We start from the raw sequence: 72,089 nt of genomic DNA, 5'->3' as shown, positions 1-72,089 counted from the left end.
TGCTAATGATGATGCCCCAATGTTTGTTAATTATCTTGTTACTAGGTTGCAGCAAGCTATGGGCAAGCTATGGGCAACCCTGTTTTGCAAGCCAAAGTTACTCAACAACTTTTCACTTATGGGATTACCCATGTTCCTCTCCAAGAGGAGAGAGAGCCTAGGAGGCCTCTTGAAGAGACCCTCAAAACAAGGCTCTCTCCCATACAAGAGGAGGAATCCAAAGAGCAAGAAAGTAATGAATCTTTACGTTCCTTTGAAGAAGTGGATCCACAAAGATGGCGGTCTAGACGATCGCAAACTCCTCCTAAGAGGAAATGTTCAACCCATAGTCCTTCTCCATAGGTCACAAAAGTTCAAGAAGTTCAAAGAGGGAGGAAAGAGCATCTCATCACCTATGATGGCACCTTTGGTGCTACCGACAAAGTATTGGCCTTCATCTAGCAATTTGATGAGGCCTTTGGAGATGAGGGCTTCATGGAGTCCTCCAAGCTACACCATGTAGCTATGCACTTCCAGAAATATGCTCATCAATGATGGGCTAGCCTTCGTGGCAATGGTGAAGCCCCAAAGACATGGAAAACTCTACGAGTTTCCATCATGAAGGAATTCCTTGCAAGTGATGCAAAGGAAAAAGTGTTTACCGAATGGTGGAGTTTGAAGCATCTCTCCCATGAGTCTATCCACAAATATGTGGACAAGTCTTGGGATTTACATCTCAAGGCTACTATCTTTCAAAAGATAGACTTCCTCAAGCAAAGCAACAATTCTATGCGGGATTACCTGAAGAGATGGCCAAGTACATCAACTCCGAACGGCTTGGTTCTATCACCAAAGTAATCCACCATACCATGGTTTCTTCGCGCATCAATTTCTAACAAGGGGCTAGAAGGAATTCCAAGCCATGGAAAGAAAATACAAAAGTGATTCAAAGGGGAGAACCAATGCCCAAAATTCTTCCCAAGGCCATTCCAACAACAACAACAACAATAACAATTGGTCCAAGGAGAAGGGAGTTTACAAAGGTAAAAATAAACTCTCTCCTAAAGAGCTTGAAGCTTTTTGTAAAGACCACAAATTTTTTAAATGTGGTGAGAAAGGACATGGCTATCGTTCTTGCCCCAGGAGAAATGCCTGCAATGAGACTCCTAGAGCTTCTAGGATCAAAGACTCAAAAGAGGATGCTCAGTGCAAAGGATCACCTCTCTTCTATGCTTGGGGAAAGGTAAGGGAGCATGATGTCTTCATCTTGTTTGACCCTGGCTCTACTCACAACTTCATATCAATGGAGTTGGCCGCCAAGTTGGGCATTCAATCTTTTGAGTTGGGAGATACTATAACTGCTGATGCAGCTTTCAAGGGACAGCAAGCCTCCATTACTCCTTTGATTGGGAAGTTGAGGTTTCATGTCCAAAGCTACGTCGACAAAGAAGACTTTTTCATCTCTCCTCTACATGAGGATGTTATCCTAGGGGCACCATGGTTCAACCGCATGGCTACCAGCATGAAGTTCCTTGAAATGGAAATTTACTTCACCTACAAGGAAAAGAGCATATATATAGATGCTAGTGAGTCTGGTCGTACTATACCACTTGTAAATTTTCCTATTTTTGACAAATCAATGAAAAGCTCAGTTTTTGCGTACATGATTTTTGTCAAAGACTTCCTAAAAGGTCCTAATGTTTCATCAAATATAAATGGTAGGAATCAAGAAGATCTATACTTGGCTGATTTTCTAAAAGGATTCCAAGATGTGTTCATCAATGATATCCCTATGGAATTACCTTCAAAACAATGGGATGATGACCATCAAATTGAGCTCCTACGAGCAAGCTCACCACCTAACAAGCCTCCTTATCAAGTTTTCCAAGCTCAACAAGAGGCGATCATGAGGCAAGTACAAGAATTGGTAGACAAAGGGATGGTGAGGTGGCCTAGCTCCTCTCCCTTTCATTCTCTAGTCCTTTTAGTGCAAAAGAAAGATGGTGTATATCGCATGTGTGTGGACTATCGAGCACTAAAACATATCACCATCAAAAACAAATTTCTTGTACCACCGATAGAAGACCTGTTTTGATAAGCTACAAAATAGGATTGACCTTAAAAGTGGCTATCATCAAATAAGGATAGTGAATGAAGATATCCTAAAGACCGTGTTTCATACAACGTTTGGGCTCTTTATGAATATCTAGTCATTCCTTTTGGCTTGAATAATGCACCATCCATATTTAATGGAGAAAATATTGAGACCCTACGCAAATTCATTGGGGTGTTCTTTAATGATATCATCATCTACTCCAAGTCTTTGGAGGAACACAAGAAAGATCTCCATGTAATTTTTCAAGCTTTGGGAGAGAACAAGCTTTTTATCAATCAAAAGAAGAGCAAAATTTTCCTTCAAGAGATTCAATACTTAGGTCATATTATCTCTCAAGATGATATCCATATGGATCCATCGAAGTTGGAGATAATAAAAGCATGGCCTAATCCAAGGAATGTACATGAGCTAAGAAGCTATATTGGTATGTGTGCATACTAAGATGCTTCATAGCCAAATTCTCTCAAATAGCAAGACCATTAGATGACTTAACAAAAAAGAACGTTAAGTACTCGTGGACTGCTAAGGAGAAAAATTCTTTTGACAAGATCAAAGAGAATCTTACCTCCCAACCAGTCCTTATGCTTTCGGATCGCTCAAAGACATTTGAGGTCCAATGTGATGCTTGTGGTAATTGCCTTGGAGCAGTCTTTCTTCAAGAAGGGCGTGCCATAGCATACGAGAGCCGAAGGCTGAATACTGATGAACGCATCTTGGGCATATACAAAAGGAGCTTTTAGTTGTTCTACATGCCCTAGAAACATGGAAGCACTATTTATTGGGAACTCCATTCATTTTTGAACTGCTCACCAAAGCCTCAAGTACTTCATGACGCAAAACAAGCTGTCCAACAAACAAATGAGGTGGGCAAATTTTCTTTCACAATTTTATTTTCATATTGCTTACGTTGCTGGTAAGCATAATCAAGTGGCTGATGCACTTTCATGACGACCAAACGTCAATGCGGTGTCTATAGCAATGCACAATTATATATATTCTATGATAGATGAGTATGCTATTGACCCTGACTTTAAAGATATAATGTCATCCCTTGACTTAGGGAAGAAAGAGGAACAATTCACCTTGCAGGATGGTTATCTTCTCCATGGCAATAGTCTATGTGTTACCTACTCCCCTTGTGAGAAAGTCGTGTATCAATCCCATGCTGCTCTCTATGCAGGGCATAGAGGTATTCAACCTACTCTTCGAGGAGTAGAGACGTACTTCTATTGGCCTACCATGAAACTGGACATACAAGAGTATGTTTCAGTATGTGTGGTATGCCAAAATACTATGATACAGGGAAGCAACCTCAATTACTCCGGCCATTGCCAATCCCTAATTCACCATGGGAGAGTGTATCCATGGATCTTATCTTTGGATTACTGAAGTCTATCCATGGGAATATAGGAATATGGATAATAGCCAACAAGTTTAGCAAGGAAGCACAATTTATTCCTATCAAACATATTATCAAGGCACACCAAATGGAAACTCTCTTCATATCTCAAATTTTCAAATATCATGGATTGCCAACATCCATTGTGTCAGATAGAAATCCTAGAATGAGCAGTAATTTCTCGAAAGGTCTCTTTGAAAATATAGGTACAAGATTGAATTTCTCTTTGGCCTATCACCCACAAACGGATGGCCAAAGTGGGATAGCCAATCTTAGTACGGTTCTTGATCTAGTAAAGACTTATGCTATAGAAGTAGATCAAATCTCACAATAAGAAAAGTACCTACCCCTTCTAGAGTATTCATACAATAATATTGTCCATACTTCTACAGGAAAATCACATTTTGAAATCATTGAGGGAAGACCTAAAAGTCCCTTGCTACTTCAGTACATGGGAAGAGTTTTGTTGCCAATGAGTATAGTCGTGACCTACAAAAATCTTTCCAAAAGATTAAGGAGGCTATATCCATTTCTCTACAAAGGAAAAAGGCTGATATTGACAAGCATAGAAGGGCCTTAATGTTCAAAAAAATGATTGGGTCTTACTTAAATTTCCCAAGGCTCGATTGAGGCAAATGACGGGCAAAAATCCTACGCGCCATCAAAAATATTATGCTAAACTAGCAAAAAGATACTATGGTCCTTTTCAAATCTTCAAGACAATCAATGAGATGGCTAATCAACTCAAGCTTCCCAACCATTGGCTCATACACAATTTTTTTCATTTGATTCTCTTTAAACCCTACAATGGAGAGCACCCAAATGAACCAATTATTGAAGACCCTCCTGAAATTGAAGACCAATAAGAGGTGCTACAACCCAAAGCTATCCTTCGGCATCAAGACAAGGTACTACTACATGGTAAGATTATCCGATGCTATCCTATTAAGTTCAAAAATTATCCTTTTGAAGATGCTAGATAGATGTAAGGAATACAACTCAAGGATAGCATGAACCTTGTGAATGCTTACAATGATACATTACAATAAGCAAATGTACATGTTTCCTTTAAATGATCATTTTTTTTGTCTTATAAGATTAATTGTCTTTTGATTGTGCACAAATTTAAGTTGTATGCATGCTTAGAATCATGTTTGTGATGACTACGTCTCTCAAACACCAAGTACAATTTGTCACTCTACTTGGGAGAATGAAATGGACTAAAGAGCAAACATGCTTGTGGCAGCTACGTCTCCCAAGCACCAAATGGATTAGTCATCCATTTTGTAATGATGCCACAGGGTGAAAAGGGGTCCTCTACCCGCTAAGAAACAGTGACTAACAACTAAGGATTTATCTCTTCTCCCTCATAGTCGAGGACGATTATGATTTCAAGAGAGAGGTAATGTCATAAAATCTAATATCTAATCAAACCAAATGATTTTCTCATATTAAACTGATCATTTAATGTGGGAGAATAAACGGGAACAAGGGTTATAATATAGACATGTGCTTACTGATCTATCTCAACACGGGGCTAATGGTAAAGGGGTCCAAATGAGAGATGGTATGTCAAAGAACAAGGATAGTTAATGGAGCTTAAAGACCTTTGGGTTAGCTTCATTAAAGACCTCCAAAAGTTAGTGTTAAAAGTACTTGACCTTAGGCAGGCTAGGGTTGTGCTTGGGGCGGGAACCCTATCCAATCTTGAGGTGCTTCACATGCTTGTTGAACTAAGGTGCTTGTCGTGCGTGCTTGCTGACTAAGGTGCTTGAGGTGCTTAATGACTAAGGTACTAAGGTGCTCCATGAATAAGGTGCTTGAGGGGCTAAGGTGTTCAAAACGTCAAAGCACATCACTACACGAGGGGGGGCGAGCCCTCACTGTAAGAGGTAGAGAGAGAACACAAACACCCTCACATAAGGCAAGCTTGGTCTAAAGAAAGCAACTAGCACACCTTTCAAGTTCCTCTTCATGTTGCCCTCATGGTGTGCTTAAAGCCTATTGGTTGGCCTCTCAAGGGGTCCAGTGATAATTTAGTTAATTAAATTAATTGTTTATGCATTTATCAAGTCCTCTCTCTCAAAGGGGAAAGGGGGACACTTGTCCTAAGGATATCATGCTTGTTAGATATGCACTCTTCATGTGATTGGCCAGGCTGGAAGGGGTCTAATGAGCTTCCATCATGAGCTAACAGAGGCGGTCGACCAAAGCAAGGAGAGGGCTAGCTTGGGGGGTATACTCTCCCACCCACCCACACACACACACACACACACTCAGTGAGCTGAAAAATGCAAGAGCTCAATCTCCTTCTCCAAGCTTGTAGAGAAGTTTAGAGCCTACACCAATACTATTGGCTATGGATTGCAAATCCAACCAAGAGCCATGCTCCAATTCTTAAGCTTGCCATCTTCTCTGGATTCATTACTATGCTATTATGTATGCTAAGCAAGAAGAGTGATGTTAAGTGAGGAACTATTTCTTTCTCCTATGAATGTTTCTTCTTCCTCTTCTCTACCCTCATTCCCCACTAGCTCTCTCCACCTTTGAAGGTGTTTGAGCAGGGATTTAATATTTATGTAATTACAACAAATTTTGTGTGATCACAAGATCTTATTGACACATTTACATGATTACACTAAACATAAACACACGGAACCCGGTTAAGGGCGACTTGCAAACCCACTAAATTCTCACCGAGCTTTTTAGTATTCTCGACGGGCCTGCCGTGTTTTTTCATTTTCGATTCCCTGCGGGCCCGCCGAGAATACTTCAAAGCCTGATGGGCTCGTACAATTATATATACGCGGGCCAATCGGGCCTGCTGGGTGTTATTTCTTTTTGCTTTCATCTTTTGAGAGAGAGAGAGAGAGAGAGAGAGAGAGAGAGAGAGAGAGAGAGAGAGAGAGAGAGAGAGAGAGATCTCATCGACCACCTTTGCAGGTACGTCAAGAGGAGAGAGAAGAGAGGGGGTTGTGTGGGAGCGTACTCTGCATCGCAGTGCGCGGCAGCACTAGAGTACCTGACCACACGATCCGGGTATGTGTTGTGTGTGTGTATGCGTTGTGTGGTAGTGTGCCTTTTGTCGTATTGCGTGGCAGTAATAAGGTACCTTAATTAACACACAATGGGAATGTGTGTGTAAGTTGTTCTATGGGACAATGCTTATCACGGGGGCATCACCTCCGTGATGCATGGAAGATGGTGTCCTTGTGGTAAGTAATGGCTTACTGTCTGGGTACTACGTCGGTAACGCAGTGAATCTAGTATCCTTATGGTAAGTCAACTTCCCTTCCCCTTTCCCAAAAAACATATAGGCATCGATCGGTAACGTGGCTATATGATGTTTGTATGCAAGCCATTTTTTCCTTAGATTCAGGTGGCACTCGGTCGGTAACGCGGCTATAGAGTGTCCTTTGTTAGAAGCATCTATTTTTGCATAAATGTGGCATTCAGGTTGTTAACCCAACCGTACAAACGTCATATAATTTGTATGTGCATGTGTAGTTAATTTTTTAAGTATTAAGTATATGAAATATTTGGTCGGTAACGCGGCTGTGAAGAGTATTTCATATACAAAATGTATGAATTTTTTGGTTTTGTTGTTTTTAACTGTCCATTTGAAATTATATACTAGCTAATCATATTCAAAAGAATAATTTATTCATCAATCATCGCTATTTTAAATGTTCCATCTATAAAAATTGTATGTAAAAAAGTATTTGCACACAAAGTGCATGTTAAATATTCTTTTTTAATCTTTTTAAAGGACTCTCAAGCATTATCGCTATTTTTAATGCTTCATTTACATAATTCTCTGTAAAAAGTCTAAATGCACACAATTTGCATGTTAAATATTCTTTTGTATCTTTTTAAAGAGCATCAATTATCATCGCATTTTGATTGCTACATTTACATAAATTCTATGTAAAAAAGTGTGTGAACACAATTTGCTAGTCCAATTTGTATACTTCAAATGTTTTAAATGTTTTTGAAGTTTTTAAGTCAGTGTGTGCTTTGTTTCAATTAATAAGTGGGCACGAAGAAAAATATAAGTTAAAAATTCAATATATGTTGAAATGTGCCAGACTGTTAGCATGTATTGTTTGATATGAATTAAGCTCTTATAAACCACTTGTTTGAACTACATTTTACACGTGTAATAGATTGCAATTTTAAGTGAAGATAATTTTCAAATTTTTTCAATATTTCCTTGCACATTTGTTAAAGTCTTCAAGTGGTGGTTAAGAATTTACCTGAGATAGTGTGAGAGTGTTAGTGTCATTCGCAACCATGAATTTGTATTTGATATGCTGTTTTTTATTGTGTAGTGCAAATATGATGCCAGATCAAAAGAAATGTATTATGCGTGCCATTTGTAAAGAATGTATTTTGGCAATCTCATCATGTGCATATGATCGCATACAGCAGATTAGTGAAAGCGATGTCTACATCAAAGACATCACTAGCGCTATATGGGAGAACACAGAGTGCAAGTTGCGACCCGAAGGCCAATACGAGTTGTTGCTTCCAGTAGGGATACGAGAATTTGACCCCCACAACAAGGTAAGGATAGTGTTGAGCAATATGAAAGTATGTTGCAGAGACTTAAAGGAAGATATTCCACCTTCCCGCGACATGTCAAAATTAGAGCTCTCGGACAAATTGTGAGGAGAACAAAAGGTAAAGATGAATCGTGTGAAAGTGTAGGACCAAGAAGCCTTACCCAAGAGATTGAAGATGGCCCAAGATACGCAAGCAGCTTTCGGAGGTCTATCCGATGCTAGCGGCACCGGCACAATCATGCGCACTGCTTTGAATGCAAAGTGCTCTCATCTTGTCAGCATCCCTCACGAAGCATTGGTAGAAGGTATGAGGATTGGAGCAGGCTCCTTTGGTGTGTGCACATTGTACACCATGAAAGGCATCTCATTTTTTCCAGGCCACATTACATATGTGGGAAAATATTACAAGGGAGGGAGTGAGACAAAATTTTACAGCTTTCAGACAGAGCAAGGAATGCAAACGCTTCACCCCTCCACTGTAAGGTGCATTGGGTTTACTATTGAAGCTCCTTAGATCACGATATTCCCATACTACAATGGAGGTACCTTGGGTGACATGATGTGTCGCTTACCATTCGCTCACGGATTGTTCAGATGATACATGCACACGCTACAACATGTCTGGAGGTCATTGCCTGTAGCAAATCTTCCTGTAAGCGAGATAGACATAGTGCGGATCAAAGCAGTGATCGAGCAGATGTCAACCATTTGTCATGCCTTAATCGATGGCATTGTGGCTGCCCACTCGGCCGGTATAGTGCACAGTGACCTGCACCCGTTCAACATAATGTTGGACTTTACTCGCACCAATAAACTCGGCATCGGCATCATTGTTTGGGGTATGGTACTGAGAACACGAGCTAAGCGGGCAGAAAATAATTACATGCATCCAAGCGCACAGTCGAACGAAGCAGTTTTGAATGCATAGAGAGCAGGGAATACCGAGATGGCTAAGCGACCGTGGATTGCTCTTGAACTATAGGATCCACGGTGCACATATGCACACACAAAAGCGAGAGACATTTATGCATTGGGCTACCTATTCCACATTCTCGCAGATTTTTGGAGGGAAGCTAGAAAAGTTTATTTTCCAAAAGAAGTTTTTCACCACCTGGACGAAGATGTTATGAGGGCTATTCGAATTAAAGTAGATTGTTGGATGAAGTTAAAAGAGAGGGACCAAATAAGAAATGCTTTTGACGTGTTCATATTTTTCAAAGGATATTTAGAGACAGACCCTAACCCTGTCCAACGTCCACTTATTGAACTTGCACCATCATTTTATCCTATTTGAACATTTCTATGATATACATATGTCTTGTCCAGGGTATTCTTTTTTTTATTGAAGATATTATCTGGTTTGAAGTGGTTCACCTAATTGAGTCAATTATCTTTAGTCATTTCAAATTTGTCATTTAACTGTCAGTATTTCAAATTTGCCCTGTGGTTCAATTAGTCGCATTTGTTGTGGTTTGATTTAGTGGATTCCACACACTTTCCCTGTGAAAAAAAGTTGTTATATTTTGCATCTCTGACTGTTGAATCGTGAGAATATATATTTGCCAATGATATTGAATATTTGTCTATCTGTTGACTGCAGCTCTAAGAGAAAATGGCCGATGAAGCACAAGATATTGGCACCCAATCACTGCCCGATGATCAACAACAAGCGGCTGTTAATGCATTTCAGCGCATGAAGTCTCTAGGACACAACATGTCAGCACAACAAGCGACACGTACTGCTCACCAACTCTCAAAGTGGGAAAATCCAAACCACATTTAATGGAAAGAGATCAAGAAAGAAGTGACAAAGGACATGATCAAGACAATATGGCCATGTGAGGACGCAGAGATCAAGAAAGGAAGGTGGAAGGTTTCGAAGTGCAACCTGATGCGATCAAAGAAAACGTTGAGAGGATTTATTTAGAGGTTCATGGTCATCCCCTGCCCAATGCAGATTGTGCACTATATTTTGCAAAAATGTAATATGTTCACTTTGTGCAACAACGACTAGTAGACTTCTCGTCAAAGGAGACAACTGTTGCCACTCATGATTTAAGGGAGAGTTGTGTCACTTTCACCCGAGACGAGTTGGCATTGATCGTGGAAGGCGCTGACCTACAATTAAAAAGAGAGAAGGATATTTACACGACACAGTTGGCAAAGAAAGATGCAAAAATAACACGGCTTTGTATATCCACCCAAACACCCCAACCCTCACAAGTCCGGATGGAGAAAAGCATTCCCCGCTTAAGTCAGGACGTTGAAAATCTGACACAGCGAGTGAATCCAACATCTGTACAAGGGACACACATCAGCCACCTTGTCATGCATCCAAAGTTGGTCCCCTCGTCTACTTCAGATGCATCCTCATCTTCCCAATGTCCAGTTTGCTACAAGAATTTTGATGGATGGAGTGGATATTATACATTGACATGTGGTCATTATTATCATTTAGTTTTTCTTATTCATTTAATGCAAAATAGTAGTCGATGCGCAATCTGTTCACAAGATATTTCACAAGGAATATATACTATGTTTGGAATGGCAAACAAATATAAATTCAAGCAAGCACGCCGAGATCTACCCCTAGCACAATTAGAAATCTCTTTGATGAGCAAGATACTGCTTCAGGGGAACACAATTAAGATCGACAAACTATGTACTATCGTGAATATGAAGCATTGTAATTACTCAAAACACATTTGAGTACAAGGTCTTTTACAATGGTTTTTTATATTTACTCATTCTACTCTCAAGCTATATTGAATCAGTTGAGTTGTTATCTGGTTCTAAGTCTGAGTGTTGTGGTTATCCTTGTAATTCAACCTCCACATCTACTATCAAATTCTCTTCTATTTCGTCTACAGTGCATTGAGATACACCAACATTGAACTCATCTTCATCTTTTTTTTTACAATCATACAACCAGGTTGGCATTTCCTCCTCGTAGCCAACTCTTTCGATGTGATTCAATATCTTTTCGTTGCAAAACATATACACTATTTTTTTTGCTCTGTCTGCTAATAGTCTGTTGTGAATAGTGCGATGAACATACTTGTACATACCCCAGTTTCTCTCTGAGCTTGAGTTTGATCCATATTGTGCGAGTACTTTCATTGCAAGGGGACGTAACATAGAGTAATGCTCTCCACCATTCATCATCCACCACTTTGATACAGGTTGCTCTTCTGCCATTACCTGTACAAAATCGTTCGCAAAAGGACCTTCCTTTAATCTAAATGCACTCATTTTTTTGATGCAATCAATTCGATCCTAAACGTTGGATTAGAACGTGTTGACCACGTGATAGAAATCGCTTACCACCTCTGTATTGGACATCAAATCTAAATTCCAATACTCTGGATCGAGCATGTAAGCAACACTATGGACTGGACTATGAGCGCTCTTCCACCTTGCATGAAAATACTTAGCAAAAAAATTTCGTTGTTTTCCAGATAATGGTAAACGCCACTCCTCTACTACAGACCCTTTCATCTATTCAAGATTTTCAAGACTCTGTTGGACTGACCACCATGTCATCCACACTTTACCCAAGTTTGGCGCCCTTTGATCAAGATTACGGATCACGAACATAACGGGCATCATTACATGGTATGCATCCATTACACTCCTCCACCAAGAAACCTTTTTTACATTTCCACATAGATATGTAATTTTATCTTTCACTTTTTCTTTCTGCTCAAACTGCCATTCATCAAAGGCTGCACAATTGAATGTGTCAATCACAACGCACCAAGTTAAAGATGTGCGTATTACAACCATTGGCAAAAATGTGTGAAAAGCACTTCTTTATTAATTTACTGGCGTTTTTACACATCTTTGCGTTGTCCATGACTACTTGAACGACATGTTCAACACCAATTTTCTTAATTACATTTATCAAGACCTCAAAAATTTATTTGCCACTTTTAATTGCACCAAAACTATCAATCTCCTTTATAAACATTTCTCCCCTTGGACAAACCAGCATTACATTGATCAGTGGTCTTCTCTGAACATTTGACCAGCCATCACTCACAATCGTACATCCTGAAAGCAAAATATTACCAAGTATTATTTTGCCAACATGCTCTTTGACTTCGATGTAACATTTTTCAAAGAAAACATTTCTTATCGTGTAATAAGAAGGAGCTAAAAATCCTGAACCAAACTCACCGATTTTCTTCCAAGCAACCTTTCAATGATTGCTGTCTACCATGACCAAATCACTTCCAATAAATAATATTGCTTTGGCGAGTGCAGTTTGTGATTCTTCTAGAGACTGCACTCGAAAGCTTTGATGTAATTATTTTTGACACATTTGACAAAGTCCACCTTCATTGTGACGTTTAAAAGGAACACTACCTAGAATTTCCTCTCCTTGCGTAGGTTGTTCTTCAAGGTTAGTTGGTATCAGGATCTGTGGAGTTAATATTTGGCTCTGAGAACTCTTGACTTGAAGCCACATAGCTATATATCTGTTGTCTCTTGCCACCCTTTTTGGCGAGCTCTTCTCTCAAACGCTTTGCAATTGCAGGTGCTTGAGGATGTTCACATTTCTTACAACTCTTTTTAGCGCTACCCAGAAAATGATCCCTAATACATGGTGTGCTGCCTGATTTTGTTGTGTGACAAAATTTACATTGCCACTCCATAAATCTGCCGCATATGTTGTGAGCATAATCCCACTCTTTGCCAAGAGCTTTTTTATTCTTTGGCATCTTCGTACCACTTGTGCCCACATTTTGATCCATTGCTTTTAAATTAAAACTGAAGACATAAGAACAAGATGTTCAGATTTTGAAACATTTTTCTTATTTTCAATATATATTATAATTCAAAAACCATTCAATATGAAAGTAACCATGATGCACAATATGAGATTTTCAGTGCACGCTAGTCAATCCACATATCGATCACCTATATTGTGAGCAACCATACACATTGCAATGTAGTCTATGCATGGCATAATAACTATAACAATCCTATGAATCTCTCTATGAAATTATAATTATAATGATTATTTATATGTCCACTTTGATTTGCAAACAATAAGACACATCTAATTTTATTTGCTACAAAAAAACAAATGAAATCAATAAAATGTATGATTGGTCATTTCATGCACTAATAATCTATCGTAATACATAATACACTCTGTATAAACCAATGCATGAACTTACGCAAATAAATCTTCAATATAACCCAGGGGATTCACCATGGAAAACTTATCGCACCATGTAAGTGCAGGGGAGGGGGGTTCTTTTACAAGTTACATAAGCATATAAGTTAGGGGCAGGTCCCCAATAATTTACTTCTAAGCTTAAAAATAAGGGAGGGGGGTATCATATTTATGGGGGGGGTGGGGGTAGGTTGAAAGGGGGGGGGGGGGGGGGGGGGGGGGGGGGGGGGGGGGGGGGGGGGGGGGGGGACACCGATGTGCACTAGAACACTGGTGAATTTTGGGAAGGTTTTTTATCAGATTATACATCAAATTTTTCATCAAGATGGTGAAAGATAAGAATTGATTTGGAGTAGGTCAAGGGTTGATTTACACCAGTTTTGGATGGGTCATAATTGGACAAGTAGCTAGAGTGTAGGCTGATCCAGCACATAGTTTGAAAGTCAAAATAAGACACATTGAGAGTACATCTAGTTATCAACAATTGTGGTTCCTTAGTAAAATGTTAGTCACCATGCTACATACTTGTTGACTAGCTTTACTCAGTTAGATCATGTGAGACCTAAATTTTATATGTTAGATAGGGGTATGATAGTTTTCTTCATTGATTGTCATATAAGCGTAGAAAGGGGGGCTCATATTCCCTAATATGAGTCGTATATAGGGGTTTTATCAAAGTTGTCCGCTCGCAGGTGGCGTCCCATTTTGTACATAGAGTGAATCTCCCGGGCAATATAATCACTCAATTGAGGAATACTTGTACCCAGTGAAGGATTGTAGCCCACCCATGTAACCAATTCAATATATAAAAGTTATTTTTAACCCAATCAAAGATTATAGCTCTTATATTGTGGAGTGACAAGTGTAAATCAACTCAAATGCAAGACTTCAAGGATCTTTATATGCTTGGTACACTAGTATAGGACATCGACCATTGACTATCGACTCGTCATTTACATATGCTCATCTTCTAAAACCAAGTACAACCCTCATTTAGACCAATGGCTTCTTCACAATTAGCATGATTCTCCAAGTTTTCAGTTGTTTTGGTTTTGTACCTTTATGTCCTTAAACGAATTAAAAGATTAGAAGTGGTTACCGAATTAAGAATCACGTTAGGCCCAAAAAAAGAACCTGTGACTCTGTAACCTTAGGTCAATTCACAAGGGGATACCTATACTCGGCACTCGGATACACTTCCCAAGGATTTGCCTAGCTGAAAGACTGCGAGTTAGCACACTATTTACTATATATAATTACTCTTGCCGGGCTTTTTCATTTTCCCGACGGGCCACACACTATTTACTATATATAATTACTCTCGCCGGTATTTTTTAAAAAGAACTTGTGACTCTGTAACCTTAGGTCAATTTACAAGGAGATACCTATACTCGGCACTCGGATACACTCCCCAAGGATTTGCCTAGCTGAAAGACTGCGAGTTAGCACACTATTTACTATATATAATTACTCCCGTCGGGCTTTTTCATTTTCCCGGCGGGCCACACACTATTTACTATATATAATTACTCTCGTCGGGCTTTTTTATTTTCTCGGCGGGCCCCGCAGGGAAAAATGAAAAACCCGGAGGGCTAACGGGCTCTATAGGTTTCTGCAGGTCAAAATCAAAGTCATGTTAACAATTAACGTGATCACGTGATTTTTTTGTGTAAATACTAAAGTTAGTGACGTAATCACCTGATTGTGATTATGCTAATGAAATTCCTATGTTTGAGGCCTTGGGACTGAGGCCAAGGATGGTTAATGCTTTCTACAAGTTCTATCTTATGCTTGTGATGCATGAAGCTTTCCATCTTCATTGCATCACCTAGGTCACAAGAAACGCAAAGATTGTATTGTATGAAGTCTCTCTTGATGGGAGAATATAATACAAAAGACTATTGGAGGGGGGACCGGCTACACATAAATACAGTCCTCAACTGTTGTCAAGTTCTCTATACTCTCTCTCTTGCAAAAGTATTGTTCATGCCAAGTTAATTAAGTACTATGGTTATGTTGCTATCGATAATTCAGCTAATCCTCTCTGTTCTCAAAGTAGTCTAAAAAATGCTCATTCTAATTCTCATTATTCCGCTATTCTCAAAGTGCATAGGCCATTTCCAATACACTAAGGATAGCTATACAACTAGAATGGATAGACCATGAATTCTTTTCAAAAATAGATGACCTTGAAAAGCTAGATGAGCTCCACTTGAAAGCTGTAGCTTCTATCCATGTTCAAAAAAGAAGGCAAAAGCAATTTCTTGATAAGGTGTGCGCTTGAAAGAATGTAAAACAGGCATTTATGTTCTGGTTTATTCATCAAGACAACATGCCAACAAACCTAAAAAGTAAGGGATGGGACTCTTTGTGATCAAAGATCTATCACCAAGTGGAGTTGTAGGCTTGATACATTAGCTAGTGAAAAACTGCCAAATTGGATCAGTGGATGTAGACTGAAAATTTATCATTTTCCACTAACCCATGACATGCTCCAAAAAATCCATGAGGAGAAGAAAAGGAGGCAAGAAAAACATCTAATAATGAAAGAAGCTCAAGCAGAAGCAAAGGAACAAATGGCAAAGAGAAAGATTCTATGACAAGGGATCAGCTAGGACTACCATTACGGATTAATGCACTCAAAGTAACACAATTTGATGAAAAAGATATGGCGGATCCCACAATCAATGTTAAGGTTGGAAGTAACCAAGTGGAAGCAAGTGAACTTCTAGATTCAGAAGGTCAAGGAAATCTTATTTCCTATAGCTTATACAAGCAGCTTGCACTTGAGGAAAAGCTCCAACCCACACAACAGGACATTCAAAGCATTCAAAACAGGCTATAGGATGGACAATTGTACTTGTGCAAATTAACCAATATGTCTATCCACATAACTTTTATGTGGTAGAAGATAAACCAATACAACATCCATTATTGATTGTTCTGTCATGGTAGAGAAAGTAAAATGTATAGATTGATTGGATTTTTGACACAGTCACCATTCAACATGCAAAGTGTTGAGCTTATATGTGAAGCTACTCAATATATGGCTTCTCTATATATGGCACCCAGGTCCCCTCTATATATACATCATCTCATGTGTGTATTTTACACAATTTGGGGTTCTACTTCTGTGCTCTCTCCTTCTCTCTCAACATGGTATCAGAGCAGTATGTTTTTGTTTTTTGATTTTTCTGCTAATTGGAAACGATTTTGAAGAAACTACCTACGAGAGAGACCGGAATCGATGTGGTCTACAACTTTGCAGAAGGAAGTTTTTTCAAATTCTGCACCGATTTTGAGTTATCGTTCGCGGACTGCGTACATACCTGAAAAGCAACTTCCGCTTTTTGTTTTTGATTTTTCTGCTAATTAGAAACGATTTTGCAAAATCTACCTGCTACATAGACCAGAATCGATGTGGTCTACAACTTTGCAAAAGGAAGTGTTTTCAAATTCTGCACCGATTTTGAGTTATCGTTCGCGGACTGCCGTACATACCTGAAAAGCAACTTCCGCTTTTTGTTTTTGATTTTTCTGCTAATTGAAAACGATTTTGCAGAAACTACCCAAGTGGGAGACCGAAATCGATGTGGTCTACAACTTTGCAGAAGGAAGTGTTTTCAAATTCTGCACCGATTTTGAGTTATCGTTCGCGGACTGCGTACATACCTGAAAAGCAATTTTTGTTTTTTGCTTTTGATTTTTCTGCCTATTGAAAATGATTTTGCAGAATCTACCTACTAAAGAGACCGGAATCAATGTGGTCTACAACTTTGCAGAAGAAAGTGTTTTCAAATTCTGCACCGATTTTGAGTTATCGTTCGCGGACTGCGTACATACCTAAAAAGCAATTTCCGTTTTTTGTTTTTTTTTTTCTGCTTATTGAAAACGATTTTGCAGAAACTACCCGCGCGAGAGACCGGAATCGATGTGTTCTACAACTTTGCAGAAGAAACTACCCGCGATGGGGATTGGAATCGATGTGGTCTATAACTTTGTAGAAGAAAGTTTCTCTAAATTCTGCACCGATTTTGGGTTATCGTCTCAGACTGCGAATATGTTTGAAAATCAAAATTTTACTTTTTGCTTTTGATTTTTCTCATAATTGAAAACTTCTCAATTATATTTTTCTTCATCAATCATATATTTGTTACTGACGTAACTTTGCTGCAGAAGCCAGTTACACATCGTTCCGATTCAGTCGAGCCGTTGATGATCGTCCAAATTCTATCGAGCTACTGTTGGTACATGATCTTTTGTTATATGATATACTCGTTCAATGATTCTCGTATAATTATTCTTTTAGAGATATAGTTTACGTCGTTTTATTGACAATTTCTCATTGATACCATAGTGATTTTGATGGTACCATGATGATGTTTTGTTAATACTTTGGTCATGGTGATTTTCGTTGATACCATGATGATATGTCATTGATACCATAGTTATTCTCGGTGGTGCCATGATGATATTTCGTTGATACCATGGTTATTCTCGGTGATTCCATGATGATATTTCGTTGATTCCATGGTGATTTTTGTTGATACCATGATGATGTTTTGTTGATACCATGGTTATTCTCGGTGATACCATGATGTTGTTTCGTTGATACCATGGTTATTCTCGGTGATGCCATGATGATGTTTCATTGATACCATGGTTATTCTCGGTGATGCCATGATGTTGTTTCGTTGATACAATGATTATTCTCGGTGATATCATGATGCTTTTCGTTGATACCATGATCATTTATTCATTTTTATTGATATAATGATGATATTTTGTTAATACTTTGATGGTATTCATTGATCACTACATTGATAAATGTTGTTTTATGTAGTATATACACATATCATTTGTATCACGTAATCACACATTTTGTACTTTTACGTTTATACTTTATGTACCATATGTTGTCGTGCGTATATATGTCGTCAAAAGAGTGGCGTCGCGAACCATCTCTTATGGCATTGTGAATGTAATTATTTCATTAACGATGCTAATAATTTTCATGACATGTTTTTTTTTGGAGTCTATGATCTATGTAGGATTGATCAAAGAATTGATTTTATGAAGACAAACTTGGTGACAATAAAAGATTTATGAAGATATGTTTGGTGATGCGATATTGATGACAACATGAAGACATGTTTGGTGATGCGATATTGATGACAAGCTACACAGCAGATTCACGGAGACACTTTTGATTACACCTCTTTATTGAACCTTTGTATTCATTATTGTATTCATAGGATAGGAGTAATGTAACTCCTCATAAAACATTCATTGTAAAAGGAGTGATGTAGCTCCTCGTAAACATTTGTATATTCAATGATTTTTATAATATAACGGTGGGTGTATATAGAGTTGTGGGTTTTTCCCTTGATCCCCCAAGGGTTTTTTCATCCACAGTTAGGGACCCTTATTTGAGCGGGGGTGTTGAGCTTATATGTGAAGCTACTCAATATATGGCTTCTCTATATATGGCACCCAGGTCCCCTCTATATATACATCATCTCATGTGTGTATTCTACACACTTTGGGGTTCTACTTCTGTGCTCTCTCCTTCTCTCTCAACACAAAGGAAATCCAAGTGGTTCCATTTGCTGCACACACAACTGACAAACCATCAATAGTTGAGTCAAGAGATAAGGGCAAACAACCCTTTCCTTACAACGGTTCAGCAATGGATACCAAAAAGAACTTCAAAAAATGACAATGCATATGTCAGGAAAACCCACCAACCAAAGGCATCTATCACATCCCTCCACAACACATAAGCAGGTCTGGATCAAGAAGGATGAAGTCGAATGGTTTTGGCACACTAAGCTGAAAGACACCTCTACAATGACATATAATACTCCCAAAAAACTAAACCCACAACATATCACAAAAGTATGGGTGCCAAAGAAGTTGCATAAAGTCCAAGCCAATCAAGAAGAGCCCTAGATTCCAAAGAGACAGAACAGGGAACTCCCTTCAATACAAGCACCTAAGATTCAACCAAGACCAAAGCCTAGAAAATCAAAACAAAATATAAAGAATATTTGGTTACCCAGGATCCTATGGCAAGCACTAAAGATTCATCCTTAGATATGGATTCTTAAACAAAAGACCAAGCATACAACATATTCAGTCTTTGGATTCACACAAGTTTACAACCCCATGATGCTAGATAGATCGGCAAAACAAGAGCATCCAATGTCAATTCAACAAAGAGAAGCACAATTAGAATTCTTGTTATTTCACCACTCTAATATAGGTAATGCCAGAACAGTAAACCTCATCATCGAATACCAGAAAGCATATTGCTTATACCCTCCTCTGGCACAACATTAATTTTTCCATGCATTGACTGAGTATGCATATAGGGCTACACTACATGGCCTACATTAGCACAATACTGGTATCCATGCATAGCACATGCCCTAGGGAAATAAACCATCATCCAAAAGGACTCCAACTAGGAGGGCGGGAAGCATTGCCAATGTGGACCTACGACGAACATAAAAGAGTGCAAAAAACGGCAGTGTTTTTTATGATTTTGGGTTTTTTGTGTTTGATTGCAAAAAATTTAGGTAAACCCGAGTACTTATGCTCTTATATAACATAATTTTATAGATATATGAAAACAAATGGCAAAAACAAGCCTTTAGGTGTATGTGTGTGTGTGTGTGTGTGTGTGTGTGTATGTAAAAATAGCAACTTTTTAAGCTAAAATATGATAAAACGGAGCAATCCAACCAAAAATATTACAATAAACATACAAAGTGGCTTATCATGTTTTTTTGAATCACTTTGGTTTATTGATAATTTTTTAATTTGATTTTCTTTTTTTTTTTAACAATTTTTTGAAGAAAAAACAAAGAAAAATGAAAAAAGCAGGTGAGATGTTGATGCAATGACAAAAGGAAAATATGGGAGTGATCATTCAATCAAGGGAAACATATGGTGAAGTTGGGGTACAATTATGAAAATGTTACGAAACATCCAATCCAAGCAGTTTTTGAGAAAAATGACTTTTTTTAAAAAAAAAAGGGCAAATGGAGTCCAAATTGACCAATTGTTTATCCTACATTGCATGTTTTTGACAAGATAGAAGCACAATTCAAATTCCATGGAAAGTGTTTCTAATACCCTCAATATAAGATATGTTGACCCCACTTAGTAGCTCATTTTCACTATTCACATTTAGAGAGAGCTTGAGAGACCTAGAGCGTGCCGATCTTCTACGGCTTTGTACGATGCCCATGACTCAGTGATCGATGCCAAATGTGAGAGGTACGCTTATTACCATGTTCTCTTCATGTTCAATGCTAACCTCAATACGAAAAACTAACAAAAGCGGCAATGTGGCATCGGCGGGTAGAGAGCAAGTAGCTCAATGATCACTCAACCCGATAGCTGCAAGATTTGATAGGGGGTTGACCCTAGGCTAAATTAACATGACTATGACCTTCCATACCAATTTAGGTCAGAAATAAAAATCCTAACATTTTCGGGCCTTGCAGAAGACCACATCTGAGACAAGTCGCCAAAATTGCACGAGACTTCATGGGTAGATGTTTCTCGAGGTTGTCTATAAGCCTATGAAACTTCCTCCTTGATCAATCTACCAAAAGTGGATCAAAACTTCAATCTCAGCTTTGAACATGCAAAGCATCATTGGGCTCTCACAGCCAGATGGAGCGTTCGTTTGCCAAAATTCATGAGCCACATCGACATACCTTCAACAAAAAATACATGTGGTCAAACCGCAAGAAAAGTTTCCACCAAGCCATTACTCAACTAAAAGACGCTTTTAGAGTGACAAAACATCAAAAAGGACATATGTAAGGCCGAAGGCTACACCAATGGCATGGAAAGGTGCCACATAGCATCTACAAGCTAAGGTGATCAAGCTCGAGTGAAATCATCCCAAAAAGTCGTCTCCAAGAGCGGAAATCGACTTCAAAGTCCAAAGTAGCAAACATGGATTTTTAAAGCTAAACTAATATATTTCAAAGTTGAACCAGAGAAAAAAGGGATTAGGGCACTTGGACAAATCTTTCCAATGCATTAAAACCAAAAAAACTGCATCTCAGACATCATATGTGTATTATGTCTGGTGCACCTTTTTACACATGCACATGGTACATTTTCAGTACCAATATTTTTTTCATGTGTATGGAAACTCACATACAAAGTCTCATGCAAAATGGACCACATAAAGCCCCCATTTGGTCAAAAACTGCTAAGTTGGAGCCCCCAAGAAAAATATTGTCTTATCCATAGAAAGAATGCTCCAAACTCAGGGAAACTTGACACAAGTCATGCACATAGAATATATATCCTAACCCCATGCTCACATTTCATTTTCCAAGAATAGACATCATATGAATATGATGTCTAGACCTGCAAAATAGCGACTCTACCACATCATTTTGATTATCCAAAATTCATCATCATGTCTTATGTAGCCTCTACACCATGTTTGGGCATGTTTTGGTCATTATACACCTCATTTTACATATTCAAGTTCCAAAAACACATTTTATGGCCTTGGGCACATGAGAACTTGTCCAAATTCAAATCTAAACACATCAGAGTGAAGCACACGTCATGTGAGCAAGCTATACGTCAAGTCTGAGCCAAAAAAGCCAACATAGACATCATATTTGCTTGATGTCTAAATCCCTTAATTTGACATGCTATAGTAATTCTGAAAACCCCATCACTTTTATCACGTCTTTATTAGCTTGCTTGCAAACTTTCATCATACTTGGATATCATTTGACCTATTTTGTGACCCATATAATGGAAATCTAAGGGTACAAATCCCATTTTTGGCTTTTGACATCCAATTACAAGCTCAAATTCATTTTCGAAGCTAGAGACAGTGTACACATGTTGTCGACATCCTATCATATGAGTTTCAAGTCATTTGGGCCCAAAAGACATCATACGTGTATGATGTCTCAAAGTGTCAAATTCCCAATCTAAGGTAGTTTTGACCTATCCAATGCTCTTACCATATGCTCACATGCCCATGCCACAAGCTTCAAGCCATTTGAACCCCAATTATATCCATTTTACCATTTCAAAGCGTTAAAAGATCTTATAAGCCAAAATCATGCTCATTACATGTTCAGATCTCATCCCAATTAAGCATACCTGTGTGATATACATGCTATGAGCTATGTATCTATGAAATCTCACCCCATTTAGTCTAACACATAGAACACGTATGATATATGTCCCACAACATAAAATGAGCATCAAAATGCACTTTTGTCAACTTCCATAGCAACCTTAGGCCCTCATTATCTTTTGATTCAATTTTGAAATCATTTGGATAGCTAGAAGTTGAACAATTGCTAGAATTAGTAAAAGAGGCTAACTTTTCGACTTGGAGTGCACGTAGGATCAATGGAAGCTGGTAAATCACCAGTAAAGAATAAAAGGCTTGCCTTGAAAGATATCATTGCAGCAGCAAATCCATTCACAATAAATCACCAGTAAATAAGAAAAGGCTTTCCTTGAAAGATATCATTGCACCAGCAAAGCCACTCACAATTCCCAATGAGACATTAAAGCCTATCAAAGCATGGATGGATGAAGCCACTCTAGAGATGGAGGGCATAAATATATACCAAGGGACATTTCAGGATCCACAAGCTACTATTGTGTATGCGTCGATGATTCCAACAGAACTCGTTGATTATGTAAGCAAAGAAGGCATTATCAATCGCTTGGAAAGAGTAGATCTAGATGGATTCTTTACAAGTGTGTCAGAAGGAGCTGATTTCTAAGGATTCTATAAGCTGACCACAACAATCAAGAAAGATGGAAAAGCAATCATCACTACTTCAAGCAAAAAGTAAAGAAGTGACCATTAGAGCTCAAATTATTACAGATGCCTTGGGGTTACATAATGATGGCAGCTCAGTTAGAGAAAGAAAAGACGCAGTGGAGGTGTACTCTCACAAGAAAACCAACACAATTTTTGAAGACATGGTGGACCGAAGAGCTATCATAATCTACAGATTGTACAACCAAATTTTCCACATTTGAAAAAACAAGCGGCCACAAAAGTACACTACACCACCCATTCTATTGCCACCACCTTCACTTGCACGCTGAGAAATAGTCTACCAAAAGATGTGGACTATGCCCAATATATACATGAACACGTAGTGGACTTGGGAACTGATAAGCCCAGATACATTGGTGGAGCAAAAATCTTAACCAAAATTTCATATGAATCTACCAGATCAAGAGGACAGTGGTCGCACCCACCAACTCAAAATGAATGGCTAAGGTTGAAAGAGGATGTAGAAGATGAACCTCCAGTGGCACCGACTATCAGTCTCCAAAGAAAGCTAGAGACAATGCCAGAGAACAAAATTTTGAAGAGCCACCAAAGAAAAAAGGAAAAAAAATAATGGCCAGGGAGGAGAAGCCAAAATAGACCACCAGCGAAAATGCGGCTCGCATTGAGAGATTGATCAAGCAATTTAAGGCCAAACAAGCATTAAAGGGAGATTTTGAGGAGTATTGGGTACCAACCCAAAAGAAAATGGGCAATAGTTCCTCTCAACCCTTAGAGGATCAGTTTGATCACTACATCAAGGCATATGAAGAGTTCAAGAGGGTGATATAACAGAAAAATTTTGAGCCCTTCACTGCTAAGGAAGTGCAGAATATCAAGATAAAGTTGTAAGAGCAACCTAAAGAACAAGGAGAAGAAGAAAAAGATTCCAAGGAGGAGGGACGTAGTACAACACCACTGAAGGAGTATGAGCGGAAGTGCGACGCGAGAGAGTGTGCAAGAAGAAGAGCACGATGATATGGTGAACTCGCTCTATTGTAATGTGTAGAGCATAGTGAGTTCTTATTAGGTTTTTACAAAAGAATATGTGTACATACCTGGCGGCCCGCCCACTTACCTGCGCGACCACATTGGGCTTTATACCCCAACAACCTCCCACTTAAAGTCCAATGTGGTACTTTAAGTGTGAGAGAAGCTACTATACAAGATAATATACAAGAGATGTAGAGAAGTGATGTACTACCCTACACCTAACTGCTTGCGAAAATGCGCAAAGCTCTCTGAGGGAAGTCCTTTTGTAAGTAGATCAGCAGGATTTTCTGTGGTGTGAACTTTGACAAGCTGAAGTTGCTTATCCTCGATCATTTCCCTGATGAAATGATACTTCACATCCACATGCTTTGTCTTTGAGTGATAAACTAGATTGCGAGCCAATTGTATAGCACTTTGACTATCACAATATAACACATGCATCTCTTCTTTGATTCCCAAATCTGTTACTAGTCGATTAAGCCAAATTGATTCTTTGCATGCCTCCGATGCTGCAACATATTCAGCCTCTTTAGTAGACTGAGTAACACAATCTTGTAATCTAGAACGCCATGATACTGCTCCACCAGCCAATGTAAAGACATACCCTGACGTAGACCTTCGGTTGTCTAAGTCACCTGCATAATCTGAGTCTGTAAAACCCTTTACACTTAGCTCCTGACTCCCATAGCATATACGCATACTCTTTGTAGCTTTCAGGTATCTCAATATTCCTTTCACTGCCTCCCAATGTTTCTTGGCTGGGTTTGACATGTATCGACTTACTACTCCCACTACAAATGCAATGTCTGGGCGAGTAGCAATCATTGCATACATCAAACTACCCACTGCAGACGCATATGGAATCTTATCCATTTCAGCCTGTTCTTCCTCATACACAGGACAATCTTGTTTGCTAAGTTTCACATATGGTGGCAATGGAACACTCAATGCCTTTCCCTTCTCCATATTGAAACGCTGCAAAACCTTGTCAATATACTCTGTTTGAGATAACCAAATCAACTTCTTTGATCTGTCTCTCTCAATGCTCATACCAAGTATATGACTTGCCTCACCCATGTCTTTCATGTCAAACGATTTTTCCATCTTTGACTTCAAAGCTGAAATTTCTTCCAAGTGCTTGCCAGCAATCAACATGTCATCCACATACAAAATAAGGATCAGCCAACTGCCATCCTTAGCCTTCTTTGTATATAGATAGTGATCGAACTCACTACGTTTGTAGCCTTGAGAAAGCATAAACTTGTGGAACTTATGGTACCATGCCCTCGGTGATTGTTTTAAGCCATAAAGACTCTTTAACAACTGGCATACCAAATCTTCCTTGCCTTTCTCAACAAACCCTTTTGGCTATTGCACGTAATCTAAATCACCATGCAAGAATGTTGTCTTGACATCCGTTTGGTGCAACACCAAATCTAATATGGCAACCAATGCAAGAAAGCATCTCAATGTAGTCATCTTGACCACCGGACAGAAGACTTCATCAAAGTCAATGCCTTGTTCTTCCTTAAAGCCCTTGGCAACAAGCCTTGCTTTGTACTTTGGCTGACTATCATGAGCGGTGATCTTATACCTGTAAACCCATTTACAAGGTAGAGCCTTTTTGCCCAGTGGTAATTTAACTAGCTTCCATGTCTGGTTTTTATGCAGAGCTGTCATCTCTGACTACATGGCCATGTCTGGTTTTTATGCAGAGCTGTCATCTCTGACTACATGGCCAATTGCCAATTCCCGGAGTCCTTCATTTTCACTGCTTCCTTGTAACATGAAGGCTCATTGCAATCAGTCAGCATGACATAGTTCATAGATAGAACAAACCTATCAGGAGGTCGCGTGATACATCCAGATCTACGCACAATAGGTGTCTCAGGCTTAGCCACAACCTGTGGTTCCACTCTATCTTGTCCTTGCTCCTCTTGAGCCCTGACATTTTGTCTTGCACGTGCAGGTCCATCTTCTTGGAAAACAACTCTTCTAATCTCCTCAACCCTCTCTGGTTTAGAATGATATTTGGATTCATTAAAGTGAACATCATTGCTACGGATAACCTTTCTGGACTCGGGATCCCAAAGTCTGTACCCCATCTCACCAGAATTACCATAGCCGAGAAAGATGCACTTTCTACTCTTTGGCTCAAGTTTGTTCCTAAATTCCTTTGGAACATGAGTATATGCCTCACAGCCAAAGACTCTGAGATGCTTGTATGAGGGCATTTTGCCTGACCATACCATCTCTGCCACTGAATCCTTCTGCAAACCTTGCTAGGAGATCTATTTATAAGATGAACAGCTGTTGATACAGCTTCAGCCCAAAACCCATTTGGCAGTTGTGCATTAGACAACATACTTCTGACCTTCTCTTGTATGGTCCTATTCATCCTCTTAGCAACACCATTTTGAGGAGGATTGTAAGGAGCAGTAAGTTCACGTTTTATACCTTTTGACTCACAAAAGTCCTGAAAGGCCTTTGAAACATACTCTCCACCATTGTCAGTTCGTAAGAATTTAAGCTTCTTGCCACTCTGATTCTCCACAAGTGTCACAAACGTTTTGAAAACACTAAACGCTTCATCCTTGTGCTTGAGAAAATAAACCCATACTTTCCTCGAGTAATCATCTATAAATGTCATAAAGTAAGAAGCTCCCCCTAGAGATAGGTTAGACATAGGTCCACACAAATCACTATGAACAAGTTCCAACTGTGTATCTCTTCTACTGCTTCTATGCTTATGTGGCTGCTGTGTTTGGTTACCATACAGACAATGTTCACAGAATTCAAAATCATTAAATGACAAGCCAGGCAAATAACCAGAACGAGACAAGATTTCCATTCCTTTCTTGGACATATGTCCTAACCGGCTATGCCACAAAGAAACGTTCGGCTGCTCGGTTACATTGATTACATTTTTAGAGACATTTGATACATAAATCATGTAAAGTCCGCCAGACTTTACTCCATGTGCTACTGTCATAGAACCCTTGGATATCTTCCACATGTTCTGTCCAAAAGTGGTGATGTGGCTAGCATTATCAAGTAAACCTGTGTTGATCAAGCTCTTTGTAATTACCGGAACATGTCTCACATTCTTCAGCGTGAAAGAAGAGCCATTCTGAAACTTCAATTGAACATCTCCAACACCTAAGATCTCACATGTCTGCCCATTGCCTAGCCAAAAATGATCTTTAGTGGTCACATAAGAAGTAAACCACTCCTTGTTTGGAGACACATGAAGTGATGCCCCTGAGTCTATAATCCAGTCACTCAATGCATTTCCATCAGATGCTGTAAGAAGAGCTGAGTCCATTGTATTCTTCAAGAAGTAGATGTCTCCTGACACTAGACTGTCATCCTCTCCAACAATGTTTGTCACATTTATTTCTTGAATCTTCACTGAGGACTTGTTCTTCTCACCATGGTCTTCAGCTTTCTCTTTGCCTTTTTCTACTTTCCATTCTCTGCAGTCTCTTTTCATGTGACCCTTCTTGCCACAATGGTAGCATTCTATCACTCTTGCCTTTAGCACTGCGGGACTTGCTACGAGATTGATTCCTCTTTCCACTTTTGTTCTTTTCTTTGGTCCTTCCCCTGACAACTAAGGTTGTTCCTTTGCCTTTGTCCATTGTCTTTCTGTTGGTTTCTTCAGTAAGCAGACTGCCTTCTACACCTGCTATGGTCAAACCATCTGGATGTGCAGAATTACTCAAAGCTGTGCAAAAAGTGTCCCAACTTTCCGGCAATGTGATCAACAGGAACATAGCTCTAACAGGTTCATCAAACTTGACACCTTGAGCTGACAGCTGACTGTAGATGGTGTTGAATTCATTCAGATGATTGGACATAGGGGTCCCTTCTTTCATCTTCAAGTCAACAAGCTTCTTAAGACAGTATACCTGTGAAGCTGCACTCTGCTTCTCATAAAGATCACTCAGCTTTGTCCATGCTTGATAAGCCGACATCTCGTCTGCTACATTGAAGTAAATGCTTTCTGCCAAAGTCAGCATAATGGTAGAAAGTGCCAATTCATCCATTTCGCTCCATTCATCTTCGTCCATATCTTCTGGTTTAATCCCCTTGAGCTCTATAGGTTTTATCTGCTTCTTTTGTACCAACACGTGCCAAATCTGCTTCTTCCACAATGGGAAATTGGTTCCATCCAGCTTCTTGATATTGTAAAGAGCAATGTCATGTGATCCAGCCATAGCTACGCTTCACAGTAGTTTACTTTCCTGGGAAAAATTCGGCAGAGTTTCCCCTGTAAACTGGCCTGTGAACCAATATCAACCTGTCAAATGAACCAAGAAAGCTTCAGATTCTGTAGAAATTTTGGCAGAGTCTCCTTTGTAAAATGGCTCTGGTGTACTCAAAAAACAGACCAAAAACAGCTCAAAAAACCAATGTCTCTCTAACACTGTAAGCTATGGGTAAACCTGTCCTGCACCTGTACTGTCTCTCACTGTCCTGTCACTGTCCTATAAGCATAGACTGCGTTAATGCCTCAACGGCAGTAAAGCAAAGATGCAATCCGAACTGTCTAACTCACAGTCAATACATCCTAGCTGCCTATCTAAGGGTGCTCGAGGGCTCGCTCCAAGACCTGTATCACCGAAAGGATCTCAACATTCAAGAATCCCCCAGCTAGACCCCCATCCACCTGGGAGATACTATCTCTAAAGGAGTGAGCCACTTAGCTATAGTAAAAACTTTGTGATGTCCTAGCACATGCTCTGTACCTCTCTCATGCCTCGTAACTGGATACTCTGTACCTCATCTTTCCAACTTAAGAGTTGAAGTCAGTCACACCAAGAGTGTGTGTTGGGCCTTCTACCATGGGACCCCAAGAAACATGAGTCCTACTACCAACCAGGTGGCCTCTTTGAGTGCTAACCATGAGGTTCCAAACAAGGGGTTTTCTCAGGCACTCCTCCGTGCAATTGGGATGGTGCTGCTCCAGGCCACTCCATAGCTGCACCCAAGAGAAAAGCAAGCTTGGAATAAATCGGTCCTCTAGCCTCTTGCTCAGACCAACTTTGCGCTTTGCAGTAAATCTGACAATACATAGACTTCCCGCAAAGTCATACATCCACAAATCTCACACTATATGCTGTAACCGCTGCGGCGGTTGTTTGCTGCGTGAATCACAGCCAGCAAACCCTCAACAGACATACATCATCTCTGACAATACATCCCATGTGGAAGTACCTGCAATGTTAGGATGAAATCTAGAATATCAAGCAGCAAACACAAGCTACCTGATGAACTAGTGGATGTCGCCTACAGTCTGTGTGTAGATGCGCCCGTGTCGTATGTGACATGCCTCCAAGAACTGTGAGCCGTCCTTTGTTGTGTAGACAGCCACAAATCAGCACTCTGGAAGTGTAGATATCCTCAGCACTTGCAGTCGTAGGCCGAAACCCCAAATTTGCAGAGTTGGATCTGCACCCGCCGAGACCACGTAGTCGAAAATGGCCTGCGCAAAACTTTGTCGAAGCCGAACGGTGGCCGAGATGACCTCAGAATGAAATTCTGAGAACACCAAGCCCTTTGGGCTGTCCCACAGGATTTTGGGCCGTGTCTTCGCCTTTCGAATCTCACTCCAATCTGAGCAGGTGACTCTGGCTACCTGCAAATGCTGCCGCGAGCCTCGATCTGAGCTCTGATACCAGTTGAAGGAGTACGAGCGGAAGTGCGACGCGAGAGAGAGTGCGAGAAGAAGAGCACGATGATATGGTGAACTCGCTCTACTGTAATGTGTAGAGCATAGTGAGTTCTTATTAGGTTTTTACAAAAGAATATGTGTACATACCTGGCGGCCGGTCCACTTACCTGGGCGACCACATTGGGCTTTATACCCCAACAACCACCAACATCTCCCCTGGATTTCACACAACAAACTCCAAGAATGAAACCACCAACATCCCAGCAAAAGTATTTGTCAAAGAAGAAATCAAAAGCTCAAACAATACTAAAGGAAAAAGAAAAGACCAAAAGATGCACGTAGAAGATCTCAAGTGCATATTAGGTAAAGTGGGAAAAATCCCATTCCCACATTGCTCAAATAACTTTTTCTTATAAAGGACATGTCTTGTTTAGCACTATAAAGTATTATAATTTTAATTTTCATAAACAAGCTTTTGTGCATATATAGACTTGTGTATTGATTGTAAAACTAGATACACCATTTTTCCATTAGAGAACCATTGAACTAGCATTCTAGAATTGACTTGGTAAATACAATTCTAGTTCAAACAAGCTATTTAGCTCATCATGCTATTTATTTAAAGCTTTGAGTCCCTTTGTACTTCATTCAACATGGTTCACTTGGATCTTGATTAGATGATGGTCATATGTGAATGTGCCATTTTCAAGAAAGACATTTTTTTTTCCATACTAGAATAGGGATACTATAATTTCTTGCTTGGACCAACGTCTTCTGACGTTCAGTTTCTAAAGCACATGTACTTTTTCTTTCTTAATTTGTGTTCTTTTATTGTTACATGTGCTATCTAGATTGGCCACCTGTCCATTCTAGGTTAGTTTTTTTGGCTAAGATACACAATAAACATGAATATGATTTAACATACAAGCATGCTTTTCTTGGGAATGAAATATAGAAAATATAGAAAAATGAGTGTGGATTGGATGGGTGGTCAATCTATGTGTAGATATGTACATGTAAAAACATGCGGCCATCACTTGACCTAGAATGGCCCTAGGTGGCCAATCTATACAACACATGTAACTCTTAAAGAACATGGTTATGCATGTTTTTCCTAAAAAAGTATGACCATCACCTTTCCTAGAATGGACAAGTGGTCAATCTCAAGTGCACACATGCATACCAAAGTACATCCCACAAGCTAGCCTAGAATGGAGAGATGGCTAAGATACACGATACGCATGAATATGAAAGAACATACAAGCATGCTTTTCTTGGGAAAGAAAAAAAGAAAATGTAGAAAAAATAAGCACGGATTGGACAAGTGGTCAATGTATGTGTAGATATGCACATGTAACAACATACGACCATCACCTGACCTAGAATGGATGGGTGGTCAATCTAGATAACACATGTGACTATTAAAGAACATGGTTATGCAAGTCATCCTTAGAAAAGATGTGAGGTCCCCAACCTCGAGAAGATTGGAGTGACTTGATAGATGGCCTTCTTTTATTCTCCTTTTCCATTGATGACACCCTACTCTGTTCCCACAAAGTAGAGATACAAGCAACACAAGAGAGGAAGTCCACTATCCATCGTTTACGTGGTTATAAGGGTCATACGCCACAAGCCAGGTCGATAAATCTAGGATTCTAATGAAGTTGTTTTCTAACATAAATATGAAATCCCATTGATATATCTAGAATCCATAAACGCATTTTTCCTCACGTTTCAGAGACACAGCCGCCATCCATAAACCATAAATATGATATAAGACTTAGTCTAAAATAAATAGTAATTTTGTGTCATGTGGATTAGGGTCATCTTGACTCCTGGCACAATGAGTCTCTAATTTCACTTCTCTTAATAAGAGGGAGTGGAGAGTTTCTCAACTAATCGAGACCACCCATCCTTGACAGGCAACCTGAGCCAACCCCCACTTTCCACCCCACACTCACACTTTTTACCACAATGTTTAACATATACAACAATGTTCCTTAATTAATTCCAAACACAGGTTCTTTTATACATCCCTTCAAACAATACCAAAACAATTCAAACAAGGCCTAATGAAGACAGGCCTATTATTCAACAAAAATAACTTTTCCAATTTCTTTTGAGTTGCCGCTACCTGCGGACTTTCTCTGTCTAACCAACAGAGCCTATAGAAAGGATTTATTCGCTAACCAGGAATTGTGCAACCTTCCCATCTCGCTAACCGTGACACATCCCGCTAACCGCGAGGCATCTTGCTAACCGCCAGGCATCCTGCTACCTGCGAGGCATCCCGCTAACCGTCGAGCATCCCACTCACCGCAAGGCATCTTGCTAACCGCCAAGCATCCCGATACCTGCGAGGAACAAAAGAGAGGTGATAACCTTAGCTTAATCTCCGCTAACCGCGGAATCATCTCGCTACCCCCAAGGAACAAAAGATATTCTTTTAACAATTCTTCTCTTTAAATGATTCTTCAAACATGATCACCCAATTCTTCATATCAATCAAAATCCACTTATCAAACAATATCAATCCATTAAGTAATAATAATTCAACAAATACTATCAATTTATCAAACAGTTCTTTCACTAATCTATGAAAACATATGTTTATTTCTTGTGATAGAATCACATTTCTCGGACATTTTAAGGGGTTCCCTATGCTTAGGTTCCCAAGTCAAACATGAAAGCAATGCAGAATTATAAATTTGTCTTACCGGATTTGGAGTGCGTGCGGCTAACTCCTGTGCTAGAGGTTGGACGGCTTCGACTTCTTCTTCGGTTGATGCTTCTGCATGAGATAAGTTCGGAGTAGACACCTTTCTTCCCACCTTCCTTGGTGGTGCAACGGCATGGGCGTCCTTAGAACTTCGCGTTACATGCTTCGGCGCCATAGCTTCGGAATAGAGAAAAGAAAAGCGCGTTGTTGGAGAGAGAGAGTGAGTGTGTTCACAAACCGGGAGACGGCACGTCGACGATTGGAGATGGAGATGGCTTGCTGGTGAGGAGTTAAGGGAGAGATCTTCCCTCCGGTGCGTCGTTGCAAGAGAGCTTCCGCTTCTGTAGATGTGTGTGTTCAAAGTGAGAGGAGAAGGGTCCTTTATATAGGCCCTAGGGGGGTGCTAAGAATATTGATAGAGTTTCAAGAATAGGAGAAGGAAAAGCTCACGCATCATCACGGCTCTTTAAAAATAAAAAAAAATTATGTTCGCGAATCTTATGCACAATTTTTAAAAAGCTCTATACTTACAAGCTCCCATTCTATCTTGAGAGAGAGAAAGAAAGAAGTATCCTAATTTTGACTCACCTCTCTTTCTTTCTTAAAAATACTAAGGCTCTAAGATTTTTCTTCACACATAGATTAGGTTCCCACATAAACCTATTGTCCCACATAAAGAAAGATCATAAATAAATAGATTCTAAACCGGATTTCAATCTGATTGCTCTGATAAACTCATGATGACTCACAATATTGAGAATCTCAATTACTTCGCAAAATAACTGAAATGACTCACAAAAGAGCACATTCATGTATGACCATCACGTGACCTAGAATGGACATGTGGCCAATGTCAATAGCACATATGCATAGCAAAGTACATCCCACCATAACCTAGCCTGGAAGGGACAAATGGCTAAGATACACAATACACATGAATATGGAAAAACATACAAGCCTGCTTTTCTTGGGAAAGAAAGATAGACAATGTAGAAAAAATGAACCTTGATTGGACATGTGGTCAATCTATGTGTAGATATACACATGTTATAACAAATGACCATCATTTGACCTAAAATGGACAAGTGGTCAATCTAGATAACACATTGACTATTAAAGAACATGGTTATGCATGTCATTATTAGAAAAGAGCACATTCACATATGACCATCACCAGACCTAGAATAGGCAGGTGGACAATCTGAATAGCACATATACATAACAAAGTACATCCCACCATAACCTAGCCTCGAAGGGAAAAATGACTAAGATACACAAAAACACATGAATATGAAAGAACATACAAGGATGCCTTTTTTGGGGAAAAAAGATAGAAAATATAGAAAAAATGAACTCGGATTGATCATGTAGTATACACATGTAACAACATACAACCATGACGTGACCTAGAAGGGATAGGTGGTCAATCCAAACAACACATGTGCGTATTAAAAAACATGGTTCTGCATGTCTTTCCTAGAAAACAGCACATTCACATATGACCATCACTTGGCTTAGAATGGATAGGTGGCCAATCTAAAGTGCACATATGTATAAAATGGTACATTCCACAATAACCTACTATGGAATGGATAGATGAATAAGATATTCAATACACATACAAGCATACTTTTCCAGGGAAAGATACATAGATAAAATAGAAAAAATAGTTCTGGATTGGACAAGTGGTCAATCTAGATGCAAATATACCTATGTAAGAACATACACATGTGTATGAAATAACATACAAGCATGCTTTTCTTGGAAAAGAAAGATAGAAGATATAGAAAAAATGAGTCTAGATTGGACAAGTGGTCAATCTATGTGGAGATATGCACATACACCAACCTATGACCATCATTTGACGTAGAATGGACAAGTGGTCAATCTATGTGTAGATATACACATGTAGCAACATACAACCATCACTTGCCTATAATGGAAATGTGGTCAATCTAGACAACACATGCACCTCTTAAAGAACATGGTTATGCATGTCTTTCTTAGAAAATAACACATTCACATATGACCGTCACTTGAGCTAGAATAGACAGGTGGCCAATCTAAAGTGCACATATCTTAATTTGTGTTCTTTTATTGTTACATGTGCTATCTAGATTGGCCACCTATCCATTCTAGCTCAAGTGATGCTAATATGGTGATTCTTATGCATACATGCTCTCTAGATTGACCACATGTCCATTCTAGGTTAGTTTTTGTTAGATTGTCTAACTCTATTCACTAAAAAAAGCATGCTAGTATGTTCTTTCTATGCCCTATTTTTTAATGTATCACTACGTGTACATAAGTTCTTGTTCAGTCAAAAGTACACTCTAGAATGGCCATTTGTCCACTCTTGGTAAACAAATATTTTTATTTTTAGAGGATCACCATTATAGAACAATACATGTCTAAATTAAATACATTCTTTTAGATTTAGTATGATAACAATAGACATTATAGCCGCTTGTATCCATTAAAAAACCATATTTTTTAATGGAATGACAAGTGAACACACCACCTAGCCATTCAAAACTTAGCTTGACACGCTGCAAGATCCATCATTTAGTCATTCTAGACTTAATATTATAAAATGTGTGTCATAGGTATACACATTTCTTTGTCATTCTAAGCTCATTTAAGAAAGTTATGGTATTAAAGAAAAAATCTAAAAAGTAAACCATTTAGGATGCATCAATTTGACATGATATATCCTATAGATGTCCATTATAAAACCGATTCTAAATACTTGATGTAATAGGCATGTATAAGTTACATTTTTTTGTTTTGGGTAAAGAGGGATGTAGACTTACCACTCTGCTATGAGACTACATTAAGGTAAACAAATTGAATGTGATATAGATCCATCACTTGGACAAACTAAGTATATCATATGTACATGGGTTAAATTGATTGTGACAATCCACACATGTTAGTAATAAAGTCTTTCAATGGTGTGAAGTAGATCCACCACTTGGCCATTCTAAACATAGCTTGTCTTAAAACTAATTCTCTTGAAACCATTACACTTGGATATGTTAATCACGTTGATAGCCATTTTTCGGCTCTCCATAATTTCCATAGTAAGCTACCTCACCCTACCAAAATCACCCAAACACTATGGCTATCCCTACCATTTCACTGTAAATAGGCGTGTGTGAGTTAGGGGACTTTTTCCATATTTTCTTAAAAACCCTAAATTAGCTAGTCACTGGGCTAGTTGAGTAAAAAAATAAAAAACAATAATAAATAATATGTCCCATTTGTGTGTAAATATTTTATTATATAAGTGGCCTAAATATAGGGATTTTTATAATTATTTTGATATTTATTTAAATATTTATACCTAGGTGTGTGTTTTATTAAATTTACCTTCTTTCATCCTCTTGCACCATAAGTATATTTTTTGCCAATATGTACATACTCTAACCTCATATTTTTCCTTTACACAAATCACTCCCACATTTTCACCCTCACCCTCGTGAAAACAAAAAATTGATTTCTACTCATTGGTCACGTTTATTATATTATTTACTTGCATACCTTTTTCTCTTTCACCCAAAATAATTCAAAGAGGGACCATATCATATGATTCCAATATCTTTCCATATCCATAACTCGTCCATATTTTTATTATTATTTTTACTCATTATTCTAACACCATGTGCTCATTGAGCTAAAGTCCATGAATAGTCCATACACTAGTCCCACCATGTATATATTTCTTTATTCACCAATAATCCTCCTCCATGCATGGGTCAAGGGCAACTTGGATGATTTGTATTATAATATGACAAAGGAGGGTCTCACTCTTGGATGCATTGTACAAATTCAACAAAGGAGGGGGCCACTAAAAGACTTTTGCAGGCATAAAAAACAGGCTTTTTGGTCAGAATTTTGGCACCTATCTCCACTCCGAATTTAGAGCAGTGGTCAAAAGAGAAAATGTAGCCCACGCTCTGAATAATCACCTCAAATGTTTTCATGATTTTTGGAGCTACCAGCGGTGAGCTATGATTTTTTGAGTGGACCCCAGTCTACCCACTTTTCTCACAAGTAGCCCTTAGTCTTCTCTCACCCTTCCACACACCTACTCACTCTTACACATCCCTCCCTCTCCTTCCCTCACTCAAACCTGCAATTTCCATGGCTTCTCCCACCCTCTTCACCTTTACCCTTCTCTCTCATCCCTATAGTTCTTTTATGAACCTCTACATACATACACCCTCTCCATGTCTCTCTCTATTGCTTCTATGTTACAATTTCATTTACCTCTCCTAAAAATATCTAAAATTCAGAATCTTAACTATGATAACTTCTGCAAATTGAGGATTTTTCATCAACAAATCCTCTTTTCATCGTGGTGGTCAACCGTGGCGGCGGCGTAAAGAAGCGAAGAAGAAGAAGAAGACCAGCGGTCATTTTTTCCACAATCTACACAAGGGTGAGTTCAAGCTTCTTCAAAGTTTCACCATCTCAATGATTCTCTTTTAATTCACCCCTCTTCCTTCATCAAATCAACTCACTCTACCCATTGTAAATGTAACATTAACTTTCTAGTGATTACTAACACTAACCACTAACATACTAACACAAAATAGCATTGACCTAACCATAAAAGACACCTCACCTCAAGACATGTGTATAGTAACTCTCTCTCTCTCTCTCTCTCTCTCTCTCTCTCTCTCTCTCTCTCTCTCTCTCTCTCTCCCCTTACTTAAAACTCTACTTTCACATTATTCACCATCAATAATGCTCTCTTTTGAGCCCACATCCATGACTCAAGCAGACAAAGAAGGCCCGCAATGTTTTGATATTCAAAAAAATCATAATCCTGATTTGTTAGCTTGTAAATTAGGATTTCCAATAATCTTTATGAGGGGTCTCCAACCTATAAATAGGCCCCTCTCCTTCTTGTAAAACAACCTACAACATCTCACATAGCACCCCAACACTCTATGCGTGAGGAGAGACTTAGGTGTAGCAACCACTTGTGAGCTTCACTCTTGGTGTGAGAGAAGCCTTCAAGCTACACATTGCAAGTGAGAGAGCATGAGTTCCACAAATCTCAAAACCACTATTGTACATGCTCCTTCATCATCAATAAATCGAGGTTTGGTGCATCAAAGGCGTGATTCGACGTTCAAATCTTCGTCCTTCCATTTGTGTAATACGGTTTGGTGAATTCAAGGTGACTTGTGTATTTTGAGTTTTTATCGGTTGATCTTGATTTTAGAAAGTGTTTTAGTGTGTTTTTCATTGCCAATTTTGTGTCCATTGTAAGAGGGTATTGTGGTGAGAGGTCTCCCACACCCTAAGACAGTGTGTGTGTGTGTTTTGGCAATGATTAGCAATCACTAAGCATTGAGTGAGTTTTGTACAAGTTCTACGATAGCATCATAACGAACCATCTCCATTTGCAAGTCACAAATAAGGTATTACGCAAGATCCTTTCCTCTCTCTCTTCCCTTTGCTCTAGATCTCTCTGGTCCATTTCATGTGTGTCTTGGTGTGAGGTTGCTTGTGTGTGTTGTGTGGTGCATCTTCTTGGTTGTGCCAAAATCTCTCTTGCGTCCTAGTTCGCATACCATAACTAGGTGGTGCCCCTATCTTGTTTGGGTTTGGCTGTGGGTTTGTTGTTGTGTTGTGCTTGTGGTTGCCCCAGCCCCAATTGAGCAGCACGGGAGCCTTGAGGGGTGTTTAGAGGTCGCCTCTCTTGTTGCCCGCCCCGGACCGCCTCAATTTTGGTGCCCCCACGGAGGAGCGATTGTGTACTTATTGTTGTTGTATTGCATGAATGCTTAAATTTCAGCATAATCAAGTAGATTATATGAATCATGGAAACATGTATGACCGATTTTAATTTCAAGGAAACAAAAATTGATCTAGAATATGGTTCGGATTATGCATAACATAAGAAAGGAAAAAAACATTTTCACATAAGAATCTAGAATTCATGCTGAAAGACCTTTCAAAACTTTGTGTAGTTAGTTGATGATTGTTTGGAACTAATCTTTGTGTGGTTCTAGCATTGAGAGACTATGAAACGCTATACCTTTGATTATATCCCAATCTTCTTCGGAAATCCAGAAGAAGATGTTGATGATTTTCTTGCTGATTTTAGAATGGTTTGTCATATCCTTGGTAAAAGGGATGACATTGAAAAAGGGGATTTTCTATTGCTATGCCTTAGAGGCAACGCTGAGCAATGGTTTTGGAGTATGTCTTCTCAGATTGAAGATGGATATACCCAAATTTCCAAAGCTTTGAAGGCCAGATTCTCTAAAGTTCCAACAATGGAGAAAGCATGGGCTTCACTACGGAGACTTCAACAACATGGTGAAGACTACTATGCTTATGAGGATATTTTTTCTTGTCAATGGGAAGGATGTGGATTTAGTTCTACATTTCCAGATTATGTAAAAATGGATCAATTTATTTCCGGTTTGTCTCCTTTCCTAAAGACTAAGGTTACTTGTAGTGGACCCTCTACCTTTGAAGAAGCGGTCACTATTGCCCGAAGGAAGTTTCACAAGTACTTCTACATCAAAAATGGTTTCCATCATGCTGGAAGAACCAACCATCATGAAAGTGTTTCTATCAAGGAGTCATCTCCTTTTCCATACTTGTCTCCTTCTACTCTGACAAATGTTGAAGAAGTTACTTACATGCTAGCTGATTATTCAAGTGCTAAAGTGTGTGGCCAAGATTCAAATGTGGAATCTCTTTCTTCTACCTTTATCACAAGCATGCGAAAATAGACACAAGATATCTCAAATGGCATTGATGATTCAATAATGGATATATCCAACCCTTTGGTGGAGGATCAATTTCTAGTCCGAGCAGACGAAGCTTTTGTGCAACATGACTCTATGGAGAATGAAGACCTTGAAGGTAACCTTGATCTTATGGAATGTTCTGGGAGTGTATCTTGTCTAAAAGAAGAGAGTGAAGAAGAAGATGAAATCATAGGTGGAGAGATCATAGACCACATCGATCATAAAGAGATGATTGTGTACATGGAAAGCCAACTCCAAAACAAAGTAGAAGAGTGTGAGTTGAATCCATGTGAGGATAATCTTGAAGAAGTGTTTGAGGATGTTGAAAAGCATTGGTATGACCCATGTATGTTAAGCATTGAGGAACCTATCATGCAAGAAGCCAAAGTTTTCACAAAATCAAACAGTAATCCATCAACCTTTGAGGTGGTACAAAGTGAGGAGTTACAACCTTGCCAAAGGGGGGGCTTAGAAGGGGATGAAGAACAAGGGAGAGTAGTAAAAAATAAAATCATAAAAGGAAACTGTCAGAAGGGTATCATTCTCTCCAATGGTGTTTTAGTGGGTGGCTCTTCATTCATGGGACAATCTCTTAGCAAGAAAATCCAAACTTTGGAAGCTCCAATCATCTTCACATTGGGTTTCACAGGACATGAATACTTGGTGATGAACGGAGGTTTCCAAACCTTCTTCATTTGGTTCTTTGGTGTATGGAGGTCACACATTGTGATGCTTCTGGTCTTCATCATAGATGAAAAACTTGTTGATTGCTACATGTGGATATCTCATCAATCAGTACCAAAATCTATTCTCTTCCAATGTGTTGGAAGCAATAGAAACCTTCGTCTATTATTTACTTATGTGGTAAACTATTTGCAATACCTTCCAATAGCAGCTGGAAGCATGGATCAAGCTTTCCTAAATCATGAAGGCCATATAAATTTTGACTTGGTGAGCCTACCCAGGTTGAATGAATTTTATGAGCTACAATTCAGGAATTCGCTCATACAAGCTCTTGAAGATCGTAGCAGATACATCAACTTTACACAGGAGGAAGAGCAACCAATCTTTTATATCACATTCATAGTGATAGACGCAATGATGGACAACAGTAAAATCTACAAGTTTCTTCAACCGAAATCAGTAAGTGATTCCATACCATACATCTCGCTTTGGGAAAGATATTTCAAGATCTTTGATCCTGGGGGGTGCTTATGGAAACTTTCTCAATGGAGGAGGTTTACTCCGTCACTTCATTTCATCTTGCTATTGGCTCGGAGAACCTTCCATATATCACACAGTTTTTTAATCATACAACAAAGGTTCTTCAAAGATAAGAGCAGACAAAGACAGACGTTACATAATATACATGTTGTATGATCAGATAAATGGTACATGAATGTACCATTATCTAAGGGGGGGGTCTACTGATAGCCGTTTTTCGGCTCTCCATAATTGCCATAGTAAGCTACCTCACCCTACCAAAATCACCCAAACACTATGGCTATCCCTACCATTTCACTGTAAATAGGCGTGTGTGAGTTAGGGGACTTTTTCCATATTTTCTTAAAAACCCTAAATTAGCTAGTCACTGGGCTAGTTGAGTAAAAAAATAAAAAATAATAATAAATATTATGTCCCATTTGTGTGTAAATATTTTATTATATAAGTGGCCTAAATATAGGGATTTTTATAATTATATTGATATTTATTTAAATATTTATACCTAGGTGTGTGTTTTATTAAATTTACCTTCTTTCATCCTCTTGCACCATAAGTATATTTTTTGCCAATATGTACATACTCTAACCTCATATTTTTCCTTTATACAAATCACTCCCACATTTTCACCCTCACCCTCGTGAAAACCAAAAAATTGATTTCTACTCATTGGTCACGTTTATTATATTATTTACTTGCATACCTTTTTCTCTTTCACCCAAAATAATTCAAAGAGGGACCATATCATATGATTCCAATATCTTTCCATATCCATAACTCGTCCATATTTTTATTATTAGTTTTACTCATTATTCTAACACCATGTGCTCATTGAGCTAAAGTCCATGAATAGTCCATACACTAGTCCCACCATGTATATATTTCTTTATTCACCAATAATCCTCCTCCATGCATGGGTCAAGGGCAACTTGGATGATTTGTATTATAATATGACAAAGGAGGGGCTCACTCTTGGATGCATTGTACAAATTCAACAAAGGAGGGGGCCACTAAAAGACTTTTGCAGGCATATAACATAGGCTTTTTGGTCAGAATTTTGGCACCTATCTCCACTCTGAATTTGGAGCAGTGGACAAAAGAGGAAATGTAGCCCACGCTCAGAATAATCACCTCAAATTTTTTCATGATTTTTGGAGCTACCAGCGGTGAGCTATGATTTTTTGAGTGGACCCCAGTCTACCCACTTTTCTCACAAGTAGCCCTTAGTCTTCTCTCACCCTTCCACACACCTACTCACTCTTACACATCCCTCCCTCTCCTTCCCTCACTCAAACCTGCAATTTCCATGGCTTCTCCCACCCTCTTCACCTTTACCCTTCTCTCTCATCCCTCTAGTTCTTTTATGAACCTCTACATACATACACCCTCTCCATGTCTCTCTCTATTGCTTCTATGTTACAATTTCATTTACCTCTCCTAAAAATATCTAAAATTCAGAATCTTAACTATGATAACTTCTGCAAATTGAGGATTTTTCATCAACAAATACTCTTTTCATCGTGGTGGTCAACCGTGGCGGCGGCGTAAAGAAGCGAAGAAGAAGAAGAAGACCAGCGGTCATTTTTTCCACAATCTACACAAGGGTGAGTTCAAGCTTCTTCAAAGTTTCACCATCTCAATGATTCTCTTTTAATTCACCCCTCTTCCTTCATCAAATCAACTCACTCTACCCATTGTAAATGTAACATTAACTTTCTAGTGATTACTAACACTAACCACTAACATACTAACACAAAATAGCATTGACCTAACCATAAAAGACACCTCACCTCAAGACATGTGTATAGTAACTCTCTCTCTCTCTCTCTCTCTCTCTCTCTCTCTCTCTCTCTCTCTCTCCCCTTACTTAAAACTCTACTTTCACATTATTCACCATCAATAATGCTCTCTTTTGAGCCCACATCCATGACTCAAGCAGACAAAGAAGGCCCGCAATGTTTTGATATTCAAAAAAATCATAATCCTGATTTGTTAGCTTGTAAATTAGGATTTCCAATAATCTTTATGAGGGGTCTCCAAACTATAAATAGGCCCCTCTCCTTCTTGTAAAACAACCTACAACATCTCACATAGCACCCCAACACTCTATGCGTGAGGAGAGACTTAGGTGTAGCAACCACTTGTGAGCTTCACTCTTGGTGTGAGAGAAGCCTTCAAGCTACACATTGCAAGTGAGAGAGCATGAGTTCCACAAATCTCAAAACCACTATTGTACATGCTCCTTCATCATCAATAAATCGAGGTTTGGTGCATCAAAGGTGTGATTCGATGTTCAAATCTTCGTCCTTCCATTTGTGTAATACGGTTTGGTGAATTCAAGGTGACTTGTGTATTTTGAGTTTTTATCGGTTGATCTTGATTTTAGAAAGTGTTTTAGTGTGTTTTTCATTGCCAGTTTTGTGTCCATTGTAAGAGGGTATTGTGGTGAGAGGTCTCCCACACCCTAAGACAGTGTGTGTGTGTGTTTTGGCAATGATTAGCAATCACTAAGCATTGAGTGAGTTTTGTACAAGTTCTACGATAGCATCATAACGAACCATCTCCATTTGCAAGTCACAAATAAGGTATTACGCAAGATCCTTTCCTCTCTCTCTTCCCTTTGCTCTAGCTCTCTCTGGTCCATTTCATGTGTGTCTTGGTGTGAGGTTGCTTGTTTGTGTTGTGTGGTGCATCTTCTTGGTTGTGCCAAAATCTCTCTTGCGTCCTAGTTCGCATACCATAACTAGGTGGTGCCCCTATCTTGTTTGGGTTTGGCTGTGGGTTTGTTGTTGTGTTGTGCTTGTGGTTGCCCCAGCCCCAATTGAGCAGCATGGGAGCCTTGAGGGGTGTTTAGAGGTCGCCTCTCTTGTTGCCCGCCCCGGACCGCCTCAACGTCAAATGCCACGCCCTTTTCACATCCATAATATTTTTATTCCTCATAACAACTAAATGATAAACTAAACAAATCATTATACATTTTAATTCTTGTATAGTGCTAAAAGCATGGCGAACAACTAGAGTTAGTCATCTCAAAAACTTTTCTTGGTATTAGTAAAAATATTCTTAAATGATCCAAGATTATTACCATATAATACATTTTTCAAACATTGTGCTCAACAGATCTTACTTTAGAGATGGTTCTTAACCATGTGGTAAAGTTACTTAAGAAACAACACTTCATTAGATAAGGATGTACTTCATTATATCATAGATTTGAGATACAATATTACTATTATATAAATAATTAGAAAACATGCTATAGTAAGAATATAACTTTTCTAAAAAAAATTAGTTTGTTAAATCTTTGAGTCCCCTTAAAATAGGGTACACTCTACATAGCACTTCATTCAACAAAAAAAGTCTTAAAAATGACCGCTAAATTGATTATCAAAATATTGTACAATGGCTTGCAATAGCCTAAAAACGGATTACAAGTCCCCTTTCCATCCACAAAGTTTGATGCACTATCATTGAATCAATCGAAACTTTTCCTTCTTGATAAGTACACGTTTGTGACATAGTTTGTATCAGGAACTTCAAAAATATTGACAAATGTGTTGTGTGTATAATCCCTTTGTTGGGGTGTAACCACCCCAGCAACCAAGGTATCATGGTTGTCTCCAAGAAGCTTTGAAGTTCTAGCGGTGACTGTCTCCACATTTTGGAAAGATAAGGTATGTGCCTTGCATATTCCACATAACTCTCTATGGGCTGTCGTCAAAAATCAAAGTATTCCCTGCATGTAAATCATGAAGCATATCCCATATCAATGACAAATTCTTGTGGTACACTCTTTTATACCCCAAATTAATATTTGGATTTTGGCAATTTTGTTACTCAAGAGCATCATAAATTGACTATGATGGCTGGGAAAACATGTTTGAATGATATGTTGAGCTTTTTTAAGGTTGTAACAACTCCAGATCCAAACCTCAAAGTAGTAAAAGCAAAAGTCTAAAAAGACATCTACATCAGGACGTATAGCAAAACAAATTTCGTCTTCTTTTATGAGGCGCATGTGGCCAATCCATGATGGTATGGCATCACCATGATGCATTTCAATCGACTTAAGTAGTAGGCCTTCAGTGTCCAAGATAAGGACTCTTCTTTCTTTCTTGAGCATAAGTGGCATCTGACTAAAGGATGAGTAATATTCTTTTGAAGGTCCCTTAGAAGTACCACTAGATGAGTCCTCATGGCTTGAGAAATATTTTCATCCCAATAAAGATATACTTTTTGGTTTTGAGTCTGCATTAAAAACATGGAAAATTAGCCAAGACTGGATAGTTGCTAGTGTAAATGCACACATAAACAAGAAAGAACATATTTGTATTTAATCTAGCCTAGAATAAATAGACTACTAATATAGATTACACATGCATCCAATAAAGAAGATAATAAGTTGTACATTCTTGAATAGTTGAATCCTTGTATGGTTTCCAATCTAGATTGGCCACCCGTCCATTCTAGGTTAGTTTTTGGCTAAGATACACAATACACATGAATATGAAAGAACATACAAGCATGCTTTTCTTGGGAAAGAAAGATAGAAAATATAGAAAAAACGAGTGCCGATTGGATGGGTGGTCAGTCTATGTGTGGATATGTACATGTAACAACATACGACCATCACTTGATTTAGAATGGATAGGTGGTCAAGCTAGACAACACATGTAACTCTTAAAGAACATGGTTATGCATGTATTTCCTAGAAAAGAGCGCACTCACATATGACCGACCTAGAATGGACAGGTGGTCAATCTCAAGTGCACATATGCGTAACAAAGTACATCCCACCATAAGCTATAGCGTGGAATGGAGAGATGGCTAAGATACACAATACACATGAATATGAAAGAACATACAAGCATGCTTTTCTTGGGAACAAAAAAAAAAAAGAAAAGGAAAAATGAGCATGGATTGGACAAGTGGACAATGTATGTATAGATATGCACAGTAACAACATACGACCATCACATGACCTAGAATGGATGGGTGGTCAATCTAGATAACACATGTGACTATTAAAGAACATGGTTATGCATGTCATTCTAAGAAAAAAGCACATTCACATATGACCATCACTTGACTTAGAATGGACATGTGGCCAATCTCAATAGCACATATGCATAACAAAGTACATCCCACCATAACCTAGCCGGGAAGGGACAAATGGCTAAGATACACAATAGACATGAATATGAAAAAACATGCAAGCCTGCTTTTCTTGGGAAAGAATGATAGACAATGTAGAAGAAATGAACCTCGGCTGGACATGTGGTCAATCTATGTGTAGATATACACATGTAGCAACAAACGACCATCATTTGAACTAGAATGGGCAAGTGGTCAATCTAGATAGCACATGTGACTATTAAAGAATATGGTTATTCATGTCATTCTTAGAAAAGATTACATTAACATATAACCGTCACAAGACCTAGAATAGACATGTGGCCAATGTGGATATCACATATACATAGCAAAGTATATCCCACCATAACCTAGCGTCGAAGGGACAAATGACTAAGATACACAAAACACATAAATATGAAAGAATGTACAAGGATGCCTTTTTTATGAAAGAAGGATTGAAAATATTAAAAAAGGGAACTTGGAAATCATGTGGTAAATCTATGTGTAGATATACACATGTAACAACATACGAACATCACTTGTTGACCTAGAAGGGATAGGTGGTCATTTTAAACAACACATGTGCCTATTAAAGAACATGGTTATGCATGTCTTTTCTAGAAAAGAGCACATTCACATATGACCATGACTTGACCTAGGATTGACCACTTTTCTATTCATCTAGCCTAGAATGGATAGACGGCTCATTTAACGTGCACATATTGACGAGTTGTCTATTTTAGACATGATACTTTGCTAAATTTGTCAAAAATTGAATCTCTTGGGGAGCTTGCTCATTGCATGTTGAGTTTATTATCACGTTACTTCACCATTATCTATCTACCACTTAGTCTTCTAAACCTTTCAAAGAAATATTTTGCATAAAATTCCAAGAAAACCATGCAACCTCTCTCAATAAAACCATTTATAAATTTTAAATTGGAAACTTGGTCATGTTGGATCAACCACTTTGTCATTCTAGATAAAAAATATTGACCTTCATAGTCTAGAGAAATCTATTGTGAGAAACTATGAAAATTATCAAAATCCATTTGTGATTTTACAATGTCCTAGGCCTCCTTCTTGATTAAAATTTAGTACTTGGATTTCTACAGTGAACAAAGTTTCTACACCTAATTATAGAATAACCCAAGTTATATATTATAACAAGTGATATTGGAAAACCCAACAAAGCAAAATGACGTGTGAATACAAAATATTCTTGAGAATATGAAATTGTGTTCTTGTACATGTCTACAATCACATTAAAGTCTTCAATCTGTTGCAAGCCTCTACAGATCATGCTTCAAATATTCTAGCATACTCGCTAAAGCAAATCTGCAAGAATAAACACAATCAATTGTCAATCATAATATATATTTACACTAGATAATTTCTAACGTAAATTAAGAGTATGGCTACGATTGAGCATTAACTTAGAGTCCCTTATCAAATTGTACTAAATAACAACTTCTTGATAAAGGCTCTTGCAGATACAGCCTTCAAGGGTGCAGTTGTGCAACCTAGTTTCCTTGCTAATGAAATTAATTTAGGCCCCTTCATGGTGTCAATAGTTGAGGCTTCTTTTGACAATATCTCTCTTGTTGTTTGCCTTTTTGTTTCTTGTTGGCTACTTGAGTTTGTTGATCCCTCTTGTGTGTCAATAGAATTATCTATTGGAAACCTACTTGTTTCAACTTCTTGCATTGACCATTTTGCATTAGGTGCTCTCCAATATGCAATGACAGCATCATACTTGATATCATTGGAAATTGGGGGTTGCTTATACCGTTCGCATTCAATAGCTTCACGAACATCCCTAGCTTCATCAAGCTTTAATAAACATGGAAGTAGATCACTCATGAGAACATCGTCCATCTTCTTTTTCTCATCAAACATTATTGGGAATATGCAGTTGTTTTCTGGTGAAACACAATCCTTGTATGATGAGTCATCAATAGGAATTGTTCATCGAGGATCACATTCAAACTCAAAAGACATTTTGGCTAGTGGCTTAAACATTGCTTGCACATTTGGATTGTCCGGTCGATATAGGTTCTCAAGAACAAAGAAAGATTCTTGACCCCACACTGCAAAGAATGGTAATGTTGTCTCTGCTCTATTTGTCAATGTCCTTACAATTTGGAGAACATTAGCTAGTTTAGTTGTTGACCAAATTCCCACATTGAATCTTTGCAATAAAAACTGTAGAAACTCAAGACATCTTGGTCTAAGGACAATATATCCTCTAGAGTCTAGCTGAATAGACTCGTGGAGGTTGGATGATTGGGGAAAATGTTTCAGTAAAACACCATTCAAGTCCAACACAATTGTCAACATGGACTTCTTTGACATTATTGGGCTTGAGCTACTGGCATCAACTTGATCATCTTGCACTTCTTTTTCAAGTTGTAATCCATCATCCATTGGAGTGGTTGCCACTGGATGAACCAACATAGCATTATTGCTACCATCTTCCACTTGTTGATCAATTTTGTATCCTACAATATATTTCAAATAGTTTAAATGGGTTTCAAGGATTCCATCAATGTGCATATTAAAGGGAATCCTTACCTAGTGTTTGTGTTGGGAGCGTGGATGTAGCAACCATGTCATGTTATGTGAGTCTAAAGGAAACAAAGTAGCAATAGTTCAAAATTAGTCACAACAACTAGAAAAGGTAGAGAAACAAGGCACAAGGTAAAGAAAATACAATATCATTTGAGGGTATCAAGAAAAAAAGATAATGAATGTAGTCCTTGTAACATACAAAGCAAGAAAATGTAGTGAAAAAAATAAGGCATTGAGGATTCACATGCTAGAACTGCCACCTTAATTTCTTATCCTAGAATGGATAAGTGGCCACTCTAGAGTTACCTATGCCTAAGGAATATCATAAAGGCATTAACCCATCCCAAGGTGGGTGGCTTAACTTGAACTTACCATGCTTTTATTTTGTAGTGAAATTCATGCTTACATTAGAATCCAATGGATGTTTTCAAGTGTCAACAAGTTAAACCTAATTACCTTTACCTATTCTAGACTGCATGTGGCAAATGTAGAGCACATTATCTAAGAAAATTGATTAGCAAAATTGACATATTTCAAACTTAGAATGAACTTGTGATAAATCTAGAGTTCAAATGTGCCTAGATTCTGCTTTTGGTGGGATGTACTTTGTTTTGCATATGTACACTTCAGAATGGCCACCTATCCATTCTAGGTTAGATGATTGTCATATGTGAGTCTATCCTTTTGAAAAAAATACATACATAACAATGTTCTTTAATAATCACATGTGTTGCCTAGATTGGCCACTTGTCCATTCTAGGTCAAGTTATGGTCATATGTTGTTACGCGTGCATATGTGCACCTAAATTGTCCACTTGTCCATTCTAGGTTCAATTTTTCTAAGAAAGATAAATGAATTTTTTTTGTCTTTTTTGCACTAGCTCTAATGGATAGATAGATCTGTAAATATGTTCTTGTTGTCATATCTACACTTCAGATTGACTACCTATCCATTCTACCTTAGATGATGGACATATGTTTTTACATGTGCAAATGTGCATCTAGATTGACCACTCGTCCATTCTAGGTTCATTTTTTCTAGATTTTCCATTTTTCTTTCCTAAGGAGATCATGCTTGCATGTTCTTTCTTATTCATGTGTATTGTGTATCTTAGTCATCTATCCATTTGAGGTTAGGTTATGGTGGGATGTAATTTGTTCTGCATAAATACACTTAAGATTGGACACCTATCAAAGAATTGTGAGATGATGGTCATATATGAATGTGCCCTTTTCAGGAAATACATGTGTTTCCATACTAGATTAGAAGGATGCTATGATTTCTTGCTTGGACCAATGTCTTGTAACACATGTTCATTTTCCAAGGCACGTGTAATTACTCTTTGTGTTCTTTTATTGTTACATGTGTTATCTGGATTGACCACTTGTCCATTCTAGGTTAGGTGATGCTAATGTGGTGATTACTATGCATACATGCTCTCTAGATTGACCACATGTCCATTCTAGGTTAAGTTTTGCTAGATTGTCCGACTCTTTTTCACTAAAAAAGCATGCTAGTATGTTCTTTCTATGCCCTTTCTTTTAATGTATTAACACATGTATATATGTTCTTGTTCACTCAAAAGTACACTCTAGAATGGCCATTTAGCCATTCTTGGTAAAGAAACATGTGGTTTCCTCTAGATTGGCCATCTATCCATTCCTCGTAAGGCTGGTAAGGTGGACATCAAGATATCAAGACACATGTGATTTTCTCCAGAGTGGCCATCTTTCCAATTTTGGTAACATGAGGTTTTCAAGATTGGTTAGAGTGTCCACCTGTCCATTCTAAGTCAAGTGATTTCATATGTGAATGTGACCTTTTCTATGAAAGACGTGTGTAATTATGTTATTTAATAGTCACATGTATTTTCTAGATTGGTCACCTATCCATTCCAGGTCAAGTGATTGTCATATGTTGTTACATGTGTATATGTCCCCCTAGATTGACCACATGTCCATTCCAGGTTCAATTTTTCTAGATTTTCCATCTCTCTTTTCTAAGAAAAGCATGCTTATATGTTCTTCTATATTCATGTGTATTGTGTATATTAGCCATCTATCCATTCTAGGCTAGGTTATGGTGGAATTCACGTTGTTCTGCATATGTGCACTTCAGATTGGCCACCTGCCTAGTCTAGGTCAAGTGATGGTTATATGTGAATGTAAGTTCTTTAATAGTCACATGTGCTGCCTAGATTGTCCATCTGCTCATTCTAGGTTAGGTAATGTTCATAAATGTTACATGTGCATATGTGTTGCCTAGATTGGCCACTTGTCCATTCTAGGTCAGGTGATGGTCATATGTTGTTACGTGTGCATATGTGTTGCCTAGATTGGCTACTTGTCCATTTTAGGTCAAGTGATGGTCATATATAAAGAACTTAAAAACATGCTATAGTAAGCAGATAACTTGTCTACAAAAAAAACATTAGCTTGTTAAAGTTACATATGACCATCACCTGACCTAGATGAATTACATGAAATTGACCATCACCTAGACTACATGAACTACATGAAATTGACCACATACATCTATGCCCCTAAATTGACCACCTCTCCATTCCAAGTTCATTTTTTCTAGATTTTCCATCTCTTCTCTAAGAAAAGCATGCTTGTATGTTCTTTTATATTTATGTGTATTGTGTATCTTAGCCATGTATCCATTCTAGGTTAGGTTATGGTGGGATGTACTTTGTTTTGGATATGTGTAATTCAGATTGGACACGTGTCCATTCTAGGTCAAGTGATTGTCATATGTGAATGTGTTATTTTTAAAAAAAGACACACATAACTATGTTCTTTAATAGACACATGTGTTGCATAGATTGGCCACGTGTCGATTCTAGGTCAGCTATTGGTCATATGCTGTTACAAGTGCATATTGTTTCCTAGTTTGGCCACTTGTCCTTCTAGGTCAAGATGGTCTTATCTTGTTATTATGTGCATATGTGACTCCTAGATTGGCCACATGTCCATTCTAGGTCATGTGATGGGTCATATATAAAGAACTTCAAAACATGCTATAGTAAGAAGATAACTTTTTTACAAAAAAATTAGTTATCAAAGCTTTGAGTCCCCTTAAAATAGGGTGCACTCTACATGGCACTTTATTAAATATGGTTCACTTGGATCTAGATTAGATGATGGTCATATATGAGTGTGGCCTTTTTCCAAAAAAACATGTGTATCCATACTAGATTAGAAGGATACCATCATTTCTTGCTTGAACCAACATCTTCTGACACATGTTCAGTTTCTAATCCACATGTAATTGTTCTTTCTTAGTTTTTTGTTCTTTTATTGTTACATGTGCTATCTAGATTGGCCACATATCCATTCTAGGTTAGGTAATTCTAATATGATGATTCCTATGCATACATGCTCTCTAGATTGACCACATGTCCATTCTAGCTTAGTTCTTGCTAGATTATCCATCTCTCTTGACTAAAAAATGCATTACACTCTAGAATGGCCATTTGATCATTCTTAGTAAAGAAACATGTTGTTTTTTGTAGATTGGCCATATATCCATTCTTGGTAAGGCTAGTACTGTGGACATCAAGACATCAAAACACATATGGTTTTCTCTAGATTGGCCATCTTTCCAATTTGGTAACATGTGGTTGTCTAGATTAGTAAAGAGTGGTCACTTGTCCATTCTAGGTCAGATGGCATCATATGTGAATGTGTCCTTTTCTATGAAACACATATGTAATTACTTTCTTTAATAGTCACATGTGTTGTCTAGATTGGCCACCTATCCATTCTAGGTTAGGTGATGGTCATATGTTGTTACATGTGTATTTGTGCCCCTAGATTGACCACATGTCCATTCTAGGTTAATTTTTTCTATATTTCCCATCTCTCTTTCCTAAGAAAAGCATGATTGTATGTTCTTTTATATTCATTTATATTGTGTATCTTATTCATCTATTCATTCTTAGTTAGGTGATGGTGGAATGTGCTTTGGTTTGGATATGTGCACTTCAGATTGGCCACTTGTCCATTCTAGGTCAAGTGATGGTGATATGTGAATGTGTTCTTTTTTACAAAACACACACATAACAATGCTCTTTAATAGTCACATGGGTTTCCTAGATTGACCACGTTTCAATTCTAGGCTAGGTAATGGTCATATGTTGTTACATATGAATATGTGTTGCCTATATTGGCCACTTGTCCATTCTAGGTCAAGTGAGGGTCATATGTTGTTACGTGTATGTATGTGCACCTCAACTGACCACTTTCCCATTTGCAGTTCATTACAAGTGACCAATCTAAAGTTGATCATGGCACAATGGAACCATCACTCAAATACTTTGACATATAGAAAATAGAACATGAATTTGTTCAAAAAGAGAATTTTTTATTTGTCTTTTTCAGTCAACCTAAATATAGACATAAGATTTTTCAAGGAATGAACAAAACTAAATTGAACCAAAAGGGTACATTGAAGATATTTGAATCTTTCAAGTCATCTTTTATAATAGATATAACAAGTTCACACTACAAAAGAAACAATGAAATGGATGTGATGGTTTCCAAGTTAACGCATACTTGCTTCAAGTGATAAAAAATCTTTTTGATAGAAAAGTTGCCTTCACTCATCCTTTCCACCATGTCGCTTTCGTGCTCAACTAGGTGCTCTACTTGATTGACATGAAGTCCTGCCCATTGCTTGATGTCATCATGCAATGTCACAAATTCTAGAGTCCGTGATTCTAGATTCTTTTGATCCTCAATGTTTTCCACTATGGCTACAACCTATTTCTTCTCTTCAAGACCAATCTTTGTTATATATATAGCCATCACTGAATAATTACACTAGAATGGATCCTTCTGTGCAATACTTCTTGGTAAATGTCTTGACAAGAATTTTCTTCTTAAATCTCAAGAAATCCTTGTCCGATAGATGCTGCACAATTTGAAAATTGATATCAAGTAACCCTGCATCAAGTATGGTGGTAGATTCTCCTGGATCAAGAGTTGTTGGGAGTCCACTAGATGCATCACTTTTTCCAAAAAGGACCACAACAGAGTAGAACTATAAGGACCCAGCATAAAACGCTTCTCTTTCATGATGTAGAACTCCAACACTCTGTTGTCGCATTATGTCCTTCATATTATTCAAAGCGTTATGCAATTGCACAAAATCTCTCATGTTTAAGAAAGCAAGAAGCACATAGTGTGCTTCTTCTGAACCTCCACTGATGGACATCATCCCATTCAAGAGATATTTTTATGGATCCTCATGCCAATGTGTGTTGGTCTTAAAGGCCTCTGATCTTTCCAATACACAAAGTCCTATGGGAACTGGGTTGCGAAGGTGACACTCCAAGTATGAAGAACCTTCAATATGAAGGTTTACCACATAAATTCTCCAAGGAACATCTATTGATTTTACTTGTTCCTTGTGTAGATTGATTGTCAACTCAACATACTTTCTTGCATTCTGTGGAAAGTCAATCTTCTTGATTCCTCGCTTTAATTGTGTCTTGATCCATATATCACAAAGCTCAAGAAACTTCATATACACAACATCATTGATGTTATACATCAAGACAAGATCCTCCCAAGTATTGCACTTTGCATCTTCATTGAGAGAGTTAAACTCCTCAAGCAAGGCATCTTGAATGATACGATCTTGCTTGAGTTGTTTGATTCTTTCAAGCATGTTCATGATGTCTGTGTCCTTTATGCCCTTTGATAACACAATTGTGCCATCTCTTATTTCTGCATGTAGCTTCTTAACCTCTCCTTCATCCAAACCAGCTAGATACCTAAATAATGTGGCACTTGGTTTCTTATTCTCTTTTTCCAATTCTATTATAATATCTAGACATTCATTAAAGATGGCATCAGAATAAGTCACCATGTGATCTTGCTTTGTAATAAAGGATGCTCCAAGACATATTCTTGCCATTCTTAAAAATGCCTACACAAAGAAATTAGAGATCAAAAATTCGTTATCAAACTTGCATGGTGCCTATGTTTCTAGTGCAAAAGATAAATGATATGGGATTAGAAATTTATCACTTACATCCCATTTGCTGTGAGATGAAGTTCCCTCCACGACAACAAGTGGTGGCCTTGTAGGACATCCGTTAAATCTCCACTGATCACGTACGTGCTTCAGTATGACATTGTATGGTTGCTTCACATATAAGGCCTTTGCTTGTTCATTTTCAATAGAAAATATAGCGATAGCAACATGTGGAGGTGGATCTAAAACAATGCGGGCCTTCCGTTGAGCATACACTGCCACGAGCTCTTGTGATCTACCCCCCTTCATCATTTCTTGAACTCTCAGCATTTTTTCTGCATATATAGAGTGTTGTCCATCAAGAATCCAATACCTATAGTCTTTTAGCTTGCCTTCTTCAATCTCTAATGGCGTCATTTGGATTTCTATCCTTTGACCACAATTCTTGACAGGAATCAAATAGGCACATGATGAAGGCCTATTTGCACTTGCAGCAAAGAGTAGCATGCAATTATTTAACTGCTCCTCGTCAAGTTGGCAAGAATTATAATTATTAGGAGCAATAAAGTAATTGGTCACTAGAATTTCATACTTTGTATACTTGAATGGAAAATATATTGAATACTTCTCCATGCCTTCAGTATCGCTTTTCTTTGCCTTTTGAACCGCTTTCTCTAAACGATCAGGCTCCACAAACCTTAAGTGAGGCTGGTTGCTTGTACCCTCTTGTGAAGCATCTAGATTTGACTCATTCACCACTTTGGACCCTGCAACAATATGAGCCTTGGCCCACTTTGCTTTTGGATGAGAAGATTTTGGCCTTGGACTCTTCGTGGAGGGATTCTTATTCTCCACACTTTGGACAATGGAATCATGAAGAGTGTCTGCAGTCACTTGTGTAGGATCCATGTCTGTATTCCAACCTTGAGAGAACATAGTCACCTCTTTATCTTTTATCATCCATTGAGCGAAACATGCCTTTGGAGATAGGAAATACTCTATATTCTCTGGAACTTGAATGTTAATGCACTCAATGCTAGGATGCCCTTCAACGGTTGATACAACTACTGCAACTACTTGGCCTAGATCCTCAAATACATTGTTTTTTCTTATTTTGAGGCAAGAAACAAATATACTTTATGATATTGAGCACCTTGTAGTCCATAATTATCGAGGTACCATGGATGAGGATCATTGGTAGCAAGGTCATTGCTGACTGGAATGGTAGTTACTTTTCTCTTATTTGAGGTCCTCACTTGAGACATTTTTACCCTGAAAAACATGTCATAATTACGTACTTAATCTAATTTGAGGAAAGAACATACAATCACACTTTTCTAGGGAAACAAAGATAGAAAATAAAAAAATGATTTTGGATTGGACAAGTGGTCAATCAAGGTGTATATATACTTATGTAAGAACATACACATGTGTATGAAATAACATACAAGCATGCTTTTCTTGGGAAAGAAATATAGAAGATGTAGAGAAAATGAGTCTCGATTGGACAGGTGGCCAATCTCTTGGAGATATGCACATACAACAACATACGACCATCACTTGACCTAGAATGGATAGGTGGTCAATGTAGACAACACATCTGACTATAGAAATAAAAAATGAACCTAGATTGGACATGTGGTCAATCTATATCTATATATACACATGTAACATAATACAACCATCACTTGACCTAGAATGGACAGGAGGTCAATCTAGACGACACATGTGCCTATTAAAGAACATGGTTATGATGTCTTTCCTAGAAAAGAGCACATTCACATATGACCATCACTTGAGCAAGAATGGAAAAATGGCCAATCTAAAGTGCATATATGCTTAACAAAATACATTCCAACATAACCTAGCATGGAATGGAGAGATGACTAAGATATTCAATACACATGAATATAAGGACATACAAGCATACTCTTCTAGGAAAAGAAAGATAGAAAATATAGAAAAAATGAGTCTAGATTGGACAAGTGGTCAATCTAGGTGCAAATATACCTATGTAAGAACATACACGTGTATGAATTAACATACAAGCATGGTTTCCTTGGGAAAGAAAGATAGAAGATATAGAAAAAATGAGTCTGGATTGGACAAGTGGTCAATCTCTATAGAGAAATACACATACAACAACATAGGACCATCACTTGACCTAGAATGGACAGGTGGTCACTGTATCAACATATCTTACTATAAAGATAAAAAATGAACCTAGATTGGACATGTGGTCAATCTATGTGTATATCTACACATGTAGCATCATACAACCATCAATTGACCTAGAATGGACGGGTGGTCAATCTAGACAACACATGTGTCTATTAAAGAACATGCTTATGCATGTCTTTCCTAAAAGAGCACATTCACATATGACCATCACTTGAGCTAGAATGGACAGCTAGCCAATCTAAAGTGCACATATGCTTAACAAAGTACATTCCACCATAACCTATCGTGGAATGGAGAGATGACTAAGATATTCAATACACATGAATATGAAAGAACATACAAGCACACTTTTCTAGGAAAAGAAACATAGAAAATATAGAAAAAATGAGTCTAGATTGGGCAAGCGGTCAATCTAGGTGCAAATATACCTATGTAAGAACATACGCATGTGTATGAAATAACATACAAGCATGCTTTGCTTGGGAAAGAAAGATAGAAGATATAGAAAAAAATGAGTCTCTATTGGACAGGTGGTCAATCTAGGTGCAAATATACCTATTTAAATACATACACATGTGTATGAAATAACAAGCATGCTTTCATTGGGAAAGAAAGATAGAAGATATAGAAAAAATGAGTCTTGATTGGACAGATGGTTAATCTAGACAACACATCTGACTATAAAGATAAAAAATGAACCTAGATTAGACATGTGGTCAATCTATGTGTATATATACACATGTAACAACATACGACCATCACTTGACCTAAAATGGACGGGTGGTCGATCTAAACAACACATGTGACTATTAAAGAATATGGTTATGCATGTATTTCCTAGAAAAGAGAGCATTCACATATGACCATCACTTGAGCTAGAATGGACAGATGGCCAATCTAAAGTGCACATATGCTTAACAAAGTACATTTCACATGGACAGATAACTAAGACATTCAATACACATGAATATGAAGAACATAGAAGCATACTTTTCTAGGGAAAGAAACATAGAAAATATAGAAAAAATGAGTCTGGAATGGACAAGTGGTCAATCTAGGTGCATATATACGTATGTGAGAACATACACATGTGCATAAAATAACATACAACCATGCCTTCCTTGGGAAACAAAGATAGAAGATACAGAAAAAATAAGTGTGGATTGGATAGGTGGTCAATCTAGGTGCAGATATACCTATGTAAGAACATACACATGTGTATGAAATAACATACAAGCATGCTTTCCTTGGGAAGGAAACATAGAAGATAGAAAAAATGAGTCTGGATTGGATAGGTGGTCAATCTCTATAGAGAAATACACAAACAACAACATAGGACCATCACTTGACCTAGAATGGATAGGTGGTGAATGTAGACTACACATCTAAGTATAAAGATAAAAAATGAACTTAGATTGGAGATGTGGCCAATCTATGTGTATATCTACACATGTAACATCATATGACCATCACTTGACCCAGAACGGACAGGTGTTCAATCTAAACAACACAAGTGCATATTAAAGAACATGGTTATGCATGTCTTTCCTAAAGAAGAGCACATTCACATATGACCATCACTTGAGCTAGAATGGACAAATGGACAATCTAAAGTGCACGTATTCTTAACAAAGTACATTCCACCATAACCTAGCAGGGAATGGACAGATGACTAAGATATTAAATACACATGAATAATGAAAGAACATACAAGCACACTTTTCTAGAAAAAGAAAGATAGAAAATATAGAAAAAATGAGTCTAGATTGGACAAGTGGTCAATCTAGGTGCATATGCTCTTATCTAAGAACATACACATGTGTATGAAATAATATACAAGCATGCTTTCCTTGGGAAAGAAAGATAGAAGATATAGAAAAAATGAGTCTGGATTGGAGAGGTGGTCAATCTTTGTAGAGAAATATAGATACAACAACATACGACCACCACCTGACCTAGAATGGATAGGTGGTCAATGTAGACAACACATTTAACTATAAAGATACATTAGGTGAAATTTGGACTCACAAAGGAGCCCTTTAAGGAGTTTGACTTTACCTCTCTCTACCAAAATGGGCGCATGGATAAATTTTTGCAAAAAAACTCCAAAGTTGGCGGAGGTTTGGAAGTTAGAATGTCCTCTTCAAGCTCTATCTACTGATATATAGCATGCCATGAGATTCCTCATATTTTAGAAGATTCTTTTTTTTATTCACCTATGATGTGACAACTCTGTCGGAATCTAAGTGAATCAAAAAAAGAATCTTCTAAAATATGAGGAATCTCATGGTGTGCTATATATCAGTATAGATAGAGCTTGAAGAGGACATTCTCACTGTCAAACCTCCGCAAAATTTGGAGTTTGTTTGCAAAAATTTATCCATGCGTCCATTTTGGTAGAGAGAGGTAAAGTAAAACTCCTTAAAGAGCCCCTTTGTGAGTCCAAATTTCACCTAATGAAAAAATTAACATAGATTGGACATGTGGTCAATCTATGTGTATATCTACACATGTAACATCATACGACCATCACCTGACCTAGAATGGATAGGTGGTCAATCTAGAGAACACATGTGCCTATTAAAGAACATGGTTATGCATGCCTTTCCTAGAAAAGAGCACATTTACATATGACCATCACTTGAGTTAGAATGGACAGATGGCCAATCTAAAGTGCACGCATGCTTAACAAAGTACATTCCACCATAACCTAGCATAGAATGGACAGTTGACTAAGATATTTAATACACATCAATATGAAAGAACATACAAGCACACTTTTCTAGGAAAAGAAAGATAGAAAATATAGAAAAAATGAGTTTAGATTTGACAAGTGGTCAATATAGGTTCAAATATACCTATGTAAGAACATACATATGTGTATGAAATAACATACAAGCATGCTTTACTTGGGAAAGAAAGATAGAAGATACAAAAAAAATGAGTCTGGATTGGATATGTGGACAATCTCCGTAGAGAAATACACAGACAACAACATATGACCATGACTTGACCTAGAATGGCAGTAGACAACACATTTGACTATTAAAGATAAAATATGAACTTGGATTGGACATGTGGTTAATATATGTGTAGATATACACATGTAACTACATACAACCATCACTTGACCTAGAATGGACAGGTGGTCAATCTTGACAGCACATGTGTCTGTTATAGAACATGGTTATGCATCACTTTCCTAGAAAAGAGAATATTCACATATGACCATCACTTGAGCTAGAATGGACAGGTGGCTAATCTAATGCACACATGCATAACAAAGTACATTCTACCATAACCTAGTGTGGAATGGACGGATGACTAAGATATTCAATACACATGAATATGAAAGAACATACAAGCACAATGAGCCTGGATTGGACAAGTGGTCAATCTCTATAGACAAATACACATACAACAACATACGACCATCACTTGACCTAGAATGGACAGATGGTCAATGTAGACAACACATCTGACTATAAAGATAAAAAATGAACCTAGATCGATTGGACATGTGGTCAACCTATGTGTATATCTACACATGTAACATCATACGACCATCACTTGGCCTAGCATGGACAGGTGGTCAATCTAGACAACACATGTGCCTATTGAAGAACATGGTTATGCATGTCTTTCCTAGAAAAGAGCACATTCACATATGACCATCACTTGACCTAGAATGGACAATTATAAAATACCTTAACTACACATATTGAAATCACCTATTTATAAGGAACAAGTGCCAATGTTAAGAATGCACGTATGCAAAGAAGACCCTATTACAATCTATATATCCTAGAATAGACAAGTGGCCAATCTAGTGTGCACATGTTACTGGACATATGTAGTATAGATTGTTCACTTCCCCATGTCTAGCCTATTGGAAGTCCATTATTGCAAGGGAGAATGCACTCGAAGAGATAGCATTCCAACTACACGTATTTAAATTCAAATTTTCCTCCAAAAGTCAAATATTTGCCAATTTGAATTTAAACCAAGAAACCCCTATCTCCTTCTCTCTTCCCCCCAAAGGAGCCTATATTGTCACTCTCCCTCTGTGTCTCCCTCTCCTTCTCCCACTAGATATCAAAGAATGGACGAGTGTTCAATCTAGTGTGCACATGTTATTGGACATATGCAGTGTAGATTGTTTACTTCTCTATGTCAAGCCTATTGAAAGGCCATTATTGCAAGAAACAATGCACCCCAAGAGAAGAAACATTCAACCTACACATATTCAAATTCAAATTTCCCTCAAAAATTTTAATATTGGCCAATTTGAATTTAAACAAAGAAACTCCTATCTCATTCTCTCTTCCCCCCAAAGAAGCCTATATTGTTACTCTCCCTCTGTGTCTCCTACTAGATATACTAGAATGGACGAGAGGTCAATCTAGTGTGCACATGTTTTTGGATATGTGAAGTGTGGGTTGTTCACTTATCTATATCTAACCTATTGTTGTCGATTGTTGTTGCTGCTGCTACTGTTGTTGTCCTTGCTGTTGTTGTTCCTCTTTTGTCGATTTTGTCGTTGGTGTCGCTGTTGTTAACCCAAAACCGTTGTTGCTGATGTTGTCTTTGTTGATATTGTTGTTCTTCCTGCTAGTCATGTTGATGCTGCTTTCTTTGCTGATGTTGTTGTTCTGCGTGCTAGTGATGTTGATGTTGTTGTCTTTCTCAATGTTGTTGTTCTTCTTCCTAGTGATGTTGCTGCTATTCTATCTGTTGTTGTTGTTCTGGTGTTTCTTGATTTATCACCAGGCCCAGATTTGCTCTCGCATCTGTCACATATAGCATGAAGCCACCTCGATCCACATGCAATAGCTCTCCTACAGTTCGTCTGGTCTCTCAGAAGACGCGGCTCTCTCACAATCGTCTCTGTGTTTTTGTGGTTCTCTCTCTCTCTGAGTTATCTGTTTATGTTTTTACTTGCTTTTGTTTTCTTACGAGTTTCAAACCTAAACATAGTATTAAACATTGGCCAATTCACACTTGGCCAAAAGTAAAGAAAATGTCCGTAATGAAGGTGTAGCTGGTGGTGGTAAAAAATCAAAAGAATCCGTAAAACATAGCACATGCAAGCATATACAGGTGCATATCTAACTCTTTTTATTACATACATGTTTTCTAAATACTTGATGTATGATTATGTTTTTTAATTAGATTACAAATTTGATAACTATGTATTAAAAGTAGCTAGAAGCATTAGAAATGAAAGGTAGTATTTTTGCATTTTTTGCATTGAAATACAAGCTCATATTCATACTCTAAAATAATTTTTATACCCTGAAAATTTGAAAAGAGAGAAAAGAGACTAAAGACTTACCTATTTTTGTCTGTGTGTGTTGTTGTCTCTATTATTGTTATTGACATTGTTGATGTTGTTGATTGCTGCTACTGCTACTCTTCTCCCTGTTTTATCGTTTTTGTTGTTGGTGTCGATGTTGCTTACGCTAAACCACTGTTGTTGCTGCTGTCTTTGCTGATATTGTTGTTCTCCCTGCTAGTGATGTTGATATTGCTTTCTTTGCTGATGTTGTTGTTCTTCCTGCCAATGATGTTGTTGTTGTTGTCTTTGCCGATGTTGTTGTTCTTCTTGCTAGTGATGTTGATGTTATTGAATCTGTTGTTGTTGTTCTGGCGTTTCTTGATTTGTCACCGCGGACAGATTTGCTCTCAGACCTGTCACATGCAACGTGAAGCCACCTCGATTCACGCGCAATAGCTCTCCTACGATTCCTCTGGTCTCTTAGACGATGCAACTCTTTCACAATCATCCCTGTGTTTCTGTGGTTCTCTTTCTCTCTTGAGTTGTCTGTTTACGTTTTCAATCGCTTTTTTTTTTTTGAAGAGTTTCAAACCTAAACACAGTATGAACCATTAGCCAATTTACACTTGGCCAAAATTAAAGAAATTGTGCGTAATGCAGGTATAGCTGGTGGTCTTAAAAAATCAAAAGCATCAGTAAAACAGAGCACGTGCAAGCATATACAGGTGCATATCTAACTCTTTTTATTACACACATATTTTTAAATTACTCGATGTATGATTATGTTTTTTAATTAGATTACTAATTTGATAACTATGTATTAATAAGTAGCTAGAAGCAAGAATTAGAGATAAAAGATAGTATTTTTACCTTTTTTACATTGAAATACAGGCTCATATTCAGACTCTAAATTAAATTTTATAGCCAAAATAATTGAAAAGTGAGAGAAGAGACTAAAGACTTACCTGTTTTTGTCTGTGTGTGCTATTGTTTCTATTGTTGTTGTTGACGTTGTTGTTGTTGTCGATTGTTGTTGTTGCTACTATTGTTGTCGTTGCTGTTGTTGTCCCTGTTTTGTCATTTTTGTCGTTCATGTCACTGATGTTAACCCTAAACCGTTGTTGCTATTGTTGTCTTTGCTGATATTGTTGTTATTCTTCATAGTGATGTTGATGCTGCTTTCTTTGCTGATGTTGTTGTCGATTCCTGGTGCTGCTACTATTGTTGTCATTGTTGCTATTGTCCCTGTTTTGTCTTTTTTATCGTTGGTGTCCTTGATGTTAACCCTTAAGATCATATTGTTGTTCTTCCTGGTAGTGATATTTGTCACCACGGCCAGATTTGCTCTTGGATCTGTCACATGTAGCGTGAATCCACCTCGATTCGCGTGCAATAGCTCTCCTACAGTTCTTGTGGTCTCTCAGATGACGCGGCTCTCTCACAATCGTCTCTATGTTTGTGGTTCTCTTTCTCTCTAAGTTATCTGTTTATGCTTTCACTCGCTTTAGTTTTTTTAAGAGTTTCAAACCTAAACATAGTATTAAATAGTGGCCAATATACACTTGACCAAAATTAAAGAATCTGTGCGTAATGAAGGTGTAGCTGGTGGTGGTAGAAAATCAAAAGCATCAGTAAAAGAGAGCATGTGCAAGCATATACAGGTGCATATCTAACTCTTTTTATTACATAAATGTTTTGTAAATTCTCGATGTATGATTATGTTTTTTAATTAGATTACTAATTTGATAACTATGTACTAATAAGTAGCTAGAAGCAAGAATTAGAGATAAAAGGTAGTATTTTCACCTTTCTTACATTGAAATACAGGCTCATATTCATACTCTAAATTAGATTTTATAGCTTCAAAAATTAAAAAGCGAGAGATGAGACTAAAGACTTACCTGTTTTTGTTTGTATGTGATGTTGTCGCTACTAATGTTGTTGACGTTGTTGCTATTGTCGATTGTTGTTGCTGCTACTGTTGTTGTCCTTGCTTTGTCATTTTTGTGGTTAGTGTTGCTGATGTTAACATTAAACCGCTGTTGCTACTGCTATCTTTGATGTTGATGTTGCTTTCTTTGCTGATGTTGTTGTTTTTCCTGCTAGTGATATAGCTACTACTGTGGTTGTTGATGTTGTTGTTATTTTTTCTAGTGATGTTGTTGCTATTGTATCTGCTGTTGTTGTTCTCGCGTTTCTTGATTTGTCACCGTGGCCAGATTTGGTCTCAGATGTGTCACATGTAGCATTGAAGCCACCTCGATCCGCATGCAATATCTCTCCTACAGTTCCTGTTGTCTCTCAGATGATGCGGCTCTCTCACAATAGTCTTAGTTTTTCTGTGGTTCTCTTTCTCTCTTAGTTATCTGTTTACGTTTTTACTCGCTTTTGTTTCTTTCAAAGTTTCAAACCTAAACATGGTATTAAACAATGGCCAATTTACACTTGGCCAAAATTAAAGAAACCGTGCGTAACAAAGGTGTAGCTGGGGGTGGTAAAGAATCGAAAGCATCAGTAAAACAGAGCACGTGCAAGCATATAAATGTGCATATCTAACTCTTTTATTACATACATGTTTTTTAAATACTCGATGTATAATTATGTTTTTTAATCAGATTACTAATTTTGTCATTGGTGTTCTGCTGTTAACCCTAAAATTTGTTGTTGCTGTTGTCTTTGATGATATTGTTGTTCTTCCTCCTAGTGATGTTGATGCTGCTTTCTTTGAAGATGTTGTGTCATTGGTGTCACTGCTGTTAACCCTAAAATTTGTTGTTGTTGTTGTCTTTGATGATATTGTTGTTCTTCCTCCTAGTGATGTTGATGTTGCTTTCTTTGAAGATGTTGTTCTTCTTCCTGCTAGTGATGTTGCTAATGTTGTCTTTGCCGATGTTGTTGTTCTTCCTGTTAGTGATGTTGCTGCTATCGTATCTGTTGTTGTTCTGGAGTTCTTAATTTGTCACTGTAGCCAGATTTGCTCTCGGATCTGTCACATGTAGCGTGAAGCCACCTCAAGCCGTGCGCAATAGCTCTCCTACAGTTCCTGTGGTCTCTCAAATGACATGGCTCTCACAATTGTCTCAGTGTTTCTGTGGTTCTCATTCTCTCTGAGTTATTTGTTTACGTTTTTACTCGCTTTTATTTTTAAAAAAGTTTCAAACCTAAACATAGTATTAAACAATGGCCAATTTACACTTGGCCAAAATTAAAGAAACTGTGCATAACGAAGGTGTAGCTGGTGGTGGTAAAAAATCAAAAGCGTCAGTAAAACAGAGCACGTGCAAGCATATATAGGTGCATATCTAACTCTTATCATTCCATACATGTTTTCTAAATACTCGATGTATAATTATATTTTTTAATTAGATTACTAATTTGATAACTATGTATTAATAAGTAGCTAAAAGCAAAAATTAGAGATGAAAGGTAGTATTTTTGCCTTTTTTACATTGAAAAACGGGCTCATATTCATACTCTTAAATAAATTTTATAGCCTGAAAATTTGAAAAGCGAGAGAAGACACTAAAGACTTACCTGTTTTTGTCTGTGTGTACTATTGTCACTATTATTGTTGTTGAGGTTGTTGCTGTTGTCGATTGTTGCTGCTGCAATTATTTTTGTCGTTGCTGCTAATCTCCCTTTTTTGTCATTTTTGTCGTTGGTATCACTGATGTTAACCCTTAACTGTTGTTGCTGCTGCTGTCTTTGATGATATTGTTGTTCTTCCTCCTAGTGATGTTGATGCTGCTTTCTTTGAAGATGTTGTTGTTCTTCCTCCTAGTGATGTTTTTGTTGTTGTCTTTGCCAATGTTGTTGTTCTTCCTGCTAGTGATGTTGTTGCTATCATATCTCCTGTTGTTGTTCTGGTGTTTCTTGATTTGTCACCGCGACCAGATTTTCTCTTGGATTTGTCACATGTAGCGTGAAGCCACCTCGATCCGTGCACAATAGCTCTCCTACAGTTCCTGTGGTCTCTCAAATGATGCGGCTCTCTCACAATCATCTCTGTGTTACTGTGGTTCTCTTTGTCTCTGATTTATTTGTTTACATTTTTACTCGCTTTTATTTTTTTAAGAGTTTCAAACCTAAACACAGTATTAAACAATGCCAATTTACACTTGGCCCAAATTAAAGAAACTGTGCGTAAAGAAGGTGTAGCTAGTGGTGGTAAAAAATAAAAAGCATCAGTAAAACAGAGCACGTGCAAGCATATCCAGGTGCATATCTAACTCTTTTTATTACATACATATTTTTTAAATACTCAATGTATGATTATGTTTTTTAATTAGATTACTAATTTGATAACTCTGTATTAATAAGCAAGTAGAAGCAAGAATTAGAGATAAAAGCTAGTATTTGCCCCTTTTTTACATTGAAATACAGGCTCATATTCATACTCTGAATTAAATTTTATAGCCTGAAAATTTGAAAAGCGAGAGATTAAGAGACTAAAGACTTACCTGTTTTTGTTTGTGTGTTGTTGTCGCTATTGTTGTTGTTGATGTTGTTTATTTTGTCGATAGATGCTCTTGCTACTGTTGTTGTCATTGCTGCTGTTGTCCCTGTTTTGTCATTTTTGTCATTAGTGTCGCTGCTGTTAACCCTAAACCGTTGTTGCTGCTCCTGTCTTTGCTGATATTGTTGTTCTTCTTGCTAGTGCTATTGATGTTTCTTTCTTTCCTAATGTTGTTGTTCTTACTGCTAGTGATGTTGCGGATGTTGTCTTTGCTGATGTTGTTGTTCTTCCTGCTAGTGATGTTGTTGATATTGTATCTGTTGTGGTTATTCTGCCATTTCTTGATTTATTATTGCGGCCATATTTGCTCTCGAATCTGTCACATGTACTGTGAAGCCACCTTGATCCATGCGCAATAGACCTCCTATAGTTCATGTGGTCTCTCAGCTGATGCAGCTCTCTCAAAATCCTCTCTGTGTTTCTGTGGTTCTCTTTCTCCCTTAGTTATCTGTTTACGTTTTTACTCGCTTTTGTTTTTTTAAGAGTTTCAAACCTAAACATAGTATTACACATTGGCCAATTTACACTTGGCCAAAATTAAAGGAACTGTGCGTAACGAAGGTGTAGCTGGTGGTGGTAAAAAATCAAAAGCATCAGTAAAATAGAGCACGTGCAAGCATATATAGGTGCATATCTAACTCATTTTATGACATACATGTTTTTTAAATACTCGATGTATGATTATGATTTTTAATTAGATTACAATTATGTTTTTTAATGAGATTACAATTAGATTTTAATTATGTTTTTTCATTAGTTTACGGTTTTACTCGCTTTTGTTTTTTAATTAGATTACAATCCTCTCTGTGTTTTTGTAGTTCTATTTCTCTCTTAGTTATCTGTTTACTATTTTACTCGCTTTTAATTTCAAACCTAAACATAGTATTAAACATTGGCCAACTTACACTCGGCCAAAATTAAAGGAACTCTGCGTAATGAAGGTGTAGCTGGTGGTGGTAAAAACCCAAAAGCATTTGTAAAACAGAGCACGTGCAAGCATATACAGGTGCATATCTAACTCTTTTTATTACATACATGTTTTTTAAATACTCGATGTATGATTATGTTTTTTAATTAGATTACTAATTTGATAACTATGTATTAATAAGTAGCTAGAAGCAAGAATTAGAGATGAAAGGTAGTATTTTTTCCTTTTTTACATTGAAATACAGGCTCATTTCATACTCTCAATTAAATTTTATAGCCTGAAACTTTGAAAAGCGAGAGAAGAGACTAAAGACTTACCTGTTTTTGTTTGTGTGTGCTGTTGTCGCTATTGTTGTTGTTGATGTTGTCAATTGCTAATGCTGCTATTGTTGTTGTCGTTGCTGCTATTGTCCCTATTTTGTCATTTTTGTCATTGGTGTCGTTGTTGTTAACCCTAAACCGCTATTGATGTTGCTGCCTTTGCTAATATTGTTGTTCTTCCTGCTAGTGATGTTCATACTACTTTCTTTGCTGATGTTGTTCTTCCTGCTAGTGATGTTGTTGTTGTTGTCTTTGCCGATATTGTTCTTCTTCCTGCTAGAGTGATGTTGCTGCTATTGTATCTATTGTTGTTGTTCTGGTGTTTCTTGATTTGTCAACATGGACAAATTTGCTCCCAAATTTATCACATGTAGCGTGAAGTTACCTCGATCCGTGCGCAATAGCTCTCCTACAGTTCCTGTGGTCTCTCAGATAACGCGGCTCTCTCACAATCGTCTCTGTGTTTCTGTGGTTCTCTTTCTCTCTTAGTTATTTGTTTACGATTTTACTCGCTTTTGTTTTTTTTTAAGTTTCAAACCTAAACATAGTAGTAAACATTGGCCAATTTACGCTTGGCCAAAATTAAAGGAATTGTGCGTAACGAAGGTGTAGCTGGTGGTGGTTAAAAACCAAAAGCATCAGTAAAACAGAGCACGTGCAAGCATATACAGGTGCATATCTAACTCTTTTCATTACATACATGTTTTCAAATACTCGATGTATGATTATGTTTTTTAATTAGATTACTAATTTGATTACTATGTATTAATAAGTAGCTAGAAGCAAGAATTAGAGATGAAAGGTAGTATTTTTGCCTTTTTTACATTCAAATACAGGCTCATAATCATACTCTTAATTAAATTTTATAGCCTAAAATTTTGAAAAGCAAGAGAAGAGACTAAAGGCTTACTTGATTTTGTCTGTGTGTGTTGTTGCTACTGTTGTCGTTGACGTTGTTGCTGTTGTCGATTGCTATTCATGCTACTGTTGTGGTCGTTCCTGTTGTTGTCCTTGTTTTGTCGTTTTTGTCGTTCGTGTCGCTGCTGCTAACCCTAAACCGTTGTTGTTGCTGCTGTCTTTGTTGCTATTGTTGTTCTTCGTCCTAGTGATGTTGATGTTGCCTGCTTTGCTGATGTTCTTGTTCTTCTTGTTAGTGATGTTGTTGCTGCTGTCTTTTCCGATGTTGTTGTTCTTCCTGCTAGTGATGTTGCTGTTATTGTATCTGTTGTTGTTGTTCTGGCATTTCTTTATCTGTGACAGCGGTCAAATTTTCTCTCAAATCTGTCACATGTAGCATCAAGCCACCTCAATCGGTGCGCAATAGCTCTCCTACAGCTCTTGTGGTCTCTCAGATGACGCGGCTCTCTCACGATCCTCTCTGTGTTTTTGTGGTTCTATTTCTCTCTTAGTTATCTGTTTACGGTTTTACTCGCTTTTGTTTTTTTAAGAATGTCAAACCTAAACATAGTATTAAACATTAGCCAACTTACACTTGGCCAAAATTAAAGGAACTGTGCGTAACGAATGTGTAGCTGGCGGTGGTAAAAAATCAAAAGCATCAGTAAAATAGAGCACGTGCAAGCATATACAGGTGCATATCTAACTCTTTTTATTACATACATGTTTTTTCAATACTCGATATATAATTATGTTTTTTAATTAGATTACTAATTTGTTAACTATGTATTAATAAGTAGCTAGAAGCAAGAATTAGAGATAAAAGGTAGTATTTTTGCCTTTTTTACATTGAAATACAGGCTCATATTGATACTCTAAATTAAATTTTATAGCGTGAAAATTTGAAAAGCAAAAGAACAATCTAAAGACTTACCTGCTTTGGTCTGTGTGTGTTGTTGTCGCTATTGTTGTTATTGACATTGTTGCTGTTGTCGATTGCTGCTACTGCTACTGTTGTTGTCGTTGCTGATGTTGTCCCTGTTTTGTCGTTTTTGTCATTGGTGTTGCTGTTATTAACACTAGGTTGGTAATGGGACACTTTTATGTCCTGTTAAGTGACCATTTTCCTTGAATTATATCAAGAATTTCAAAATGGATTTTGAGGTTCTATCTATCTAGAAAGTTGTCTCATGAGCTGAAAAAAACTTGACATTTTTTTGGAATATCAATTCCATCTTTAACCTTGTCCTTGCACAACATTTCACAACCTAAACTGTGTGAAAAAACGGGTCCTATTTTTGGCTTTTTTTCAACTTTTTGCAACTATACCACTCTAGAATTCATGTTTGTGAGGTCTATAATGCTAGAGAACTATCTTTAGTAGTCCTCAACATGTCTTGATGCTTCTAGGGATAAATAAATGTTAAGTTGTAAGTTATGGCCAAATTACAAAAATTGTCAAATCTTGTTTTTTAGCCAATTTGAGCTCTTCTATGATTTTTTTGGTGACTTTCATGATATCCAAATGCAGTTTTGATTTTCTATGTCGCATATTGTAACATAAAGCTAATATTCCCTGAGTTTTGGGGCACCTAATACCCTATTTTGCATAGTACACAACGATGGTTGAGTTTTTCAATTATAGAAGAAAACGAAACATTCTAGTATATCAAGTATAGCTTTTTCAATATTTCTAGCTCCTTGTGAAAACTATATGCATTTTGTAGGTAGTAACCATATCTAGTCATAAGGATCAAATTTGGCTAGATATTGAATAGTTTCTATGGGATTCTACAACTCATAATGTTGAACCCAGTTTTTTCATGTTTGTTGTATTTAGCACTTCATCTTTGTCCCCAGGATTCCCCTTGGTAAGAGATGTATTATTCTTTTGACATGCTCCATGGATCCTTATGAACCTAAAGGACAACAGGGAACTAAGAAAACATGCATATATTATTTGTATTCAGCGTGGCTATAGAAACTTTGATGATAGGTTTGCAGAATGGTAAAAATTCAACTTTTTTGTACCTATTTCTTTTGGCAAAACAAAAAATAGTGAGTGAGAAGCAATCATATGTTCTGATCACCAACCCATTGAAGTTAACAAGGGAATTTATCTCAAGTCCTACAAAAATCCCTAATCTTATTTTTATGCAACAAAACATAAGAAATGACTGTTTTGATGAAAATGTAGTGGTCCATCAACTTTGGAGGCTTGCTGTGACCAAAAGATGAGAAATTTTACAAGTTTCTTATTTTTTCCATGTGTAGTAGGCCTTGAACTATAACCTCATGAAAGGATTTTACAAAATGAGTGGATCTACTATGGTTTTGGAGGTTTTTTTTAAAACCCTGAAAGGACACTTTTATGTCCTGTTAGGTTACCAACCTAGTGTTAACCCTAAACCGTTGTTGTTGCTGTTGTCTTTGATTATATTGTTGTTCTTCCTCCTAGTGATGTTGATGCTGCTTTCTTTGAAGATGTTGTTCTTCCTGCTAGTGATGTTGCTGCTACTGTCATTGCCGATGTTGTTGTTTTTTCTGCTAGTGATATTGTTGTTATCGTATCTGTTGTTGTTGTTCTGGCGTTTCTTGATTTGTCACCACGGTCAAATTTACTCTCCGATCTGTCACATGTAGTGTGAAGCCATCTCGATCCGCGTGCAATAGCTCTCCTACAGTTTTTGTGTTTTTGTGGTTCTTACATTGAAATACAGGCTCATATTCATACTCGAAATTAAATTTTATAGCCTGAAAATTTGAAAAGGGAGAGAAGAGACTAAAGACTTTTTGTTTTTGTTTTTGTGCCTTTTTTTACATTGAAATACAGGCTCATATTCATACTCGAAATTAAATTTTATAGCCTGAAAATTTGAAAAGGGAGAGAAGAGACTAAAGACTTTTTGTTTTTGTTTGTTTGTGTTGTTGTCGCTATTGTTATCGTTGACGTTGTCGCTATTGTCAATTGCTGTTGATGCTACTATTATTGTCGTTGCTATTGTTGTCCTTGTTTTGTCATTTTTGTCATTGGTGTCACTGCTGTTAACCCTAAACCATTGTTATTGCTGCTGTCTTTGATGATATTGTTGTTCTTTCTCCTAGTGATGTTGATGTTGCTTTCTTTGAATATGTTGTTGTTCTTCCTGCTAGTGATGTTGTTGCTACTGTCTTTCCCGATGTTGTTGTTCTTCCTGCTAGTGATGTTGCTGCTATCGTATCTGTTGTTGTTGTTCTGGCGTTTCTTGATTTGTCATCGTGGCCAGATTGGATCTCGGATTTGTCAGATGTAGTGTGAAGACACCTCGATCCCCGCGCAATAGCTCTCCTACACTTCGTGTGGTCTCTCAAATGACGCGTGGTTCTCTCTCTCTCTCTGAGTTATCTGTTTACGTTTTTACTCGCTTTTTTAAAAAAAGAGTTTCAAACCTAAACATAGTATTAAGCAATGGCCAATTTACACTTGGCCAAAATTAAAGAAACTGTGTGTAAAGAAGGTGTAGCTGGTGGTGTTTAAAAGCATCAGTAAAACAGAGCACGTGCAAGCATATACAGGTGCATATCTAACTCTTTTTATTTCATACATGTTTTTTAAATACTCGATGTTATATGATTATGTTTTTTGATTAGATTACTAATTTGATAACTATGTACTAATAAGTAGCTAGAAGCAAGAATTAGAGATGAAAGGTAGCATTTTTTACTTCTTTACATTGAAATATAGGCTCATATTCATACTCTAAATTAAACTTTATAGCCTGAAAATTTGAAAAGCGAGAGAAGAGACTAA

The 72,089-nt window shown here is 37.7% G+C and overlaps 1 pseudogene; it reads right to left on the bottom strand.

The window, feature by feature from the left end:
- Positions 1-52,742: 52,742 nt before the first annotated feature.
- LOC147449639 (uncharacterized) lies at positions 52,743-53,357 on the bottom strand (annotated as a pseudogene).
- Positions 53,358-72,089: the final 18,732 nt, after the last annotated feature.

The sequence above is a fragment of the Adiantum capillus-veneris genome, chromosome 10 (assembly GCF_014529385.1).
Source record: "Adiantum capillus-veneris isolate H3 chromosome 10, ASM1452938v2, whole genome shotgun sequence".
NCBI classification, from domain to species: domain Eukaryota; kingdom Viridiplantae; phylum Streptophyta; class Polypodiopsida; order Polypodiales; family Pteridaceae; genus Adiantum; species Adiantum capillus-veneris.
The sequence above is the reverse complement of the archived record's forward strand: the minus strand, read 5'-3'. Positions and strand labels throughout refer to the sequence as shown.